General features: G+C 44.0%; 1 protein-coding gene across 1 annotated transcript; it reads left to right on the plus strand.

Annotated features, from left to right (window-relative positions):
• The first annotated feature begins 10,173 nt into the window (after positions 1-10,173).
• On the plus strand, positions 10,174-31,699 carry LOC117400928 (uncharacterized). Its single transcript, XM_034001289.3, has 4 exons — positions 10,174-10,791; positions 14,295-14,333; positions 24,512-24,640; positions 26,927-31,699. Exons 3-4 carry the CDS (start codon positions 24,514-24,516, stop codon positions 30,649-30,651), a joined length of 3,852 nt encoding a protein of 1,283 aa, XP_033857180.3. The 5' UTR covers positions 10,174-10,791; positions 14,295-14,333; positions 24,512-24,513; the 3' UTR covers positions 30,652-31,699.
• Positions 31,700-72,089: the final 40,390 nt, after the last annotated feature.

Genomic DNA, 72,089 nt, shown 5'->3' on the forward strand with positions numbered 1-72,089 from the left:
AGGTTTTAAACACACAAAAACACTGGACACGGCACTGGTAGCCAAAATAGACAGGTAAACAAAACGGACTAGACAGTGCACAGACAGACAAACGAAACACGGTGAGAGACAGTTATTCACTTTATATTTACGTTCTTTCTTATTATTTAGTTTCTCCTTCTCCACACTCGTTCTCCACTCACCGAACACCTAACCCCGACTGAATGAAATGTGCGTCTATATATACTATTGTGCTGGGATTCAATTACTAATTAATTATTCACTTGAATCCCAGCACGTGAATTAATTCTGTGCAACCCCGTGCTCACATATTACATTTAACCAGCACGTGAAGTGATTTGTGCCCTCCTCGTGCCTAAATACAAATCTACCTTTTTAAATCACACGTGAAACACAGACCCGCTTATATCCCGTGTACCAATCTCTATACACCAACATTTAACACACGCACGCAACATACAACACATAATAAGCACACAGGGGCGGGGCACATTGCCACATATACCCCCCCCTGTGCAAAGCACACATGGCCTCAACGGCCACCTCCCCCCTTAAAAATCCAGCAGTCCAGGCCAAAGTCTCGGGCTGGGAAGGGAGGCTTCCAGGGGCCCACAGGTGGCAATGTTGCCAGTAGCCAGGCTGCTACTGGCCATGCTGTCAGCAGACATGCTGACAGCTCCCAGACTGACTCCTTCAGCCGGGGCAGTCCTGGCAGCGGAAAGGCTGCTTGGGGGATGGTCTCCTGACCTCCCCTCTTCTTCGTAGCCGGCAGCTCCCTCTTCCGGGGCTCCGGCCACAGTATCTTCTGCAGCACAAGTGCTGCAGTGGGAGCAGGTCTCCGGACCTCCCCCACGATCTCCGACAGCGAAACTGCTGCAGTGGGAGCAGGTCTCCGGACCTCCCCCACGATCTCCGGCAGCGAAACTGCTGCAGTGGGAGCAGGTCTCCGGACCTCCCCCATGATCTCCGTGGCCGACAGCTCCCCTTTCTGGGGCTCCGGCCACCGTACTCCCTGTGGTGGAGGTACGGCAAGCAGAGACAGCTCCTGCTGTTCTGCTTCTGGCAGTGGCGGAGACAGCTCCTGCTCCTCTGCTCCTGGAAGTGGCAGAGGCAGCTCCTGCTCCTCTGCTCCTGGAAGTGGCAGAGGCAGCTCCTGCTCCTCTGCTCCTGGAAGTGGCAGAGGCAGCTCCTGCTCCTCTGCTCCTGGAAGTGGCAGAGGCAGCTCCTGCTCCTCTGCTCCTGGCGGTGGTGGTGGCGAAGGCAGAGGCAGCTCCTGCTGCTCTGCTCCTTTCGGTGGAGGTGGCGGAGTCAGAGGCAGCTCCGGCTGCTCTGCTCCTGCCGGTGTAGGTGGCGGAGGCAGAGGCAGCTCCGGCTGCTCTGCTCCTGCCGGTGAAGGTGGGAGCAGCGTGTAGTCTCCTGCAGATGGAGGTGGGAGCAGCGTGTAGTCTCCCCCTTTTCCAGGGGACTGGTGCTGCTCTGCCTGTCTTGCAGGGAACTGGTGCGGCTCCGCTTTTGACGGGGAAACCAGCAGGCATTCTCCCTCTGCTGGTGGAGGTGGAACCAGCAGGCATTCTCCCTCTGCTGGCAGCTTGGGTCCTAGGGCTGTGGAAGCCCCGACTTCCCTCTCTTCAGGCTGTGGACGCACCAACTCCTCCCTTTTGGGCTGTGGACGCACCGACTCCTCCCTTTTGGGCTGTGGACGCACCGACTCCTCCCTTTTGGGCTGTGGACGCACCGACTCCTCCCTTTTGGGCTGTGGACGTTCGGGCTCCCCCCACTCAGGCGTAGGACGTTCGGGCTCCTCCCACTCAGGCGTAGGACGTTCGGGCTCCTCCCACTCAGGCGTAGGACGTTCGGGCTCCTCCCGCTCAGGCGTAGGACGTTCGGGCTCCTCCCGCTCAGGCGTAGGACTTTCGGGCTCCTCCCGCTCGGGCTGTGGACGCTCAGGCTCCTCCCGCTCGGGCTGTGGATGCTCAGGCTCCTCCCGCTCGGGCTGTGGACGCTCAGGCTCCTCCCGCTCGGGCTGTGGATGCTCAGGCTCCTCCCGCTCGGGCTGTGGACGCTCAGGCTCCTCCCGCTCGGGTACTGGCGAGCTGGCATAGGGGCATCCCGACCAGTCGTGTCCCCCTTCCTCACATCACCCGCACCAGCTCGGTGGCACCTCGGAGCAGTCCCTCCAGCGGTGATCCACCTCTCCGCACCAGGTGCACCAGGGGAACAGGTTCTCTGGCTCCTCTGGCCGCTGTTGCAGTTGTGGTTGGGGCGGTGGGAGCAGCAGTCTACCCCCCCCTGCTGGTGGTGGAGACTGAGGCGACCCCTGCTCCTCCCTCTCCTGATGGACAGGGCAGTGGGCCACGAAGTGCTCACCTCTGCAGATGGGGCATAGTTGGGGTAGCTGTCCGAGGGGGTACCAGGGGCAGTTGGTGCTGGAATGCCCAGGCTCAGCGCAGCAGTAACACCCGGGCTGCTGTTCCTCCGGCTGGTGTTGTGGTTGCTGTTGCTGCTGCAGCTTTCCTTTCCCCCTTCTCTTCTTACTCCTCCTCCCCACCTTCCTCTCCTGGGCCGGTTCCTCCTCCTCCTCACCTTGGAAGGGGCAGATCGCCACCGTGTGTCCGTAGACTCCACAGGCCATGCACCAGCCTTGGTCCTCGAGGCCCCCGAGGAGGTCCTCCAGGTCCCGGCAGCCGTCTCTCCAGCCTTCCATTTTCACTTTTTTTTTTTTTGAAAACAGTCCTGTGGGTTTTTTTTTTTTTTTTAAACACAAAACCCCCTCTCCTGGTCTGACGCTTGGAGGCGCTGTTTATCCCACGATGACACCACGTGTCACAAAGACGGCCGGAGTGGGTGGCGTCAGACCAGATGCAGGAAATAAACAGACAGAGAGAAGTTGTTTGGTGAGGCTGAGCGAATGCTTTCGCTCAGCATTTAATAACAGAACAGAAAATAAAAGGTTTTAAACACACAAAAACACTGGACACGGCACTGGTAGCCAAAATAAACAGGTAAACAAAACGGACTAGACAGTAAACAGACAGTGCACAGACAGACAAACGAAACACGGTGAGTGAGACAGTTATTCACTTTATATTTACGTTCTTTCTTATTATTTAGTTTCTCCTTCTCCACACTCGTTCTCCACTCACCGAACACCTAACCCCGACTGAATGAAATGTGCGTCTATATATACTATTGTGCTGGGATTCAATTACTAATTAATTATTCACTTGAATCCCAGCACGTGAATTAATTCTGTGCAACCCCGTGCTCACATATTACATTTAACCAGCACGTGAAGTGATTTGTGCCCTCCTCGTGCCTAAATACAAATCTACCTTTTTAAATCACACGTGAAACACAGACCCGCTTATATCCCGTGTACCAATCTCTATACACCAACATTTAACACACGCACGCAACATACAACACATAATAAGCACACAGGGGCGGGGCACATTGCCACAGAGACCCATCAGGAATGCCACCATTTTGAAGTCTCAAAATGTGTCTGCCGGATGCTTGCAGCCTCTTGATGCCATCTCAGAAAAATGCAGATATGTATCCACTTAGGCAGCTGGAACTAAACTGAACTGGTGGGCTTAAGGCCCCTGTATTTATACTACTATTTATATTACTGGAAAGTTCTAGAAATTACTTCAAGTTTACTCAGCACTGAATCTATCTGGAATGTTCTGGAAAATAGGTAAATTTTAAAATATCACTGTCCTGGTCACAAAAGCAAAGTTTGTGGGGAATAATAGCCATTTTCTATACTTTTGAGGCATAAGCAATTAGGAAATAACACTTACTACCCAGGAACAAAAAAAAAAATAAATAAATTGTTACACGGTGTAATACAATTAAGAGCAAGATAAATACAATGACTTTGGTTCAAGCAAGTACAAGTGTGACAAAATACAATTCAATGATACAGCAGATAAGTGTCAGTGATGGTTACATCAGGATATAATTAAATACAAAATACTACAGATTAAACACCTGGCAGATTACAGTACTCTGAAGTACAGGATTAAATGCAGTAAAATAGGGGGCAGATAAGAGCAAGTAAAGCGCGTTTTTTGGACAATGAGACTGTGTAAAAAAGATAGCTCATGAAACAATTTAAAGGAATAATAACATTACCACATCCTGAAGCTATTTTGCTTACTTTGCATTATTAGATTGGTTTGAGATGAAGACTTGATTCAGTCTTTACTCCCCTCTGCTTGTATGCATTCAATGATAATGGTAAGGGAGATCATGTTCTCACGTAACTAAACGGACATATTTATTTAATAATTATAATGGTTCCAGTGTCTTATTTGGCCTTGCACACACACAAAAAATAAATCACATACCACTTGTCTGTGAGGACATTCCACTGAAAGCTGGAGGTATTGGCAGGGGTACAACTGAGGAGCATTGAACAGATTAAACATTTGGCTCCTTCTCTTCATCTACATTACATGTGGAAATACAGAATGCTTATTATTTGATTTAATTTTACAAAAAAATAATTTTATTCCAAAAAAAGGTAACACTTGTGATGCGGTGCAGCATTATTACCAGCAGGAATGAAAGTGCTGATCTTCTGACCATCACCGTTCTCGCTCTCTGATGAGATCTGGTACCGGCGTGGCTTCTCGCTGGGTCTCTGCAGGTAACCTCCTCATTTACACAAATACCACTGATCCATACACCTAAAACTGACTTATCACAATGCCCATAAAATGAACATACATATATATATTTTTTAATTAAAATTAGTTTGATATATTTATTGCAATTAAAAAAAGAATCTTAAAATCTCCAGTGATGTTTAAGATTTAGCACATTGTTGTAACTGTAATCCTACCTGTAAATGAATGGGAAAACATCCTGACTTTATATGTCATTGTGGCAGGATGACAGAGGTTTGAGGCTCAGAGACAGTGAAAGGGGCAAAATAATGATCTTTATTAAACAAAAAATAATCAAATAAATAGGCACAAGGGCCAACAAAAAGGTTAAAATACAAATAATACACGTGAAAACTTACAAAATAAATGGTCAGGTTCCAAGGCTTTTCAAACACAAAACTCCCCAAAACCCAACACTCCCAAACAGAAAAAAACACCTCCACACAAAGGGTTTCACCTGCCCTTTATACTCTGTGGCTGGAGCCCAATTAACTAATAATTAACAATTAAGCACTTAAGGCTCCAGCCACATTCTCACATGTATTTTCACAGGGAGGAACTTAACCCCCTCCCTGCTGATCCAAACCAAAACAAGAATCACAAAAAACATAATGAAAACAGTAAAAATAACAACAATAACAAACACAAATTTATAGGGGCGAGCTAGCACCCCATCACAGTCATCCACATTTCTTTGTCAGGCAACTCCCCTTTTTTCACCTGTTTAGAGACACCTCCCTTAGGCGGCCAGTAGCAGTACAAACCCTGAAAGTTAAGATTACATTGAAAGGTTTCTATAATTCACATAGTAAAAGGTAATATACGTGTCATGCATAAGTAGGATGTTGTCACACATCACACATAAGAACATGTCAATTCAGTAATTAATGTAAAAGTCACATCATCTTTTTCTTCCAGCCACGATTTAAGAACAACTTCTACAGCCCCTTCCTTAATGAATTCTACAACAGCATAGACATCCATCTGAAATGCCACAACATAATGTAAACATTTTATGTTAATTATCTACAAATACATAAACTTAATACATACTTATGAAGAAAAAAGAACTGTTATAATGCAGGCGCTGTTATGCATTACTTAATTTTGCAGAGTACTTAACAGGTTAACATTTAGAAAACATGTAATAAGGCTGCCAAATCGGCCCATCTTACTTGTTTGGTTGTTAGTAGCTTATTGATCCCAGAATCTCATCAAGCAGCTTCTTGAAGGATCCCAGGGTGTCAGCTTCAACAACATTACTGGGGAGTTGGTTCCAGACCCTCACAATTCTCTGTGAGGGTCTGGAACCAACCCCTTTATCTAATCTCCATTTGTTTACCCTGGTCCTTGTTTCTTTTTTCAGGTCGAAAAAGTCCCCTGGGTCGACATTGTCTATACCTTTTAGAATTTTGAATGTTTGAATCAGATCACCGCGTAGTCTTCTTTGTTCAAGGCTGAATAGATTCAATTCTTTTAGCCTATCTGCATACGACATGCCTTTTAAACCTGGGATAATTCTGTTCGCTCTTCTTTGCACTCTTTCTAGAGCAGCAATATCCTTTTTGTAACGAAGTGACCAGAACTGAACACAATATTCTAGGTGAGGTCTTACTAATGCATTGTAAAGTTTTAACATTACTTCCCTTGATTTAAATTCAACACTTCTCACAATATATCCGAACATCTTGTTGGCCTTTTTTATAGCTTCCCCATATTGTCTAAATGAAGACATTTCTCCTAGGTCTTTTTCATAGATTCTTTCTTCAATTTCAGTATCTGCCATATGATATTTATAATGCACATTTTTATTGCCTGCGTGCAATACTTTACACTTTTCTCTATTAAATGTAATTTGCCATGTGTCTGCCCAGTTCTGAATGCTGTCTAGATCATTTTGAATGACATTTGCTGCTGCAACAGTGTTTGCCACTCCTCCTATTTTTGTGTCGTCTGCAAATTTAACAAGTTTGCTTACTATACCAGAATCTAAATCATTAATGTAGATTAGGAACAGCAGATGACCTAATACTGATCCCTGTGCTACACCACTGGTTACCTCGCTCCATTTTGAGGTTTCTCCTCTAATCAGTACTTTCTGTTTTCTACATGTTAACCACTCCCTAATCCATGTGTATGCATTTCTTTGAATCCTTACTGCGTTCAGTTTAAGGATTAATCTTTTATGCGGGACTTTGTCAAAAGCTTTATGGAAATCTAAATAAACCATGTCATATGCTTTGCAATTATCCATTGTCGATGTTGCATCCTCAAAAAAATCAAGCAGGTTAGTTAGACACGATCTCCTTTTCCTAAAACCATACTCCCAGGATACTGTTACCATATAGGTAATTTTCCATTTTGGTTCTTATTATAGTTTCCATAAGTTTACATACAATTGAAGTCAGCCTTATTGGTCTGTAGTTACCTGGTTCTGTTTTGTTTCCCTTTTTGTGGATCGGTATTACGTTTGCAATTCTCCAGTCTGTCGGTACAACCCCTGTGTCAAGAGACTGTTGCATGATCTTGTTAGCGGTTTGTAAATAACTTCTTTCATTTCTTTGAGTACTATTGGGAGGATCTCATCCGGCCCAGGGGATTTGTTTATTTTAAGAGCTCCTAGTCCCTTTGACACTTCTGCTTCTGTTATGCTAAAGTTATTTAAAACTGGATAGGAACAGGTCAACATGTGGGGCATGTTGTCTGTGTCCTCCTTTGTAAAAACCTGTGAAAAGTAATCATTTAATATATTTGCTATTTTTTTTTTCTTCATCTGTGATTTTGCCATTTGTGTTTCTTAGACATTTAACCTCCTCTTTGAATGTTCTCTTGCTGTTATAATACTGGAAAAACATTTTGGAATTGGTTTTAGCCCCCTTGTCAATGTTCATTTCTATCTCTCTCTTGGCCATTCTAACTTCCTTTATGACTTGCGTTTGCAGTTCCAAGTACTCTTTATATGTAATTTGTTTCTGGTCCCTTTTAAACGCTCTGTAAAGTGCCTTTTTCGCTGAATATTTTTTCATTGATCTAGTAAACCATTTTGGCCATTTTGTTTTAGATTTAGATTTGTCTACTTTTGGGATGTAATTGTTTTGCGCCTCTAGTACTACATTTTTAAAATACAGCCATCCTTTTTCTGTGGATGTTTTCTCTATTTTACTCCAATCTATTTCTGTTAGTCCCTGTTTCATACCTTCATAGTTTGCTTTTCTAAAATTGTAAACCTTAGCTTTAGTCATTACTTTTTGGGTTTTAAAAATCACTTCAAATGAGACCATGTTGTGGTCTGAGTTTGCCAATGGCTCTCTGACCTCTGTTTTAGTTATTCTGTCTTCATTATTTGAAAAGACTAAAGCCTCCCCTCTATTCGGTGCCTTGACAAATTGCGTTAGGAAGCAGTCATTTGTCATTTCCACCATTTCAATTTCGTCCGTTGTGCTCTCCACCGGGTTTTCCCATTTTATATGGGGGAAGTTGAAATCCCCCATTAGTATGGCTTCTCCTTTTCTACATGCATTTCTAATGTCATTGTATAACAGATTATTTTGCTCAGTGTCTGAATTTGGCGGTCTATAGCATGATCCTATTATTATGCCCTTTGAATTTTTGTCCATTATTATGACCCATATTGATTCGGCGTTGTTTTCTTCGTCCAGATTTAACACCTGGGCTTCAAGACTATTTCTTATGTATAGCGCTACCCCTCCGCCTCTTCTGTCCTGCCTGTCTTTCCTATACAGTGTGTACCCACTAATATTATATTCGTCTCCATCACTCTCAGACAACAAAATTTCTGTAACACCTATCACATTGTAGTTATTTGTTAGTGCAGTAGCTTCAAGTTCTAATATTTTGTTTCTGAGACTTCTAGCATTTAGATAAATACATTTAATGGCTGTCTTACCTGAGTTGTTGCCCTTTGATTCGAGACAAAATTACAGCCTTGTATGTACAGTTTTGGCGTTTATTATTTATTATAATGCTGTGTGGCAGGGCCCTGCCTCTAAATAATAATATTGTTGTGAGGATCCCTCATGTCCTTTGTGTTCATCACCTGCAACATTAAGGCACATTTTGACAGGATGTAAGGTGGCTCTTAGCCAAGGACGGTTTACTTGGCGCCATGACCAGGTGCTGCGATGTTTGGCCTTAGCATTGGAAGACAAGCGTAACATGACCAATAAGTTGCCACCTGTTCCATCAAAACATTACACACAAAAGACAACATTCCTCCGCCCAGGAGAGCAACCACCAAGAAAAGGTGTTAAAACCAATCCTCGCCCAGGACAACTGGAAGCTGCTAGAGACTGGAAAATGCTGGCAGATGTTGGTCAACGGCTTATTTTTCCACCTGAGATTGCCACCACTAACCTTCGACCAGATATTGTCTTGTGGTCTGGATCAGCACGCCTTGTTCACCTGGTAGAGTTAACAGTGCCATGGGAGGATGCTGTAGATGAGGCGTATGAGAGGAAGAAACTGCGGTATGCTCAACTAGCCACTGAAGCGGAACAGCGAGGATGGAGAGTCCGGGTTTACCCAGTGGAAGTGGGATGTCGAGGATTTGTGGCACACTCTACAACCCAGTTTCTCAGAGACGTCGGATTCAGTGGCCAAGAGTTGCGTCACACAGTGAAGAACTTATCTGAAGCAGCAGAGAGGAGCAGCAACTGGCTGTGGTTGAGACGGAAAGATTCTGGCTGGGGATCTCAAGCACAATAGAAAGAAAGAAACGCTGATGTACAGGTAAGTAAGCTGGGCTGAGTTGAGTGGGGGACGGAGGGGGGTGATGCTGGGACGCCAGAATCACCGTCGAGCCCTCTTGAGGTGTCGTGGGCTAGTCGACGAAACACTGAGGTTGGAAGGTGCCCACTTGAAGACCCCAGAGATGTACCCTACTTAGCTCAATCCAGACGGTTGTCATGCTGATGCGCTGGGGAGGCCGCACTGTGGTTGATCCCCGGAGCCAGCATCGCAGCCGTTGTGTGTGCTGATGCGCCAGGGAGGCAAAATAAGCTGATCCCTGGAGCCAGCATTACACTTCAGCCATTAACACCAGACAGAAGGATATCTACATCATCATATGGAAGGAAACGTAAATGGAAGGAGACACATATGGATCACATTAGTTTACTGTAAAGCTACGTCTTAGTTGGTGCTTATCTTGGCGAGAGCCGAGTTCAAATCTGCATGAAGTTTTAACATCTACTCTCGTGTAATGGAAATCATGTGGTGGTTTGGTGGTGGTTGGCAGGGATGGGGTTAATTTCCTATCCCTGCCAAAATGCATGTGAGAATGTGGCTGGAGCTAATTGAGTAATTGATAATTAGGCTTCAGCCGCATGGTATAAAAAGAGTAAGAATGCTTTGTTTGGTGGAGGAGTTTTGGGTGAGTGTTTGTTTTTGTAAAATAATTAATTAATTAATTAATTAATTAATTAAATAATAAAAAAAATGAAGGCGAATGCCCAGCCTGTGTTTTGGGGATTTTTGTTTAAACCTTTTGTTTTGGCCCTTGTGCCGGTTATTTTGTAATTGTTTATTGTGAAAGTTTTGTTTTGTTCAACTTTTTTATTTACTTTTGTTTATTAAACCGTGCAGCAGCTCTTCAACTGCAGTTTCCTGGTCTCTGAGTCTCTTTACCTGCCGATTAACATCTGGGCCTGCAATGCTACCCTTCCACATGCTGCAATTCAAATTTTACTTAGACTTCTGATAATAAGAATTACTGACAGGATACATTTCCTATTACAAGAGCCCATTCTGAAACCTTTTTATTGAACTGTGAGCTCAGAGGTGCAGCTTTTCATTGCTTTTGTTGCTTGTTTTATTTATTTATTTATTTATTTATTTATTTTCCAACGTTACCATAACCAAAACGCAACTTGTTCACAACGTTGCTACAACGTAGAATTGTTAGCTGGGTTTACACCATGGCAAGATAACTGGGAGGAGTTTCTCATAGCAGCAGTGACTCAGAATATTAGAAACGAAACTTACAGCTCCAGGAGAATGAAACAGAAAAATTCTCTCTGACTTTTACACTTACCAGAGACACGCCGAGGCGATTTTAGCACAGCGATAAACAGACTCAGAATCCACGTTTCCACAGGTATGTAATGCTAATTTTCATTTTCAATCTCTCACTCCACAATAATTGACGTTTTTTTCTAAACTCTTTTTAATAACGGTAGCAAGTTTCTTGAGTTTAGTCACTTCATAAGTACCAAGACTCCATACAAGTATTGACTCCTAATTAGGCTTGCTACTTTTCTATATTAATCGGTAAAGCTCGTTTAAACGTCGAATTCCCAAAAAAATGAGTTCGACTGAAATAAATGTGTGTGTGTGTGTGTGTGTGTGTGTGTGTGTGTGTGTATGTGTATATATATATATATATATATATATATATATATATATATATATATATATATATATGTGTGTATATATATATATGTGTGTGTGTATATATATATATATATATATATATATATATATATATATATATATATATATATAAAATAAACGTCGGAAAAACCACTCGCTAGTTTTTATTCTTACTAAAAATAATAATTTAAAATCCTCTCTAGCTTGTGTAGTTTTTATACTTGCTGTCTGTCCCGTCTCCATTCCGCTCTGAATGCTGTCAGTCATCTCAGTGGTCCGTTAGTACTGTAGTTTCACGCTGTTCTGAGAGATCTCGTTGACTGAAGCAGCACTAGAATGCTCTCATTGTCCAGCTACAGCGCCTGACATTCAATGCGTCTACTCTGAAATTAGCGGGTAAAGGTGTATGTAAGCTTTTGCTTTAGGTATACGGTGACAGTTACTAGTTTGATTTGAAAATGGGGAGCAAGAGAAAAACACTTAAAGAATATTGTGCACAATACCCTGCCCGACTGCTGAAGTCTCCGCGGCAGTCTGCCTTGCCTATGTGTCCGGCTGTGCTAAAGTTCTGTTCAGCTACCTAATGTTTTGTTCTGTGCATATTATTTTTAAATTATGCTATAAAATTCTGTGTAATACACTTGTATATGCTGCGTTTTTTTTGTTTAGTTTTTTTTTTTAATTTTTATTAAAAGCATAAAGGTCGATTTCACCCATTCTCTGCTTGAATTGAAAAACAAAGATCGGAAAAAACGGTAAATTCTTTTCTAAAATAAAGGTCGATATTAATCCCCTCACCATCTCTGTATGATGAACGTTCTTCTTCCATTCCATCCCCTCACCGCTCTGTGTGTCTCCTTCCATTAATCCCTTAATGTCTTACTGTCCTCGAGCCCTGCTTTCTGTGCTGTGCTTTAAGTATGCTTTTATTATGGACACTTCCTGTGTTTTAATCTTTTGCCTATGTTTGAAGAGGAAAGGTTAAAGCCCCGGTCACACCTGGAATGATAACGATACCGATGAATCGTTTATGAAGCGGTCACACCAGTGAAAAAGGGCTCAGATATATTACACAGCAAATGCCAATCAGATCTCTGGTACACGCCCACTTATTTCCAGCAAGATGAGGGACAGTGATGAGGAACATTGAGAAATACTGCTGTTGTATTAGCTCAACAGAAGGCGTAGGACACTGAGAAGGCGAGTGTGGGTACACAGAATGCTACAGAGCAGTGAGGAGTTAGGGGAATGCCACACGCTCGCTGGAATAGTCAAGTGCTGAAAATTACATCGTGGGTATTGCCTCAAGGAAGTATGCACGGTCGCCTTGGAAACAACCACTTCCTATTGAAGTAAAACAAAATAAAAACATGGTATGTGTCACTAATTCCACCTTAATGACGAGAGACGATACTCCATAAATGATGTATATATTTATACTAATGAGTATTATTATTATTTAAAGCAACTACAATATGCAGACTGACATGTCTTTATGGAGCATACAGGATCATACGTCGTGCTTGTGCTATAGTTACACGTTAATGGCTGTGTATCAAGTAATTTATAACACATAATTAATAACACATTCATTCCTTGATGTACTGTATAATAGAACCTGTTTTCCGACGTGATGTTCTGCGGTGGAACAGTGGAGGGCAGTCTGCTCTGTATGTAGGAAATCACTGCAATACCTGTATTTACTGTTTATCGTGTTTAAAATAATATATTTAATACAGCCCTGATTGGCCAGGAACATTTATCATTATCGTTTTACCAGAAAAAATCTCTCTGAAAGCGATCGAAACGATAGCTATCGTTATCTTTTATTGCTGTGATGTGACCATCTCCATTCATTTGAACTGGAACGATTTTTAAAAATAGTTATCGTTCCAGGTGTGACTGGGGCTTAACTTTTCAGGCATATCAAGATTATTACTAAGAAATGTTCTCAAGCACTTAAATATCATAAAGGTTTAAAGCTTCTGATCCTGAAAAATTAGCTTGCTCTTAAAAATAGGTTAATAATTGAACTACATCAAACTCTTAAATATGAGAGCTCCCACAGCACACTAAATACCCCCCCAACACTATAAAGTTAATACAATCAATACAAATAAAGCAGTTCCACACACACAGGCTGCCACAGCCTAAGTATTAACAGGAAGGATACTGTTATTAACAGCAGAGAGAAGTATCTCAACAGGAATACATCATATTAATGACCTTACAAATATTTCTTAAATAAATAAAAGTCTCCTTTAATATAGTTCAGTGCATTTCAAAAGCATGTTAAAAGAAAATAAAACTAATAACTAATCTACCCCAATAGGGCGACACACAAGCACTTTTAGCTGGGACAACCCTAGGCAGCCAACTACACAATTACCTGTTTCAGTTGCCTAGAGGGCTCTGTTTACCACAATATGCTTTTTGCAAAAAAGACCATGTGGGAGTCTCGTCAGTGGTCTAGATGTTTTGAGCAGGGAATCAGGCGCAGGCAGGAGAATTTGGTTTTGCAACCACTTGTGCCCTTGATCCTATTTCTACTAAACTGTTAAAATATGTATTTAGTGTTGCTAATATAAGCATGTGGCAAAATGGCTGATTGGGTACAGGTGCAGGAGTGATGCAGCGCGTGAATGAAACAGACAATTACTAACAGACAGAACAAACAAACAAAACACTCACGAAACTGCTATGGTCTCTGGGGTCCCTCACAGTCCTTCTAGGTTAAAATACAAAACCAACACGAAGGAACAGATTGCGATTCTCCGCCCCCTTTTATGCCGTCACACATGATCCCTTGGTAAACGAGTGCAACCGCCTCTCCAATCTGTAGCTGTCGCGTTGTTTCCCTTCCGGGTCAATGCATTCTTGCAATAGAGTCTTGCCTTCATCCAGACTGGCCGATTTCCCGACCCTGGGAAAGAACTGTCAGACTAGCCCTCCCAGAGAACTCTGTTCTCGCTGATTAGCACCCTCATAGGTTGGGAGGGAGATTTACAACCAAGAATCATTGTATTTGTCACAAAGCATTTTAACAATTATAAATGCATCCCTTTCATCTGCTATAGTTCCCTCTGCACTTAAGGTTGCAGTGGTTAAACCCATGCATAAAAAAAGTCAAGGCAGCCGTTGCCCAGAAAGGTGCACTTCCTGTTGAGAGCACGTGTGAACTCACACCCTATAAAGCAAATTTAATTCTTTCTTTCCTTTTCTTTAAAGGTTTTACCCAACAAGGCAGATCTCTTTCACAGACAACAGGTAAGTTACACAGTCAGTCCAAAAGTCCATACGTGAACTAAGCCCCTTTCACACTGACACTCCTACACGGGTCACAGTCCTGCGTCGTGTGAAACCACGTACCTGGGTCGTACCCGGGTTAACCCGGGTTGCAGCGACCCACCTCAGGATGTGGGTTGAAGTGCTTTGATCCGGGTTGAGCGAGACCAAATGCTTGACGGCCGTTCATGAGCCGATGAAATAACAAACAGCCATGCCTGCGTGAAGGTTTCACTTCCACAAGGAACATTTCTGTTTTTTCTGTTTAGCCATATTTCTGTTGATTGAGATGCACCATGAGCCAGATTGCAGCAGGGATGAAGAAACATTTGCTCAAATCAACATTTGGGCCGACGGTTCAATCCAGAGAACCTGGGATGGAAGCGTCCATAACAAGCTGCTACTGGGGCATTAATATGCGCATTGTGTGTCACCCAGGTCAACCCTGCTTTATCAAAAGCAGTGTGAAATCATGTAGCCAACCCACATGACACCAGATCCTGACATGGGTAGATTCTGCCAGTGTGGAAGGGGCTTTATTAACATGCTCTGTCACAGACCAAGCCACCAAACCCTGTACTGTGCTGAACAGAGGATGGTACCAGGGTTGCCAGATTTCTGAGAAAAAAAGTGACCTTGTTCTCCAAATCAAGCTGAAAATGAGCAAAACCCTAGCCATGGCCCATTTATGGTCACAATTGACAGTCCTTGAGAAACAAAAAGCGGGGGGGGGGGGGGGATATTACTTTCTGTCGGCTGGGGGGGTACTACCTTCCGTTCTGCTATTCTGAGTCTGATTAGAGTGCAGACGTGGAAGATTATTATAGTTTTATGCTGCGCACTGAGACTGGGAATATGCAGTTTTTATGCATGTATTGACCACGCACACACATGTGGTGTTTTTTACTTTTGACATAAGCGGCTAGGAACAAGAAAAACCCCAAATATGTGCTAAAAGTGATGAAGGAAAATTGTAAGCGACTGCCTGCACGGGCAAGCCCAATTTCGCTTGTTTTAAGCAGAGCTGGCTACCCTGGATGGTACATTAAAAAGCTCCTGCTCCTCCTACAGGTAGCAGCACTCGGTACACACCCCAGGGGCTGGTAATCTGGATAACAGTGATCTGGATTTTGTAATCCTATATTTTTGTGATCGAGATTACTTTTATCTGGATCATTTTGATTGCTTATTTTAAGAAAATATCACTGCTGGATTACATTAATTCAGATTACAAATAATTACGATTATGAAACCCTTTTTTTTTTCTTTTTTTTTTTTTTTAAAAGTAATTTTGATCATGAAATATAGGATTACTAAATCCAGATCACTGTTATTAATAGCTGAAATTTGATGTGTCTATATAATAGCCTAATATTATCATTATTATCCACGCAATGGTATCAATATCAATTATCACCACCACGTGTATTACAAACTAAATAGAAAACGTTGTTGTTGTTGTTAGTCCTTTCTGTCATGCATTGTGGATTGCAAAATAATATCATAAGCAGAAACAGACACGCAGCCTATTAACACATATTCACTATAAATTCTCATAATCGTAAAGTACTTGAAAATGGCTGATCTCGCCCTTTTGGAAGACCTCGTTAATGCTGCTTTTCTGTCAAGGGAAAGTGTTTAGGGGTCGTTCTGACTTCTTTGCACAAAGCACAGAAACACTTTTTTTGCAAGATATCGCTTTCGCAAGGATTTCCTATTGGAATTGTGCAATATGTTGGGACCTAGGCTACACAGACCAACCAAGCGTACTCATCCCATTCCTGCACATATACAAGTCCTGTCTGCTCTTGGCTTTTTGGCCACTGGTACCTTTCAAAGACAGATCAGAGACATAACTGGCATTCCACAAGCCTCTTTAGTGCACTGATGCCAGTGGTTTTGGACTCCATCGTTGCCCTTTGTCCTCAGTACATTCAGTTTCCTTATACTGATGGACAGCAGATTGAAATAAAAAGGGATTTTCATTTAATTGCTGGGTTCCCCAATACCGTTGGTGTTATAGTATGGAGCGCCATTTGTGCCAAAACTATCCAGTCATTAATTTGTCCATTTGTTTGTCAATTCATGAATTGGTCAATTTGTCCAGCAATTCGTCCATAAATTTGTCAATCCATACAGTAATTCATAAACATATTTGTTCATTCATATAATAATTAATTAATTAATTAATTAATTTGTCAATTAATTAATACAAAAGGCTGTACCGACCTGCAAATTACCAATCAACCAGACAAACTTCCCAACAAACAGACAAACTTCCAACTGTCACACTGTGCCGAAAACACTGCAACCTTTCTAGCCAATGGGAGCACACACTAATATTTTAACCATTGAAAATCCAGCCTTACTCAAAACTGCTTCAGTCAATAATATTGCAGTTTATTAGAAAGGGCATTTCAAAAGATATTCTATTAGGATACTCGACTCTGCTGATTTTCAATGGAGACTTCCGTCTCACTGCGCACAAAGCATTGTGGTATACAGAGAGCTCGGCAAAAAAAATTCTATGGAGAGTCAATGGAGGCGTAAGAAATGTTGCTGGTAGGACATCTCTGTTAAACTAGTGGGGAAAATAACAAAAGCACAACGTTAAATTAGGCTGCTGCAAAACTGAAATGCGAGTTAAAAGTAGGATCAGGGATGAAGAATACACGTCATTTGTCAGCTCTGTTTGAAATAAAATTAAGGGGGCCAGAATTAAGCTCAGGCAAGATATGAATGTAAAAACAAAGATTGTTTTGTAATTAACAGCTTTTTCTGAGTTTAATTATGAAACAGAATCAGCTCAATTTGTTTAAAGGTTCACCTGATTAAAAATAAAACCTGAAAACTTCAAGCCCTACTTGTGTGTGTGTTTGCATTTAATTTTTCCAAAATACTTGTTTTATTTGTTTTTAGCAATATGGACCTTTAGTAATATGAGGCATAGCACTTTTTTTTTCAATAAAATGGTGCATGGTGGGATACTATCGTATTAATTTTCACTGTTCATTGCGCTGCTAGTAACTGTAACCAGACTATTTTAATAGTGTGCGGACGTATTAAGCCCGACTTAACATGAAACGGTACTTCAGTGTGGACGCTTTGAGTTGGATTAATTAGAACGGTTTTGAGTATGGATCTCAATATCGGTTATGTAGTGTGGACAGGGCCTTAGAAATGTGCGTACAAGTGCCTTACGCAAGATTGATAAATCATTATTGAATTGTGCGTGCGAACATTCTAAACTCTGCATGCAAACTTTGTAAACTCTGTGCGTGCGAACTCTCTAAACTCTGTGCATGCGAACGATAGCCCCAGGAATACACCAGGACTCTCCAAAACCTCATTGAGGGTCCAGGACTCTCCAAAACCCCATTGAGGGTCCAGGACTTTCAACTAAAAACACTGAAGGTCCCAGGGGACATTTTGGGGGTGCTAGTGAAAATGTTGGGGGTCCCAATAAAGTACAAAGTCTTAATGTAATGGTACACAATCTTCTTTTTTTTTAATTTGTAAAAGTTTTGACAGTTTTTAAACCATAAGAAACATCAAAAGCCACACACAGAATGTTTGTTTCTGTCTAAAAGAACGAAGAACAAAACGGCATAGCAAAATAATCCACAAAAGCAGAATTCCATAAAGATCAAAGAACAACCAATCATTCTACTGCTCTCAATATTAAACACAAGCATTCTACTGACCCAGGCATCCCCACTGCTCTCAATATTAAACACAACCAGCCATTCTACTGACCCAGGGATCCCCACTGCTCTCAATATTAAACACAAGCATTCTACTGAACCAGACATCCCCACTGCTCTCAATATTAAACACAAGCATTCTACTGAACCAGGCATCCCCACTGCTCTCAATATTAAACACAAGCATTCTACTGACCCAGGCATCCCCACTGCTCTCAATATTAAACACAAGCATTCTACTGACCCAGGCATCCCCACTGCTCTCAATATTAAACACAAGCATTCTACTGACCCAGGCATCCCCACTGCTCTCAATATTAAACACAAGCATTCTACTGACCCAGGGATCCCCACTGCTCTCAATATTAAACACAAGCATTCTACTGACCCAGGCATCCCCACTGCTCTCAATATTAAACACAAGCATTCTACTGAACCAGACATCCCCACTGCTCTCAATATTAAACACAAGCATTCTACTGACCCAGGCATCCCCACTGCTCTCAATATTAAACACAAGCATTCTACTGACCCAGACATCCCCACTGCTCTCAATATTAAACACAAGCATTCTACTGAACCAGACATCCCCACTGCTCTCAATATTAAACACAAGCATTCTACTGACCCAGGCATCCCCACTGCTCTCAATATTAAACACAAGCATTCTACTGACCCAGGGATCCCCACTGCTCTCAATATTAAACACAACCATTCTACTGACCCAGGGATCCCCACTGCTCTCAATATTAAACACAAGCATTCTACTGACCCAGACATCCCCACTGCTCTCAATATTAAACACAAGCATTCTACTGAACCAGACATCCCCACTGCTCTCAATATTAAACACAACCATTCTACTGACCCAGGGATCCCCACTGCTCTCAATATTAAACACAAGCATTCTACTGACCCAGGCATCCCCACTGCTCTCAATATTAAACACAACCAGCCATTCTACTGACCCAGGCATCCCCACTGCTCTCAATATTAAACACAAGCATTCTACTGACCCAGGTATCCCCACTGCTCTCAATATTAAACACAACCAGCCATTCTACTGACCCAGGGATCCCCACTGCTCTCAATATTAAACACAAGCATTCTACTGAACCAGGCATCCCCACTGCTCTCAATATTAAACACAAGCATTCTACTGACCCAGGTATCCCCACTGCTCTCAATATTAAACACAAGCATTCTACTGACCCAGACATCCCCACTGCTCTCAATATTAAACACAAGCATTCTACTGACCCAGGCATCCCCACTGCTCTCAATATTAAACACAAGCATTCTACTGAACCAGACATCCCCACTGCTCTCAATATTAAACACAAGCATTCTACTGACCCAGACATCCCCACTGCTCTCAATATTAAACACAAGCATTCTACTGAACCAGACATCCCCACTGCTCTCAATATTAAACACAAGCATTCTACTGACCCAGACATCCCCACTGCTCTCAATATTAAACACAAGCATTCTACTGACCCAGGCATCCCCACTGCTCTCAATATTAAACACAAGCATTCTACTGACCCAGGCATCCCCACTGCTCTCAATATTAAACACAAGCATTCTACTGACCCAGGCATCCCCACTGCTCTCAATATTAAACACAAGCATTCTACTGAACCAGACATCCCCACTGCTCTCAATATTAAACACAAGCATTCTACTGAACCAGACATCCCCACTGCTCTCAATATTAAACACAAGCATTCTACTGACCCAGGCATCCCCACTGCTCTCAATATTAAACACAACCAGCCATTCTACTGACCCAGGCATCCCCACTGCTCTCAATATTAAACACAAGCATTCTACTGACCCAGGCATCCCCACTGCTCTCAATATTAAACACAAGCATTCTACTGAACCAGGGATCCCCACTGCTCTCAATATTAAACACAAGCATTCTACTGACCCAGACATCCCCACTGCTCTCAATATTAAACACAAGCATTCTACTGACCCAGGCATCCCCACTGCTCTCAATATTAAACACAAGCATTCTACTGACCCAGGCATCCCCACTGCTCTCAATATTAAACACAAGCATTCTACTGAACCAGACATCCCCACTGCTCTCAATATTAAACACAAGCATTCTACTGACCCAGGCATCCCCACTGCTCTCAATATTAAACACAAGCATTCTACTGACCCAGGGATCCCCACTGCTCTCAATATTAAACACAAGCATTCTACTGACCCAGGCATCCCCACTGCTCTCAATATTAAACACAAGCATTCTACTGAACCAGACATCCCCACTGCTCTCAATATTAAACACAAGCATTCTACTGAACCAGACATCCCCACTGCTCTCAATATTAAACACAAGCATTCTACTGACCCAGGTATCCCCACTGCTCTCAATATTAAACACAACCAGCCATTCTACTGACCCAGGGATCCCCACTGCTCTCAATATTAAACACAAGCATTCTACTGAACCAGGCATCCCCACTGCTCTCAATATTAAACACAAGCATTCTACTGACCCAGGTATCCCCACTGCTCTCAATATTAAACACAAGCATTCTACTGACCCAGACATCCCCACTGCTCTCAATATTAAACACAAGCATTCTACTGACCCAGGCATCCCCACTGCTCTCAATATTAAACACAAGCATTCTACTGAACCAGACATCCCCACTGCTCTCAATATTAAACATAAGCATTCTTCTGACCCAGACATCCCCACTGCTCTCAATATTAAACACAAGCATTCTACTGAACCAGACATCCCCACTGCTCTCAATATTAAACACAAGCATTCTACTGACCCAGACATCCCCACTGCTCTCAATATTAAACACAAGCATTCTACTGACCCAGGCATCCCCACTGCTCTCAATATTAAACACAAGCATTCTACTGACCCAGGCATCCCCACTGCTCTCAATATTAAACACAAGCATTCTACTGACCCAGGCATCCCCACTGCTCTCAATATTAAACACAAGCATTCTACTGAACCAGACATCCCCACTGCTCTCAATATTAAACACAAGCATTCTACTGAACCAGACATCCCCACTGCTCTCAATATTAAACACAAGCATTCTACTGACCCAGGCATCCCCACTGCTCTCAATATTAAACACAACCAGCCATTCTACTGACCCAGGCATCCCCACTGCTCTCAATATTAAACACAAGCATTCTACTGACCCAGGCATCCCCACTGCTCTCAATATTAAACACAAGCATTCTACTGAACCAGGGATCCCCACTGCTCTCAATATTAAACACAAGCATTCTACTGACCCAGACATCCCCACTGCTCTCAATATTAAACACAAGCATTCTACTGACCCAGGCATCCCCACTGCTCTCAATATTAAACACAAGCATTCTACTGACCCAGGCATCCCCACTGCTCTCAATATTAAACACAAGCATTCTACTGAACCAGACATCCCCACTGCTCTCAATATTAAACACAAGCATTCTACTGACCCAGGCATCCCCACTGCTCTCAATATTAAACACAAGCATTCTACTGACCCAGGGATCCCCACTGCTCTCAATATTAAACACAAGCATTCTACTGACCCAGGCATCCCCACTGCTCTCAATATTAAACACAAGCATTCTACTGAACCAGACATCCCCACTGCTCTCAATATTAAACACAAGCATTCTACTGAACCAGACATCCCCACTGCTCTCAATATTAAACACAAGCATTCTACTGAACCAGGGATCCCCACTGCTCTCAATATTAAACACAAGCATTCTACTGACCCAGGCATCCCCACTGCTTTCAATATTAAACACAAGCATTCTACTGACCCAGGCATCCCCACTGCTCTCAATATTAAACACAACCAGCCATTCTACTGACCCAGACATCCCCACTGCTCTCAATATTAAACACAAGCATTCTACTGAACTAGGCATCCCCACTGCTCTCAATATTAAACACAAGCATTCTACTGACCCAGGCATCCCCACTGCTCTCAATATTAAACACAAGCATTCTACTGACCCAGGGATCCCCACTGCTCTCAATATTAAACACAAGCATTCTACTGACCCAGGCATCCCCACTGCTCTCAATATTAAACACAACCATTCTACTGACCCAGGGATCCCCACTGCTCTCAATATTAAACACAAGCATTCTACTGACCCAGGCATCCCCACTGCTCTCAATATTAAACACAAGCATTCTACTGACCCAGGCATCCCCACTGCTCTCAATATTAAACACAAGCATTCTACTGAACCAGACATCCCCACTGCTCTCAATATTAAACACAAGCATTCTACTGAACCAGACATCCCCACTGCTCTCAATATTAAACACAAGCATTCTACTGACCCAGGCATCCCCACTGCTCTCAATATTAAACACAACCAGCCATTCTACTGACCCAGACATCCCCACTGCTCTCAATATTAAACACAAGCATTCTACTGAACCAGGGATCCCCACTGCTCTCAATATTAAACACAAGCATTCTACTGACCCAGACATCCCCACTGCTCTCAATATTAAACACAAGCATTCTACTGACCCAGGTATCCCCACTGCTCTCAATATTAAACACAACCAGCCATTCTACTGACCCAGGCATCCCCACTGCTCTCAATATTAAACACAAGCATTCTACTGACCCAGGCATCCCCACTGCTCTCAATATTAAACACAAGCATTCTACTGACCCAGGCATCCCCACTGCTCTCAATATTAAACACAAGCATTCTACTGAACCAGGGATCCCCACTGCTCTCAATATTAAACACAAGCATTCTACTGACCCAGACATCCCCACTGCTCTCAATATTAAACACAAGCATTCTACTGACCCAGGGATCCCCACTGCTCTCAATATTAAACACAAGCATTCTACTGAACCAGACATCCCCACTGCTCTCAATATTAAACACAAGCATTCTACTGACCCAGGCATCCCCACTGCTCTCAATATTAAACACAAGCATTCTACTGACCCAGACATCCCCACTGCTCTCAATATTAAACACAACCAGCCATTCTACTGACCCAGGCATCCCCACTGCTCTCAATATTAAACACAAGCATTCTACTGAACCAGACATCCCCACTGCTCTCAATATTAAACACAAGCATTCTACTGACCCAGGCATCCCCACTGCTCTCAATATTAAACACAAGCATTCTACTGACCCAGGGATCCCCACTGCTCTCAATATTAAACACAAGCATTCTACTGACCCAGGCATCCCCACTGCTCTCAATATTAAACACAACCAGCCATTCTACTGACCCAGGCATCCCCACTGCTCTCAATATTAAACACAAGCATTCTACTGACCCAGGCATCCCCACTGCTCTCAATATTAAACACAAGCATTCTACTGACCCAGGCATCCCCACTGCTCTCAATATTAAACACAACCAGCCATTCTACTGACCCAGGCATCCCCACTGCTCTCAATATTAAACACAAGCATTCTACTGACCCAGGGATCCCCACTGCTCTCAATATTAAACACAAGCATTCTACTGACCCAGGGATCCCCACTGCTCTCAATATTAAACACAAGCATTCTACTGACCCAGGCATCCCCACTGCTCTCAATATTAAACACAAGCATTCTACTGACCCAGGCATCCCCACTGCTCTCAATATTAAACACAAGCATTCTACTGAACCAGACATCCCCACTGCTCTCAATATTAAACACAAGCATTCTACTGACCCAGGGATCCCCACTGCTCTCAATATTAAACACAAGCATTCTACTGAACCAGGGATCCCCACTGCTCTCAATATTAAACACAAGCATTCTACTGACCCAGGGATCCCCACTGCTCTCAATATTAAACACAAGCATTCTACTGACCCAGGCATCCCCACTGCTTTCAATATTAAACACAACCATTCTACTGAACTAGGCATCCCCACTGCATAATTCATGTTTTGGTCAAAGTTAAATTTTTCTACTGAATTACCCAAACTAACTTGCTTATTCAATATTGCAAACTATGCATGCTCTGCTCTCCGTGCCAGATCACTAAGCCCTAGAAAAGTGGGAAATGAAGTCCTGCTTTTGTCACATTTCTTAGAACTGCATCAACATAATTAATATCAGTCTTTCAAACACAGTTGCATGCATGTGCTTGTGAAACCTGAAATGGATTTCAGCAAAACACACAACCGTACATAGGAGGTCACGTGAAATGGACGCAACTTGTAGTGTAGTGTTCAGTTCTTCAGTCCTCTTCGATCCAAGACGTTCCTGGGTCCATGTTTTCCAGCTCTCCACAGCGGGAACTACAACGCAGAGTATTAGCCTGCCAACATTGTGAAGCTTGCTCCTCACACAACGCAGCTGTATTACCTGCATGATTTAAAAAACAAATTCAAATCTGTGGTGGTGCTGCCATGTCAGATGGACAGATGCACGTTAAGCTTTCATGAAATATCACTCTGTGTTTTTCAGATATGTGGGGCATCCCTAAAAGCTGCAAAATGGCAGCCAAACAAAATACTTGTCTAGAGCTGCCAACTCTTGGAAGATCTTTCCAGCTAGGAGTGCTTTACGACTGCCGCTCCGATGCCATTATTCCAGGTAACCATTGCTGCCTGACAGGTGATGTGTGTGTGTGTGTGTGTGTGTTTGAATATTGCCGTTATATATGATATGAGGTGTGTGTGTGAGAATATTGCCATTGTATATGATATGTGATGTGTGTGTGAGAATATTGCCATTGTATATGATATGCTGACAGGAAAGACTGGAGTCACATTGAATGTCGTATCAGACCGTTGCAGAAGCACATTTTTAGGGTAAAGAAAATGCACAGCATTTGGTGTACTACTGTTAGTTGTTTTGCTTTGTAAAACAATTGCATATTTTTATATAAATGTAGGGAAAGCAACATATTTAGTTCAATTAGACTTCAATGGGCAATTAAAGCCCAACCCACCTGTCATGCCAAGAAAATTGATCCATTGTGTAGCTCCACGTGACAGGCTGAGGGTCCTTTGATTGACAAAGTAATGAATCCAATAAGGATGGCAAATCCACCAGGTGGATATAAGGAAGGCTGCAGAAAGCCAGCGGGAGAGAGAGGACTGGCAGCAGGTTGTGCATATTTAATGAGCCACTCATGATTCATACATTTTGGGACAAATTCAGAGGTTTTCATTCAGACATATTTCAAGTGGCAAAGCCTTTAAAACTGCTTTAAGCTGTCTTGGAACAGAATGGACATATTTGTGAATATTTCACATATCTACAAATCCATGTCACTTAAAGCAGGCATCATTCAAGTATGAACTGAAGATTCCTGTGTAACTCTATTTAAAGGTAATATTCATATGTCTGGGACATGCTTTTCCCTAGTAAGCATGCATCAAATGATGCTGCTGTAGTAAGTTACCATTCTAGATTATTACATTCTTTTTACATATTCGTCTGTGCAGCAGGTATGTAAAGACAGCAGAATGCAAGGTTCTTTAGCCTACTGGGCTGTAATCTAGAAGTGAAGCAGAGGTTTTTTTAAATTTCTTTTACTACATAAAAAAATGCCCCTGTCCCAGAATCATCCATACCCTATTCATATTGACACAGTATAATATATTACAGTACAGTACATACATACACACAGGTAAAGATTACAGTTAACTGCAGTTTGTTTATGGTAAGGAGACTGGGGTGTTTAAATGCTAGGGAGTTCTGTAATTAATTTTAGGGGTGTGCCGATACTCATATTTTCTAAGTAATTACTTTTAAGAAATTTGAAGTTAGGTATTAATTAAATTATATAAAAACAACAAAAAACAAAGGGTTCCCTAACATATGAATACAAGAAAATTTACAAACGAGGAGGGCATTCGACCCATTTAAACTTGTCTGGTTCCTAGTAGCTGATTGATCTCAGAACTTTGTCACATTGGGTCTTAAAGGATCCAGTGATTCAGCATGACTAGGTAGCCCATTTTATATCCCCACCACTCTGTGAAGAAGTGTCTCCTTCCCTCTGTCCTAAGTCTGTCTCCACTGAATTTCAACTGTGTCCTCTGGTCCTGGTTTCTGTACTGTGCTTACAGTATTGGTTTGGATGAACTCTGTGAACTCCATTAAAGATTTGAAAGACTTCAAATCGTGCTGCCCTAATTCTTCTGTGTTCCAGGCTAAACTAAAAGGATTTATCATATTCCTTCAAATTTAAGATGCCCTTGAATTTAAGACACAGCCCAAATTTGAGGAAAAAATAAAACATCAAATAAAGATGCATTTGCAAAGATACAACCTCAGTTACTCATATAAGTAATTTATATAAAGGAGTACTCTTTTTTACTTTTTGATATAAAATAATTTAATATTTCTCTGGGCATGATGTGATCTCTGAATAAACTCTTAAGAAACACACCTCCCAGTTTCCAGAGCGGATGCTCTTGAGTTATGTCTAAGGGAGGGTCACGTGTACGTGACGAATCAGCTGCTTTTGCTGGTTTCGCTACATATTTTCACTGTCCATTTACTGCATTGGTACGCCCTTGGTAAAAGGAAAATTAGCTTCCTATCGGTTGTAAAAACTCAATGCAGAAGTGAATTGCCATTGATTGGTACTCAATTGTAAAGGTGAAGGAAAGGCAGCTTTTCTTGTTTTGAAATCAACACATTTGTTTCTTTTTGTATTTGTTTATTACCTGCTGACAAATACTACTTAAAGGTAATTACTCTGAAAATACAGATTAAGGGATTATAGTGCTTACAGTTGTAGTTGGACTTGTTCATTAACAAAACCCTTTGCAACCAAACCGCAAGGTAGACTTGGCATTCTCTGAAAGGTTTGTGTACCCGCTGGAGTGTTTACATTTGTTAAACTTGCATGTACATATTTTGCAGGGACCACACTGTGGGATTCAGAAGCCCTGAAGAACAATGCTGACCTTCAACCTCAACCTGCTACTGATACCCAACTGATCACAGCAGACTCCACTGAGGACAAAGCTGCAGCTTTGAGCATTGCACCGCCATTGAAGGCAAGCATTTTAAGTGGGCTCGTTGATTTAAAAGGGTCAGCAGAATACTTGACTTATAAAAGCAAATCTAGAGAATGTGTCAGAGTTACTCTGTTATATAGAACATCAGTTCAATTTGAGGAACTGAACATGGCTAACATGGGGCAGCACAGTATCTCCTACCCAGAAGTATTTGACAAAGGCACAGCAACACATGTCGTTACTGCAGTGCTGCATGGAGCGCAGGTGTTTCTTGTGTTTGATTGCAAAGTCCTTCCTTCTGAGAACAAGGACGACATCCGCAGAAAACTGAAGTTACTGATCAAAAACAAACTAATAGATAAAGGGAACGGTGACCTAAAAGAGGAAGAAACATTAAATATTTCTGAAATCAACTGCACCTTTCATGGAGATTTTCCACTTCCAAAGAATCCTGTGACCTTTCAAGAAGCCATTGACATATATTCCACTCTACCAAACTTACTGGGTGAAAATGGAGAGAATGCTGTGCCAGTGAAAGTGTGGCTTCACCCCTTGAATGATGTAGACCCCAGGGCTGCCCAGCTTGTTCATGAAATACGTGGAGATCTAGTTGATTCTTTACAGGCTGTTCTGGAAGAGCTGGATGAATTTGAAATGCTGTGCACTGACATGATGAAAGATGAAGTTACACTGAAGTTCTCTGTGTTTAATAAAAAGTTGCAGCAATTCAAAGAGTTCTGCTTAGAGTACAAATTGTGTTTCCAGAAACATTTATCAAGAATGATTCCATTGATCCGTAGAGCTGAAGAGACAGAAGACGTGATTGTGGACATCCTGAAAACCAGAGAACAGTCACCATTCAGCAAGAATGCGCTGAAGGCATGGCTGGATGACAAAGATAAAGAGATAGCAATTTTAAGATCTTACTTTAAAAAGCTAAATGGTTTGGAAATTATGTCATCAGAAATCCAACTTGTGGAAAAAGTTTTAGATATAGATGTGGAACACGTTGTCTGCTTCATGTTTACCTCATTGCAAAATGAAGAAACCTATCTGTCAGACCTGTCAAACTACCTGCAGTCCCAAAACCATGAGAACCTACCAGGGCAGGTAGCCGCTCCCTATGATTATGAAAAGCAAGTAGGACAGCAGTGGTTCAAATTGCCAGCAGTTTCCAAAAGGATGCGGAGCTACGCCAGGCTTTTCTTGGAATTCTCAAAAGCCAACACGGCTTCAGAGCACATTAAATTCATTGTAGCTTCCAAAGAAGATACAAATTATGAAGGAGCATCAATTTACCTGTATGATGAAGGTTATTTGGAGAACACAAACTTTGAACCTCTATCAAAGCCTGACCCTCCACAGATTCTTAACAATACACACAACAGTGTTACACTGAAGTTAATGCCACCATGTCACGGTGCTGCTGAAGTAGAAAAGTACAAGGTAGAGTATAGAGATGCGGAAAAAGAAATCTGGGCATTGGTAGAAACCCCAGACAAAGCTGAACCATTTACTGTGAACGGGTTACTTCCCAACACACAGTACCAATTCAGATATTCAGCAGTATGTAAAGCAGGAGTCAGTGCATCTAGTGAGATAAGTGCCAATGTGACCACACTTCCCACAAGCCAGTCTGATAGTGTAACAGGCTCCACAGAACCAGATCCACCAAGCAAGAAAGAGTGTGCTGTGGTTAGAGATAGGACTGGACAAGGTCCATGCTCTACGGAAAATATAGACACATCGCAAAACACCAACAGGAATAAACTGAACAAAGGCATGGGAGCGAGATCAGAAACTAACCAGTACCAAGGTAGTGTTCATACCCCACAGTATGAAAGAGATCCCAAACACAGGAAAGAGAGATATGACACGTCTCAAAGGGGAGGCTTAACTGACAGGAAGCCAGGAAGACTTGCTGAACATGTTCGTAATAAAATGAGCAGAAAAAGTAAGGTGAATACAAACACAAAACTTTCCTTGTTTAATTTTTACTTGAAGGAAGAGAAGCTAGACAAGGATGGATACTGCAGAAGACATACATTTGGAAAACCAAGCCAAAAACATAACAAGACGATTATGCTAATTGGAGCCACTGGGGCAGGTAAAACTACACTCATCAACGGGATGATCAACTACATCCTGGGAGTAGAATGGGAGGATGACTTTCGATTTGTGTTAATTGACGAAGGGAAGCAGAAATCCCAGGCTGAAAGTCAGACAGCAGCAATCACTGCATACAAAATTAATCATATGAATGGATTTCAGGTTCCATATTCCCTTACTATTGTAGATACTCCAGGATTCGGAGACACAAGAGGAATAAAACACGACCAAAGAATCACTGAGTTGATCCGTGACTTTTTTTCTCAACCTGGAGGTATTGACCAGATTGATGCCGTCTGCTTCGTAACTCAGGCCTCGCTTGCTCGCCTGACCCACACACAGAAATATGTGTTTGACTCTGTTCTTTCCATATTTGGGAAAGATATTGCAGACAACATTGTCATGCTGGTCACCTTTGCCGATGGACAGAAGCCACCGGTTCTTGAGGCAATCAAAGTATCCTGTATACCTTGTTCAAGAGATACAGTAGGAGACCTGATTTACTTCAAATTTAACAACTCAGCTCTATTCGTTGACAATACAGGACCCAGTGAATCAGCTAGTGAAGATTTTCAGAGCAATGACTTTGACAAAATGTTCTGGAAGATGGGCTCAGCTAGCTTTTCTAAATTCTTCAATTCCCTGGTGAAGATGGAAACTAAGAGCTTAGTTCTAACACAAGAAGTTCTTCAAGAGCGAAAGCAGCTGGAAGTGGTTGTGGAGGGTTTGCAACCCCAAATCAACGCTGGTCTGACAACACTCGATGAAATAAAAAAGACTAAGCTTGCTTTGGATCAACATCAAGCGGAAATGGAGGCCAATAAGGACTTTGAGTATGAAATTGAAATAACAAAACCAGTCCAGGTGGAAAATACAAGTGGCTATATAACCAACTGCCAAAACTGTCACTTCACGTGTCATGATCATTGTATCTATGCAAATGACAATGACAAAGATAAGTGCCGCGCTATGGATAAGACAGGCTACTGCAAAATTTGTCCTGGCAAATGTATCTGGAATGTTCACTTTAACCAAAAGTACAAATGGAGCTATGTCATCACAAAGGAAAAGAAAACATACAGTGAGCTGAAAGACCGATTTGAGGCTGCGCATGGAGAAGTAATGACTACAGAAAATATATTTCAAAATCTTGAAAATGAGTTTGCTGTAGTTCAGGAGATAGTGTACGGTCTTATTGAGGAATCACACCGATGCCTTGGAAGACTGAAAGAAATCGCTCTGAGGCCAAATCCACTCTCCACCCCAGATTACATTGACCTAATGATCGAGTCAGAGAAACAGGAAGCCAAGCCTGGCTTTCAGGATCGCATCCAGGTATTGATGGAAGTCAGAAAGCGGGCAGAGATAATGGCAAAGGTTTTCACAGGAGAGGTCCTACCAGATGAGTGGCAGCAGCATCCAATGACACAGAAACAAAAAGGAAAAGGAGTATTTTGTGCTATTAAAAACTGGTTTTGTTCGGTTGTTCAGTCGGGACATTGGGAAATGCATAATTAAGAAATAAACCAAGTGGGACATACCTGCCCGAAACCTCACATGCCCTTCACTGACAGAACATAAATTACGTAAACTGAATAAGCTGACAAGGAGATAAACTGTAGCACTATACAAACACTGGGTAGAAACCTAGTTAACCCTGACAAAAAAAATCCTGATAATGCATTTGCACCACAGTTTATAAGAAATACAAATAATAAAAAGTTTCCTTAATTCTCTCTTGCCCTGATGACCTGTATAGTAACGCAGTTTAACACTGTTAATTCCAAATGGAGAGATCGCTAGACAATTTTTAAAACCGAGCTAAAATAAAAGTTGCTCATGCTGAAAAGGGAGATGGAGACAAAACTGTGGGTTCTACAGCCCCTCAAAAATGTAATCCCTATTGGAAGCTGAAGGACAGATTGTTTTATTGTTTTGTATGTGTGAAGTGATATTCACCAGTGCCACCTGCTTGGTTCTTTCCACTAAGACCACCAAAACAGGGATATAATACCCAACTTGACAGTTATAATTTATATAATTTTTGGTTACTAGTTGACATATATATTATTGTGTTAATCACGTATTTAATTTAATTTCTATTACATTGTTTTAAGGTTAGGTTTAGTGGTGTGTGGATGCTTGTATTTTCCTGAGTAATTCCTTTAAGAAGATGGTTAGGCTAACCGCACCAGACGGCAACTCATTTTATAATTACATACATATGGGTAAATTACTAGTGTGGGGCATTAACATTAATCAGCATGTTGCTGTCACTGTACTATGGGGATTGTTTCTTTTGAGGTGTGCATTTGTGCTCGCAATCTATTTTAAGAAGTGTGTTTGTGTACAGTATGAGTAACTGATTATTTGCATTACCTTTTGATGAAAACAACATTTCTATAGCTTTTATTTGAGTGTGCTGATCTACAGCTTCTCTGTCACAGTGCCACAGGGGCGAGCTGTAAAGGAGTGTTTTCACTAAGCTAGTAACACCTTTCATATCACGTTTTCACATATTCATGTACTTGTGTTTTCCCTCTTTGAATAAATAAAAAAAATCTCAAAAGAAAAAAACCTCCTGTTTTATCTATTGATGCCTATTCCTATTATGAACGTCAAAACGTGCTGCATAGATTAATTGAAACATGCTGACAAAAAATATAGCACTTAAACAATCACATTTTATTAGTTAGAAAAAGTTCAAAGAACTTGCACAAATGAGTTACTGTGAGCCATGAAATTACAGATTGCACAAAATTAACTTTGTATTACAGATTGCACACAATTAACTTTGTGTTACAGATTGCACACAATTAACTTTGTGTTACAGATCGCACACAATTAACTTTGTGTTACAGATCGCACACAATTAACTTTGTGTTACAGATCGCACACAATTAACTTTGTTGTACAGATCCCACACAATTAACTTTGTGTTACAGATCGCACACAATTAACTTTGTGTTACAGATCGCACACAATTAACTTTGTGTTACAGATCGCACACAATTAACTTTGTGTTACAGATCCCACACAATTAACTTTGTGTTACAGATCCCACACAATTAACTTTGTGTTACAGATCGCACACAATAATGTGTAAAAAATAATGTAATTGAATGTAAAAAATAATGTGATATCTTGTAACAATTGTAAGTCGCCCTGGATAAGGGCGTCTGCTAAGAAATAAATAATAATAATAATAATAATAATAATTAACTTTGTATTACAGATCGCACACAATTAACTTTGTATTACAGATCGCACACAATTAACTTTGAATTACAGATCCCACACAATTAACTTTGTATTACAGATCCCACACAATTAACTTTGTATTACAGATCGCACACAATTAACTTTGTATTACAGATCGCACACAATTAACTTTGTATTACAGATCGCACACAATTAACTTTGTAGGAGGCAGTGTGGTCCAGTGGTTAAAGTCCAGGGCTTGTAATCAGAAGTTCACTGCTTCAAATCCCACCTCTGCCACTGACTGACTCACTGTGTGTGACCCTGAGCGAGTCAATTCACCTCCTTGTGCTCCGTCCTGCGGATGAGATGTTAAATCAATGTCCTATTATAAGTGACTCTGCATATAATGCACAGTTCACAGCCTACCTCTGTAAAGCGCTTTGTGATGGTGGTCTACTATGAAAGGCGCTATGTAAAGATATTATTATTATTATAATATATTATATTATTATTGTATTACAGATCGCACACAATTAACGTTATATTACAGATTACACACAATTTGTCTAGAACCCTGTTGCAAAGTGGTTGCAGTGCACAGGTGTAGGGGTGCTCAAGATAATGACAGACAACAAAGTACTGGTGAAATGGATTGTACAGAATACACATGACCCTACGCCCCATAATGACCTTACAGTAACATATACTAGAGTAGTAGTTGTTTGCTGCTGTGGGGCATTTTCCTACATTATTTATTGTCTGTGTATTTTCTACATAAAATGAAAAGGCTTAAATGATCTGTTAAAAACAAAGATTAAAATGAAGTTAAACTTACTTAGGTATGCTGGTATTGATAAAGTTATGATAACTTGAAAATACTTTATTTTTTTAAGATGAATTCATTAAAAGCATGCGCCAGTGTCACTGTCTTCAGCTGTTTCTGGGTCTCTGAGGTAACAAACCCAGGCTCGAGGAGGGTTGAAGCCACCAGGCCCTGAGCTCTCGCGCATGAAAACACAACAGCAGTCTTTCTGTGTGCTTATTATTATTAAACTTTATAAATCATTCAGCCTGCCTCAATCAGTCACACAATGCTGGATTCACGAAGATTCCTGAAGTCTACACAAAGTGCTCACTGGGGGGTTGAGAACTGGGGTGCGTTCTACTGTTTGTACTTAACTTTGTTCACTAGTTGAATGCTTCTGTGCTCCATGAAACATTTGTTTTAATATGGTGTAACAAAAAAAATACTTTGTGTTAACTGCGATACTAGAACACTTTCTATAATAATAATAATAATAATAATAATAATAAAATATATTATTATTATTATTATTATTTTGGACATTTTATCAATAAATCACAGTAAAATATAAAACAAGCTTAAATCTCATTGAGCTTCCTCTGGGTCCATATAAATTGAAGAAATGTCTCCATCGCCCAGAGTGAAACTAATCTCCTCGTAGCCGGGAGCCATTTTTGTTCCACTGCACACAACCTCTCCAGACCTCTCGCTTCTACACGCAAACATTAGCCACGAACAGACCACCAACGCAAACAAGATCAACAATGTTTGTGAAAGTTTGTTTAGTTGAATGCACTCCTGGTGTGCGATCGTAACACTACTAATACCTGAGGAGCCACCAGTGTCATTTGATATTGATTTGTCAGGTATCCTTCCGCTGAGAAACGTTTAAGGAAAATAGTCCTGAAAATGTTTATAAAGGATCACATGCAGTACATAATGAGAGGGAAAAACAAATAGCTGTATTGAACAAATACTTTCTTACTTGTCATAGCTGCTTCTAGTTTATCTGGAAAGTGCCAGATATCTGAATGGAGGAATATTACTAACTGTCCGTGTCTCAGTTTGTTGTTGTTGAAAGGTGCTACGCTCCAGTCGAGCTGACAGGCTGTGATTGGCTGACTCGGCAGTGGTGGGTACAGGCAGAGTTGTAATGCCTCGAGTCGCAATTTTCAGTGACTTGACACGAGTCACTGTCATCAAATGACTCGACTCGACTCGAGTCCCTGCAAGAAAAGACTTGACTCGAGTCTCTGCTCAAAAGACGCGACTCACTCATTTGATAAGATAAATTATACAATCAGTTTTCAATGACCGCAGCCTGATGCGTACAAGCCCTGCCTCTTTGTGAGTGAGAGGAACACATGAGAACATAAAGACTGAGAAGAGCGTCAGCAGCATGGAAGGTAAATAAAGAGTACCTGCGCTTCACAAGAACTATGGAGTAGACAGGGAGAGAAGTAAGCAGTCTGCATCCTGTCAGCTGTGAGAAAAGCCAAACCAAAATAAACTGCGTCTAAAATAACTGAAATCGTTTTTGGCCTTATATATGTTTTACACACAAAATTTAACTTAATAATGCACTGTACACAAAATTAACACACAAAACAGCCCTTCTACATTCCCGTAGCCTTCTACAACCACTGGCGTGGCAGCACACGGCACAGATGATCATGAAGCTGTTGCAACGGTCATCTTTGTTTTCCAGAATTCCTGAATTGAGTAACTCAGCTCTAGACATGTTTGATTAATTTAATACATCAGGATTTGCATGCTGGATATATGTTTCAGAGCTAGTTTGGTGAAAAAGTTTTGCTTTTTTTAAAGAATAAATTCACAAAAACAAAAATGGGCAGACCAGACCACAGGAGCATGATTTGGGCAATTGGCACAATCAACTTTGCCAGATGAAAGGAGGTTGAGGATGGAACTGCATTGTTTTCAATGTATTTTTAAGAAATGGTCTGTGGATTTTGTCATAGTGGGTGAACAGATCAATTATTACACCGGTAAAAAAGAAGATGTGTGTCACGAGTGTCTAACCAGCGGGGTTGTGCACATTATGTCTTGCTTTTGTATTTATTATATTATTTTGGTTTCATTTGCACTTATTATTCACACTTATTTGTTGCTTTATTTGATTTTTGTGTTATGTATTTATTTGTTAAGTGTGTGCTATTATTTGTACAATGAGAAATTAGTCCCATTCCCCAATTCCAAATGCAGCCAGGTGTTTTCAATTTGCACCAATTAACTATAGACATTGTCTGTACCTTTTAGGATTTTGAATGTTTGAATCAGATCGCCGCGTAGTCTTCTTTGTTCAAGACTGAATAGATTTAGTTCTTTTAGCCTGTCTGCATACGACATGCCTTTTAAACCCGGGATAATTCTGGTTGCTCTTCTTTGCACTCTTTCTAGAGCAGCAATATCCTTTTTGTAACGAGGTGACCAGAACTGAACACAATATTCTAGATGAGGTCTTACTAATGCATTGTAAAGTTTTAACATTACTTCCCTTGATTTAAATTCAACACTTTTCACTATATATCCGAGCATCTTGTTGGCCTTTTTTATTATTATTATTTATTTCTTAGCAGACGCCCTTATCCAGGGCGACTTACAATTGTTACAAGATATCACATTATACATTATTTCACATTATACAGATATCACATTATTTTACATACAATTACCCATTTATACAGTTGGGTTTTTACTGGAGCAATCTAGGTAAAGTACCTTGCTCAAGGGTACAACAGCAGTGTCCCCCACTGGGGATTGAACCCACAACCCTCCGGTCAAGAGTCCAGAACCCTAACCACTACTCCACACTGCTGCCCTAATTTCTTAGCAGACACCCTTATCCAGGGCGACTTACAATCGAAAGCAAATACATTTCAAGTATCACAGTACAAGTAATAATACAATTAAGAGCAAGATAAATACAATGACTTTGGTTCAAGCAAGTACAAGTGTGACAAAATACAATTCAATGATACAGCAGATAAGTGTCAGTGATGGTTACATCAGGATATGATTAAATACAAAATACTACAGATTAAACACTTGGCAGATTACAGTACTATGATGTACAGGATTAAATGCAGTAAAATAGGGGGCAGATAAGAGAGGAGTTCTACAGGTGCTGTCTGAAGAGGTGAGTCTTAAGGAGGCGCCGGAATGTGGTCAGGGACTGGGCAGTCCTGACATCTGTAGGAAGGTCATTCCACCACTGCGGGGCGAGGGTGGAGAAGGAGCGGGCTCTGGAGGCAGGGGAGCGTAGAGGCGGTAGAGCCAGTCCTCTAGTGCAGGCGGAGTGGAGAGGTCGAGTGGGGGTGTAGGGAGAGATGAGGGTCTAGAGGTAGCTGGGTGCAGTCTGGTCAAGGCATCTGTAGGCTAGTACAAGAGTCTTGAACTGGATGTGAGCGGTGATCAGGAGCCAGTGGAGTGAGCGGAGTAGTGGAGTTGCGTGGGAAAAGCGAGTCAGAGAGAACACCAGGCGGGCAGCAGAGTTCTGGATGAGCTGGAGCGGACGGGTGGCGGACGCAGGGAGGCCAGCCAGGAGGGAGTTGCAGTAGTCTAGGCGGGAGAGTACCAAGGCCTGGACCAGGAACTGGGTGGCATAGTTGGTGAGGAAGGGTCGGATTCTTCGGATGTTGCTCAGGAAGAATCGGCAAGTGCGTGCCAGAGTGGAGATGTGCTGGGAATAAGAGAGGCAGGGGTCCAAGGTGACTCAGAGGTTCTTAGCGGAGGAAGAGGGAGTGTGGTAGATTCCAGAGGAACAGAGATAGAGAGATCAGAGGAGGGGGAGGAAGAGGAGGGAAACAAAAGGAGGTCAGATTTAGAGAGGTTGAGTTTGAGATGATGCGAGTGCATCCAGGAGGAGATAGCAGACAGACAGGTAGAGATACGGGAGGGGATGGTGGAGTCAGAGGTGGGGAAGGAGAGGAAAATCTGAGCATCATCAGCATAGAAGTGGTATGAGAAACCATAGGATGCAATGAGGGGGCCCAGGGAGCGGGTGTAGAGAGAGAACAGGAGAGGACCCAAGACTGACCCTTGGGGGACTCCTGTTGAGAAAGGGCGAGGTGTAGGTTGCTCCACGCCAGGTTACCTGGTAAGTGCGGTTGGAGAGGTAGGAGGAGAATCAGGCCAGAGCAGTTCCAGAGATTCCCAGGTCAGCAAGAGAGGATAGTAGGATAGAGTGATCGACAGTGTCAAAGGCAGCAGAGAGGTCGAGGAGAATTAGGACAGAGGAGAGAGAGGCAGCTCGGGCAGACTTTAGTGAGTTGGTGACAGACAGGTGGGCGGTTTCAGTGGAGTGAGCAGAGCGGAAGCCAGATTGGAGAGGGTCGAGCAGAGAGTGGTTGGACAGGAAAGCAGAGCGCTGGCGGTGTACAGTCCGCTCGAGGGTTTTGGAGAGGAAGGGTAGGAGGGAGACAGGATGGTAGCTCTGGAGGGAGGTGGGGTCGAGGGTAGGTTTTTTGAGGAGGGGAGTGATAGAGGCTTTTTTGAAGGCAGAGGGAAAGAGACCAGAAAGGAGAGAGGTGTTGAGAAGGGAGGAGATGAAGGGAAGTAGAGCAGGAGCAGCAGCTTGTAAGAGGTGAGTGGGGAGGGGGTCAAAGGCACACTTGGTGGGTTTGTGACCCTGGAGCAGGGAGGAGAGGTCAGAGTCTGAGAGGGGTGAGAAGGTGGAGAAGGAGGGTGAGTTAGTAGGGGACGCAGTGGGTGTAGGGGTTGGAGCAGGAGGGGGTGCGGGGGAGGGAGAGGTGTTAAAGAGTTTGCGGATATCTGAGATTTTAGAAGAGTGGGGGTAGGAGGAGCAGGGAGAGAGGGGAGAGACAGAGTAAAAGAGATGAAATAGTGATCAGAGAGGTCCAGGGGAGTGACAGATAGGGTGGAGGGGCAGCAGGCCCTGGAGAAGGTGAGGTCCAGTTGACGGCCAGCTTTGTGGGTAGGAGGGGATGGAGAGAGACAGAAGTCGAAGGAGTGAAGGAGAGGGAGGAATCCAGCAGAGTGGCTGGGGTTGGAGAGATGGATATTGAAGTCATCTAACGGGACAGTTGGGGTAGACAGAGAGGGGAGGGAGGAGAGTAGATAGTCGAGTTCATCTAGAAAGTGAGCGAGAGGCCCAGGGGGACGGTGATTGTTGGGGACGCCATATTGAGAAACAGCAAGTTCAGTTCGCAGTTTGGACCCTCTCACTACAACAGTGTGCTGCCTTCCAGGAGCCTCTGTCAAGCACATCACTGAGAACATGGACAGGCTCCTAGAACGAACAGGAGACGACCCGGTAGTAGTCGTCCACATCGGTACAAACAATATTGGAAGAGACAGGCCAAGATCCCTGCAAAAAAAAATCAGAGAGCTAGGAAGGAAATTAAAAGACAACACCAAAACTGTGGTATTTTCTGGGATACTGCCGGCACCTTGCAAAGGACCATATGGACAGCTGGAAATACAAAATCAAAATGCATGGCTGAAATCGTGGTGCACACAGGAAGGTTTCACCTTTCTTGAACATTGGAGCACATTCTACAACAAGCACTATCTATATAGGCAGGACGGACTGCACTTAAACAAAAAAGGAACCAATCTACTCGGAGAAAAAATCCTTGAGGAGGTCCAGAAGCATTTAAACTAGAAGGGAAGGGGGGAGAAAACAAAAAAACAGAAGGGAGACCACATCAAAACAAGGGCAACAACTCAGGTAAGACAGCTATTAAATGTATTTATCTTAATGCTAGAAGTCTCAGAAACAAAATGTTAGAACTTGAAGCTACTGCACTAACAAGTAACTACGATGTGATAGGTGTTACAGAAACTTGGTTGTCTGAGAGTGATGGAGACGAATATAGTATTAGTGGGTACACACTGTATAGGAAAGACAGGCAGGACAGAAGAGGCGGAGGGGTAGCGCTATACATAAGAAATAGTCTTGAAGCCAGGTGTTAAATCAGGACAAAGAAAACAATGCAGAATCAATATGGGTCCAAATAATGGACAAAAATTCAAAGGGCATAATAATAGGAGCATGCTATAGACCGCCAAATTCAGACGCTGAGCAAAATAATCTGTTATACAATGACATTAGAAATGCATGTAGAAAAGGAGAAGCCATACTAATGGGGGATTTCAACTTCCCCCGTATAATATGGGATAACCCGGTGGGGAGCACAACGGACGAAATTGAAATGGTGGAAATGACAAATGACTGCTTCCTAACGCAATTTGTCAAGGCACCGACTAGAGGGGAGGCATGCCTTGATTTAGTCTTTTCAAATAATGAAGACAGAATAACTAAAACAGAGGTCAGAGAGCCATTGGCAAACTCAGACCACAACATGGTCTCATTTGAAGTATTTTTTAAAACCCTGTGGCAGGATGGCTTGCAGTGGTGAGGTGTGGTGACGTCACGGACCAGGAAGTAACAGAACCAAAACAGTGGATGGGCGGGTGAAAGCTGAAACGCTACGGCGTTCAGCTGCTTTTATTAAATCATAATACAAAACAAAAGATTTAAACAAATAACAAAACACAAAACAAAAAAGGCGTTGGCCAAACAAATAGAAACAAATAAGCGTGCTGGTTTTAACCCAGTTTTTTTACTTTATTTTCCTCGCTCTCTCCGCTCCCCGTACTCTCCTCTGTACACTCTCTCCTCACAGAACGGACAGCTGCAGGTTCTTACACTCTGGCTGGGGGGTTAACTAGATGTTAATTATCTTATTACCCCTCGGCCACAGTCTGCACGCATTTAGTAAGGATGCGTGACTGTCAGATAGTTAAATAATCAGTAGCTGATCAGCCACGCATCCTCATGAGGTTTTAAAATATAAATGACAAATAACAAAATCGGCTTTCGCCGTAATAAACAAATCATAATAAATAAATAAACAAAGGGGCAGGACACTCTGCCACAAACCCCAAAAGTAATGACTAAAGCTAAGGTTTACAATTTTAGAAAAGCAAACTATGAAGGTATGAAACAGAGACTAACAGAAGTAGACTGGAGTAAAATAGAGAAAACATCCACAGAAAAAAGGATGGCTGTTTTTTAAAAATGTAGTACTAGAGGCGCAAAACAATTACATCCCAAAAGTAGACAAATCTAAATCTAAAACAAAATGGCCAAAACGACATGCACCACATGTCGACCTGTTCCTATCCAATTTTAAATAACTTTAGCATAACAGAGGCAGAAGTGTTAAAGGGACTAGGAGCTCTTAAAATAAACAAATCCCCTGGGCCGGATGAGATCCTCCCAATAGTACTCAAAGAAATGAAAGAAGTTATTTACAAACCGCTAACCAAGATCATGCAACAGTCTCTTGACACAGGGGTTGTACCGACAGACTGGAAAATAGCAAACGTAATACCGATCCACAAAAAGGGAGACAAAACCGAACCAGGTAACTTCAGACCAATAAGCCTGACTTCTATTATATGTAAACTTATGGAAACTATAATAAGATCCAAAATGGAAAATTACCTATATGGTAACAATATCCTGGGAGACAGTCAGCATGGTTTTAGGAAAGGGAGATCGTGTCTAACTAACCTGCTTGACTTTTTTGAGGATGCAACATTGAAAATGGATAATTGCAAAGCATACAACATGGTTTATTTAGATTTCCAGAAAGCTTTTGACAAAGTCCCGCATAAAAGATTAATTCTCAAACTGAATGCAGTAGGGATTCAAGGAAATACATGCACATGGATTAGGGAGTGGTTAACATGTTGAAAACAGAAAGTACTGATAAGAGGAGAAACCTCAAAATGGAGCGAGGTAACCAGTGGTGTACCACAGGGATCAGTATTAGGTCCTCTGCTATTCCTAATCTACATTAATGATTTAGATTCTGGTATAGTAAGCAAACTTGTTAAATTTGCAGATGACACAAAAATAGGAGGAGTGGCAAACACTGTTGCAGCAGCAAAGGTCATTCAAAATGATCTAGACAGCATTCAGAACTGGGCAGACACATGGCAAATGACATTTAATAGAGAAAAGTGTAAAGTATTGCATGCAGGCAATAAAAATGTGCATTATAAATATCACATGGGAGATACTGAAATTGAAGAAGGGAACTATGAAAAAGACCTAGGAGTTTATTCTTTGACCTGAAAAAAGAAACAAGGACCAGGGGTCACAAATGGAGATTAGATAAAGGGGCATTCAGAACAGAAAATAGGAGGCACTTTTTTACACAGAGAATTGTGAGGGTCTGGAACCAACTCCCCAGTAATGTTGTTGAAGCTGACACCCTGGGATCCTTCAAAGCTGCTTGATGAGATTCTGGGATCAATAAGCTATTAACAACCAAACATGCAAGATGGGGTGAATGGCCTCCTCTCGTTTGTAAACTTTCTTATGTTCTTATGTTCTTATGTTCTTATGTACACTTGTTTTCCTGTAGAGGTCAGTGTTGTACTGTAAATCAGTGTTCTAACCACTTAACATTCCCAAGGTGCAGTACAGTGTCTGGAACTAGATGGAGCTATTACCTAACTGAAAACATCTGAAGAGATTGACAGCACAGTGCCATCCTTTATTATTGAGAAAGGAATATCTCGAAGACTGATTCACTCGCTGGCAGAGCTGTAACCCAGTGAATGAATGGTGTTTGTCATCATGATGGGAAAAATCAAGCTCCAGCAATGTATTTTAACATCTCAGCATTTTCTACTTACAGTGTGTTCCCCACTGCAGCTTCAGTTTGGGACTGCCTCAAACATTCTTCTGCTTTTACATTTTCAAAGCAAGGTAACATTCATTTCTGCTGGCAATCTACATTTGTTGGAAATTAATAATAATAATAATAATAATCTTTCACTGGGCCACACTGCTTCCCTCCCTCCCAGTCCCTCAGCTCTGACCACTAGAGCCACACTGCTTCCCTCCCTCCCAGTCCCTCAGCTCTAACCACTAGAGCCACACTGCTTCCCTCCTTCCCAGTCCCTCAGCTCTAACCACTAGAGCCACACTGCTTCCCTCCCTCACAGTCCCTCAGCTCTAACCACTAGAGCCACACTGCTTCCCTCCTTCCCAGTCCCTCAGCTCTAACCACTAGAGCCACACTGCTTCCATCCTTCCCAGTCCCTCAGCTCTAACCACTAGAGCCACACTGCTTCCCTCCCTCACAGTCCCTCAGCTCTAACCACTAGAGCCACACTGCTTCCCTCCCTCCCAGTCCCTCAGCTCTAACCACTAGAGCCACACTGCTTCCCTCCTTCCCAGTCCCTCAGCTCTAACCACTAGAGCCACACTGCTTCCTTCCCTCTCAGTCCCTCAGCTCTAACCACTAGAGCCACACTGCTTCCCTCTCTCCCAGTCCCTCAGCTCTAACCACTAGAGCCACACTGCTTCCCTCCCTCCCAGTCCCTCAGCTCTAACCACTAGAGCCACACTGCTTCCCTCCTTCCCAGTCCCTCAGCTCTAACCACTAGAGCCACACTGCTTCCCTCCCTCACAGTCCCTCAGCTCTAACCACTAGAGCCACACTGCTTCCCTCCCTCCCAGTCCCTCAGCTCTAACCACTAGAGCCACACTGCTTCCCTCCTTCCCAGTCCCTCAGCTCTAACCACTAGAGCCACACTGCTTCCTTCCCTCTCAGTCCCTCAGCTCTAACCACTAGAGCCACACTGCTTCCCTCTCTCCCAGTCCCTCAGCTCTAACCACTAGAGCCACACTGCTTCCCTCCCTCCCAGTCCCTCAGCTCTAACCACTAGAGCCACACTGCTTCCCTCCCTCACAGTCCCTCAGCTCTAACCACTAGAGCCACACTGCTTCCCTCCCTCCCAGTCCCTCAGCTCTAACCACTAGAGCCACACTGCTTCCCTCCTTCCCAGTCCCTCAGCTCTAACCACTAGAGCCACACTGCTTCCCTCCCTCCCAGTCCCTCAGCTCTAACCACTAGATCCGCACTGCTTCCCTCTCTCCCAGTCCTTCAGCTATAACCACTAGAACCACACTGCTTCCCTCCCTCTCAGTCCCTCAGCTCTAACCACTAGAGCGGCACTGCTTCCCTCCCTCCCAGTCCCTCAGCTCTAACCACTAGAGCCACACTGCTTCCCTCCCTCCCAGTCCCTCAGCTCTAACCACTAGAGCCACACTGCTTCCTTCCCTCTCAGTCCCTCAGCTCTAACCACTAGAGCCACACTGCTTCCCTCCTTCCCAGTCCCTCAGCTCTAACCACTAGAACCACACTGCTTCCCTCCCTCTCAGTCCCTCAGCTCTAACCACTAGAGCCACACTGCTTCCCTCCCTCCCAGTCCCTCAGCTCTAACCACTAGAACCACACTGCTTCCCTCCTTCCCAGTCCCTCAGCTCTAACCACTAGTGCCACACTGCTTCCCTCCCTCCCAGTCCCTCAGCTCTAACCACTAGAGCCACACTGCTTCTCTCCCTCCCAGTCCCTCAGCTCTAACCACTAGCGCCACACTGCTTCCCTCCTTCCCAGTCCCTCAGCTCTAACCACTAGAGCCACACTGCTTCCCTCTCCCAGTCTCAGCTCTAACCACTAGAGCCACACTGCTTCCCTCCCTCCCAGTCCCTCAGCTCTAACCACTAGAGCCACACTGCTTCCCTCTCCCAGTCTCAGCTCTAACCACTAGATCCACACTGCTTCCCTCCCTCCCAGTCCCTCAGCTCTAACCACTAGATCCGCACTGCTTCCCTCTCTCCCAGTCCTTCAGCTATAACCACTAGAACCACACTGCTTCCCTCCCTCTCAGTCCCTCAGCTCTAACCACTAGAGCGGCACTGCTTCCCTCCCTCCCAGTCCCTCAGCTCTAACCACTAGAGCCACACTGCTTCCCTCTCCCAGTCTCAGCTCCAAACACTAGATCCACACTGCTTCCCTCCCTCCCAGTCCCTCAGCTCTAACCACTAGATCCACACTGCTTCCCTCCCTCCCAGTCCCTCAGCTCTAACCACTAGAGCCACACTGCTTCCCTCTCCCAGTCTCAGCTCCAAACACTAGATCCACAGTGCTTCCCTCCCTCCCAGTCCCTCAGCTCTAACCACTAGATCCACACTGCTTCCCTCCCTCCCAGTCCTTCAGCTATAACCACTAGCTTAGTCAGTCTAAATTGGAGAGAAAAACTGGTAAAATAATTGGAAATGTGTCATTCTTGATTCTCAATGAAATATTAACATTTTCCAACAGTCTTATTGTGTTAATGGTGAGTGAGTGTTCTGTGTTGGCTCAGGGATTAGGAGGGGGGTGAGGCAGGGATTAACAGCACGGCTCTCTCATCTCCTCCAATTCATTATTAAACAGTGGCTCTGACTCCTCTCGTCAGAGCAGGCCTGGGCTGTTTCCTCGTTAGTCTAAACAAATTGGAGGAAATATATACCGGTAATTGTTTTTTTTTTTTTTTGCTGCTGCTGACAGTATGCAGATCATGTTTTGACTTTGCTGAGGATAACCTTTCTCAAGAAGGAACACATTCGTGATGGCCACCCCACCACTGAGACCATGTGACCTTCCAGCCTGTGAGACCATGTGCTTCAGAGCACTGCTTTCAGCCTGTGAGACCATGTGCTTTAGATTAGTGCTTTCAGCCTGTGAGACCATGTGCTTTAGAGCACTGCTTTCAGCTTGTGAGACCATGTGCTTCAGAGCACTGCTTTCAGCCTGTGAGACCATGTGCTTTAGCGCACTGCTTTCAGCCTGTGAGACCATGTGCTTCAGAGCACTGCTTTCAGCCTGTGAGAACATGTGCTTTAGAGCACTGCTTTCAGCCTGTGAGACCATGTGCTTTAGAGCACTGCTTTCAACCTGTGAGACCATGTGCTTCAGAGCACTGCTTTCAGCCTGTGAGACCATGTGCTTCAGAGCACTGCTTTCAGCCTGTGAGACCATGTGCTTCAGAGCACTGCTTTCAGCCTGTGAGATCATGTGCTTCAGAGCACTGCTTTCAGCCTGTGAGACCATGTGCTTCAGAGCACTGCTTTCAGCCTGTGAGACCATGTGCTTTAGAGCACTGCTTTCAGGCTGTGAGACCATGTGCTTCAGAGCACTGCTTTTAGCCTGTGAGACCATGTGCTTTAGAGCACTGCTTTCAGCCTGTGAGACCATGTGCTTCAGAGCACTGCTTTCAGCCTGTGAGACCATGTGCTTCAGAGCACTGCTTTCAGCCTGTGAGACCATGTGCTTTAGAGCACTGCTTTCAGCCTGTGAGACCATGTGCTTTAGAGCACTGCTTTCAGTCTGTGAGACCATGTGCTTTAGAGCACTGCTTTCAGCCTGTGAGACCATGTGCTTTAGAGCACTGCTTTCAGGCTGTGAGACCATGTGCTTCAGAGCACTGCTTTTAGCCTGTGAGACCATGTGCTTTAGAGCACTGCTTTCAGCCTGTGAGACCATGTGCTTCAGAGCACTGCTTTCAGCCTGTGAGACCATGTGCTTCAGAGCACTGCTTTCAGCCTGTGAGACCATGTGCTTTAGAGCACTGCTTTCAGCCTGTGAGACCATGTGCTTTAGAGCACTGCTTTCAGCCTGTGAGACCATGTGCTTTAGAGCACTGCTTTCAGCCTGTGAGACCATGTGCTTCAGAGCACTGCTTTCAGCCTGTGAGACCATGTGCTTTAGAGCACTGCTTTCAGCCTGTGAGACCATGTGCTTCAGAGCACTGCTTTCAGCCTGTGAGACCATGTGCTTCAGAGCACTGCTTTCAGCCTGTGAGACCATGTGCTTCAGAGCACTGCTTTCAGACTGTGAGACCATGTGCTTTAGAGCACTGCTTTCAGGCTGTGAGACCATGTGCTTTAGATCACTGCTTTCAGCCTGTGAGACCATGTGCTTTAGAGCACTGCTTTCAGGCTGTGAGACCATGTGCTTCAGAGCACTGCTTCCAGCCTGTGAGACCATGTGCTTCAGAGCACTGCTTTCAGCCTGTGAGACCATGTGCTTTAGAGCACTGCTTTCAGCCTGTGAGACCATGTGCTTTAGAGCACTGCTTTCAGCCTGTGAGACCATGTGCTTTAGAGCACTGCTTTCAGTCTGTGAGACCATGTGCTTTAGAGCACTGCTTTCAGCCTGTGAGACCATGTGCTTTAGAGCACTGCTTTCAGCCTGTGAGACCATGTGCTTTAGAGCACTGCTTTCAGCCTGTGAGACCATGTGCTTCAGAGCACTGCTTTCAGCCTGTGAGACCATGTGCTTCAGAGCACTGCTTTCAGCCTGTGAGACCATGTGCTTTAGAGCACTGCTTTCAGCCTGTGAGACCATGTGCTTCAGAGCACTGCTTTCAGCCTGTGAGACCATGTGCTTCAGAGCACTGCTTTCAGCCTGTGAGACCATGTGCTTCAGAGCACTGCTTTCAGACTGTGAGACCATGTGCTTTAGAGCACTGCTTTCAGGCTGTGAGACCATGTGCTTTAGATCACTGCTTTCAGCCTGTGAGACCATGTGCTTTAGAGCACTGCTTTCAGGCTGTGAGACCATGTGCTTCAGAGCACTGCTTCCAGCCTGTGAGACCATGTGCTTCAGAGCACTGCTTTCAGCCTGTGAGACCATGTGCTTTAGAGCACTGCTTTCAGCCTGTGAGACCATGTGCTTTAGAGCACTGCTTTCAGCCTGTGAGACCATGTGCTTTAGAGCACTGCTTTCAGTCTGTGAGACCATGTGCTTTAGAGCACTGCTTTCAGCCTGTGAGACCATGTGCTTTAGAGCACTGCTTTCAGCCTGTGAGACCATGTGCTTTAGAGCACTGCTTTCAGCCTGTGAGACCATGTGCTTCAGAGCACTGCTTTCAGCCTGTGAGACCATGTGCTTTAGAGCACTGCTTTCAGCCTGTGAGACCATGTGCTTTAGAGCACTGCTTTCAGCCTGTGAGACCATGTGCTTCAGAGCACTGCTTTCAGCCTGTGAGACCATGTGCTTCAGAGCACTGCTTTCAGCCTGTGAGACCATGTGCTTCAGAGCACTGCTTTCAACCTGTGAGAACATGTGCTTTAGAGCACTGCTTTACGGCCTGTGAGACCATGTGCTTTAGATCACTGCTTTCAGGCTGTGAGACCATGTGCTTTAGAACACTGCTTTCAGGCTGTGAGACCATGTGCTTCAGAGCACTGCTTTCAGCCTGTGAGACCATGTGGTTTCAAAGTTACTGATGGGGAACCAAAGCAGCCACTCTGTTGTTGATTGTGGTGAGCTCCTGTTATCAAATGATTAGATGATGCCGTCACATTTTCAGTGAACAACCGGATGTAACGGGGAAGGTCTCTGTTTTATAACAGCCGTTTAAGATTGCATGTGGTTACTAGTACACCTGGGGGTCCTGCTGAAAACACTGGCACTGGAGGGGAAAAGCTGAACATACTCTATTATGAAGTTTGTCTTTGTGTTTTTTCTTCTAAACCATGTGGCAAATGATTTTGTTAGCTCCAATTACTTTAAACTAACAGTGTTAAAGTAACCATTTATAATCAGGTAAAGCATTCCAAAGATCATAATTTTAAATATTAAGAAAATGGTAATATTGGAAATATCTCAAAAAAATAAAGTTAAGGGGAATTGGCATTGGTGTATTTTTAGCCATAGTATTCCATTGTGGAGCTCATCCAGCACAGTCCAACAGGTACAAATGAACCCAGGAGAATCACTGCCACGCTGCGCAAACACATGATTCCCCTGTGGCAACATTTCTGAGGAAAGAAAATAAGAAAAAATGTAAAATGGCAAAGGAAAGAGAAAGCATGTTAAGATGCTGTAGCTGTGGTGTGTGTCATAAAGCAAAGGAAAGAGAAAGCATGTTAAGATGCTGTAGCTGTGGTGTGTGTAATAAAGCAAAGAGAAAGCATGTTAAGATGCTGTAGCTGTGGTGTGTGTAATAAAGCAAAGGAAAGAGAAAGCATGTTAAGATGCTGTAGCTGTGGTGTGTGTAATAAAGCAAAGGAAAGAGAAAGCATGTTAAGATGCTGTAGCTGTGGTGTGTGTAATAAAGGAAAGAGAAAGCATGTTAAGATGCTGTAGCTGTGGTGTGTGTGATAAAGGAAAGGAAAGAGAAAGCATGTTAAGATGCTGTAGCTGTGGTGTGTGTAATAAAGCAAAGGAAAGAGAAAGCATGTTAAGATGCTGTAGCTGTGGTGTGTGTAATAAAGGAAAGAGAAAGCATGTTAAGATGCTGTAGCTGTGGTGTGTGTAATAAAGCAAAGAGAAAGCATGTTAAGATGCTGTAGCTGTGGTGTGTGTAATAAAGCAAAGGAAAGAGAAAGCATGTTAAGATGCTGTAGCTGTGGTGTGTGTAATAAAGGAAAGAGAAAGCATGTTAAGATGCTGTAGCTGTGGTGTGTGTAATAAAGCAAAGAGAAAGCATGTTAAGATGCTGTAGCTGTGGTGTGTGTAATAAAGCAAAGGAAAGAGAAAGCATGTTAAGATGCTGTAGCTGTGGTGTGTGTAATAAAGGAAAGAGAAAGCATGTTAAGATGCTGTAGCTGTGGTGTGTGTAATAAAGCAAAGGAAAGAGAAAGCATGTTAAGATGCTGTAGCTGTGGTGTGTGTCATAAAGCAAAGGAAAGAGAAAGCATGTTAAGATGCTGTAGCTGTGGTGTGTGTAATAAAGCAAAGGAAAGAGAAAGCATGTTAAGATGCTGTAGCTGTGGTGTGTGTCATAAAGCAAAGAGAAAGCATGTTAAGATGCTGTAGCTGTGGTGTGTGTAATAAAGCAAAGGAAAGAGAAAGCATGTTAAGATGCTGTAGCTGTGGTGTGTGTAATAAAGGAAAGAGAAAGCATGTTAAGATGCTGTAGCTGTGGTGTGTGTGATAAAGGAAAGGAAAGAGAAAGCATGTTAAGATGCTGTAGCTGTGGTGTGTGTAATAAAGCAAAGGAAAGAGAAAGCATGTTAAGATGCTGTAGCTGTGGTGTGTGTAATAAAGCAAAGGAAAGAGAAAGCATGTTAAGATGCTGTAGCTGTGGTGTGTGTAATAAAGCAAAGGAAAGAGAAAGCATGTTAAGATGCTGTAGCTGTGGTGTGTGTAATAAAGCAAAGAGAAAGCATGTTAAGATGCTGTAGCTGTGGTGTGTGTAATAAAGGAAAGAGAAAGCATGTTAAGATGCTGTAGCTGTGGTGTGTGTAATAAAGCAAAGGAAAGAGAAAGCATGTTAAGATGCTGTAGCTGTGGTGTGTGTAATAAAGGAAAGGAAAGAGAAAGCATGTTAAGATGCTGTAGCTGTGGTGTGTGTAATAAAGGAAAGAGAAAGCATGTTAAGATGCTGTAGCTGTGGTGTGTGTAATAAAGCAAAGGAAAGAGAAAGCATGTTTAAGATGCTGTAGCTGTGGTGTGTGTAATAAAGGAAAGAGAAAGCATGTTAAGATGCTGTAGCTGTGGTGTGTGTAATAAAGCAAAGAGAAAGCATGTTAAGATGCTGTAGCTGTGGTGTGTGTAATAAGGTTAGGGCAGCCTGGTCTAGAATGACTCCCGCACACCAGTGGAATCCATCCTGCTTTGAGTGGCTGTGGATTTGTGCCACAGATATATTCCTTCCAAAGTAGTGTTTGATCACCAAGTATTGGTGGAGCCATGTGGCATCTGGTTGTATGCAAATTAGCCATGTGTTTTTCTGACTGCTCTGTGCTTCACCACTGAAGCATGGGTGTATTACAGCATGTGATACAAGTCAATAAGAAGGACTGTTTGAAATCCCAGATTGTCAGCTCATGACACTAGGTGTTTTGCTGCAGGTAGTTTACGCGTTTTCAAGAGAATGAAAATGTATCTACTCTAGTTTAGGCTTCTCTTAAATTTCAAAGCTATTACAGAAAAATGCAAATACTGACTCTGCTGCTTATCTTTCTGAGATCTGAGCAGATCCCACTCAAGAAGTCCTGAGCAGGCCTGACCTGCTGCTGCTGCTGCTGCTGCCGCCTTCGACCCTGAGATCGGACCTGATCATGTTTCAAGTTTATATTCCAGCAGGCATTTACCATCATACAGGTGGAAGGGTAGAGCTGATGTGTGCATGTATTACAGAATGTAATGTGTTATAGTCTTGGTATTAAGGGTTGTCAGAGTGTGATGGATACAGTTTGCTGTACAATTTTGTACTTCATTTATTTTGTGCTTCCTCGGCCTGTCCTATTAATCTTTGATTAGTGTGTCTGATTGTGAGTGGCAGCCAGCGGATTGGTCTGGCTATGGTGCTAATTGGCTCGATTAATAAACCAGAGATCTGAGCCCTCCCCTTGAGCGCTCGGGAGAAGGCAGATGGAATTTATTAATCACAATTTGTCAAACACATTTTTTTATATGAGGTTGTGCTACAGGGAGAGTTTAATTTCGTCAATGTCTGTGATGTAACAGTCTCGACTGCAGCAGGACTATGTGACGTGCATGCTACAGTAACTTCATTCAGATCGACCTTCAGAAACGCTCTTTAATGGCAATGCAGCAGTGGCACTAAACTGGCAATGTAGGGGCAAAAGCAAAACAAGTGTGCTATTAGTAGAATGGTGCCAATGTCAATGGTAACTTTTGACATACCAGATTAGTAGCACAATGGCATTCCAACACATGCACTGACCATCCATTCATGTGAATATTTAGGAACGAGAGGAGGCCCATCTATGCTTATTCATTTCCTGGTAGATGATCTCAAAACTTTGCCAAGTCAGGTCTTAAAGGATCCATGTGATTCAGCATCAGTGTGGGCTCCACACTACCACGTGGCTATACCAGCAATGGAACCGTGCGGGGGTGAGATACACAGACCGTGTAAATGAGGAACAAATACAGAAAGGCAAACAAAAACACTGTGGGGAAAAAACTAAAGTGGCCTAACTCCACCCAGCGCTGCTCCCACTACAAAGAGGAACCTACCCACTGCAGGAACTTACACTGACACACCCTCATGAACCTACACTGACACACCCTCATGAACCTACACTGACACACCCTCATGAATCTACACTGACACACCCTGATGAACCTACACTGACACACCCTCATGAACCTACACTGACACACCCTCATGAACCTACAATGACACACCCTCATGAACCTACACTGACACACCCTCATGAACCTACACTGACACACCCTCATGAACCTACACTGACACACCCTCATGAACCTACACTGACACACCCTCATGAACCTACACTGACACACCCTGATGAACCTACACTGACACACCCTCATGAGCCTACACTGACACACCCTGATGAGCCTACACTGACACACCCTGATGAACCTACACTGACACACCCTGATGAACCTACACTGACACACCCTGATGAACCTACACTGACACACCCTCATGAACCTACACTGACACACCCTCATGAGCCTACAATGACACACCCTCATGAGCCTACACTGACACACCCTCATGAGCCTACACTGACACACCCTCATGAGCCTACAATGACACACCCTGATGAACCTACACTGACACACCCTGATGAACCTACACTGACACACCCTCATGAACCTACATTGACACACCGTGATGAACCTACACTGACACACCCTCATGAACCTACACTGACACACCCTGATGAACCTACACTGACACACCCTCATGAGCCTACACTGACACACCCTGATGAACCTACACTGACACACCCTGATGAACCTACACTGACACACCCTCATGAACCTACACTGACACACCCTCATGAGCCTACACTGACACACCCTCATGAACCTACACTGACACACCCTCATGAACCTACTCTGACACACCCTCATGAACCTACACTGACACACCCTCATGAGCCTACACTGACACACCCTCATGAACCTACACTGACACACCCTCATGAACCTACACTGACACACCCTGATGAACCTACACTGACACACCCTCATGAGCCTACACTGACACACCCTCATGAACCTACTCTGACACACCCTCATGAACCTACACTGACACACCCTCATGAGCCTACACTGACACACCCTCATGAACCTACAATGACACACCCTCATGAACCTACACTGACACACCCTCATGAGCCTACACTGACACACCCTCATGAACCTACACTGACACACCCTGATGAACCTACACTGACACACCCTCATGAACCTACACTGACACACCCTCATGAACCTACACTGACACACCCTCATGAGCCTACACTGACACACCCTCATGAGCCTACACTGACACACCCTGTATGAACCTACACTGACACACCCTCATGAACCTACACTGACACACCCTCATGAACCTACACTGACACACCCTCATGAACCTACACTGACACACCCTCATGAACCTACACTGACACACCCTCATGAACCTACACTGACACACCCTCATGAACCTACACTGACACACCCTCATGAGCCTACACTGACACACCCTCATGAGCCTACACTGACACACCCTCATGAACCTACACTGACACACCCTGTATGAACCTACACTGACACACCCTGATGAACCTACACTGACACACCCTCATGAACCTACACTGACACACCCTCATGAACCAACACTGACACACCCTCATGAACCTACACTGACGCACCCTCATGAACCTACACTGACACACCCTCATGAACCTACACTGACACACCCTCATGAGCCTACACTGTATGTAATAAATTACAATCACTGGAATTTAAAGTGATTGTACCTAACAAAATAATTCCAGTGAATTCCATTTTCACCCTCCAAGTGACCAATGAAGTGCCACACTAACTGAAAGCATGGCTTGTAAACAATATATCATGTTTAAAAAATAAAACAAAGTTGTATTTGTTTCTTTCAAAACTGCACATTTGAGGTAAGAAGAGAAACTTCATAATAATTTTTTTATTTAAGTGATATATTCGATTTTAAATAGTTAAAATAATAATAATAATTTAAAAAACCCATAAAATTTAAATACCCCTGATTGACTAGAGCAGGGGTGTCCAATCACAGTCCTGGAGGGCCATTATTCCACTCTGTGTTTAACATGTAAATGGAGATAGTTAACTACTTCAGAGTCTGAATGGAGGTTTAATTGGTTCAATTAAACAGTTTAGAACCAGGTTGGAACAGAGACCAGGAGTGGCATGGTCCTCCAGATCCGTGATTGGCCACCCCTGTTCTAGGGGGCAGGGTTTCCCAACCCTGGTCCTGAGGACCCCCTGTGTCTGCTGGTTTTCATTCCAACTGAGTTTTCAATAACTTAATTAAACCCTTAACTGAACTGATAATTTGCTTAATTTTACATTTTTCTTGTTTTCAGCTCTTAAACAGTTGCAGAGTTCAAGTTACTTATACAATGTTATAGCTAACCTGAAATCTGCAACTGTTTAAGAGCTCAAAACAATTAAAAAGGTCTAATTAAGCAAATGATCAGTTCAATTAATGGTTTAATTTAGTAACTGAGAACCAGCAGACACAGGGGGTCCTCAGGACCAGGATTGGGAAACCCTGACGTGGGTCCAAAGCACATGGTCCCAAAGCACATGGTCTCAAAGCACATGGTCCCAGGCATCATTTTTTTTTATTAAAATACATGTGTGGCGGAGTGTCCCGCCCCTATTTATTATTATTTGTATTTTTGTTTGCGGCGCGGGTAAAAGCGCCGCGTCTTTTATTATTATTTAAAAACCCCGTGAGGATGCATGGCTGATCAGCTACTGATTACTTAAATAGCTGACAGTCATGCATCCTTACCAAACGCGTGCAGACTCTGGCCGGGGGATAATAAGATAATTACCAACTAGTTAATCCCTCGGCCAGAGTATATAAACCTGCAGCTCTCTGCACTTGATGTTGGGGTGTTGGAGTAGAGAGTACGGGGAGCGGAGAGAAGGAATAATATTTAAAAAACAATTGCTAATACGTGCTGGATAATCCAGCACGGCACTTACTTGTTTGTTTATTTATTCGTTTGGCCCTCGTGCCCTTTTGTTTGTATTTTGTTTAAATATTTTGTTTGTTTGTTATTAAATACGCTGAGTGCTTTTGCACTCAGTTTCACCCGCCCATCCACTGTTTGGAGTCAGTTACTTCCTGGTCCGTGACGTCATCCACCACACCACTGCGAGCCAGACTGTCACATATGGTGTCCTGCGTGGGACAAAACAAACGCCTCCAATAGCCGGACCAGGAAAGAAAAGCTCGTTTTTTTGTTCGTTTTTTTTTCAAAGTGTTTTTGTGTGTTTTTGGGGAAGAAAAAAAAAAAAAAAAAAAAAAAATATGGGAAGAAGCGGACGGAGGAAGCAGCAGCTACAGCAGCGTGGGGCCGGTCGCAGGTCCCACTGTAGCTCAACCATGCTGGACGTCTGCCCCACCTGCTTGAAAGGTGAGGAGTGGTGCTTCGCTGTTGGGGAGGTGGGTCACATAGCACCCGACCAACCCCCTCCATGGCAGGAGAAAGAGGAGCCAGAGCGTCCAGTGAGGGAGGACCTGCATCCTCCAAAGAGGACGAATGCACTCTCCTCTGAGGGAGTCTGGGACTGGCTGGTGGAGCCGGGGAGGGATTATGAGGAAGCCTTCCCTGCAGTGATCAACCTCCTGTGGGCAAGAGATGGGGAGCGCTGGGAGGCCTGGGAACAACAACACCACCCAGCTTCCCTCCCAGACATCGCAGCCATGGTGTTCAACTACCTGGCTGCGGATATGGGAGAGACCCTGCTGCTGCCATCTCCAGCACAAAAGGGAGAGGAGCCATCGCTGCCGTCTCCAGCGCCAGAGGGAGAGGAGCCATCGCTGCCGTCTCCAGCGCCAGAGGGAGAGGAGCCATCGCTGCCGTCTCCAGCGCCAGAGGGAGAGGAGCCATCGCTGCCGTCTCCAGCGCCAGAGGGAGAGGAGCCATCGCTGCCGTCTCCAGCATCAGAGGGAGAGGAGCCATCGCTGCCGTCTCCAGCGCCAGAGGGAGAGGAGCCATCGCTGCCGTCTCCAGCGCCAGAGGGAGAGGAGCCATCGCTGCCGTCTCCAGCGCCAGAGGGAGAGGAGCCATCGCTGCCGTCTCCAGCATCAGAGGGAGAGGAGCCATCGCTGCCGTCTCCAGCATCAGAGGGAGAGGAGCCATCGCTACCGTCTCCAGCATCAGAGGGAGAGGAGCCATCGCTGCCATCTCCAGCATCAGAGGGAGAGGAGCCATCGCTACCATCTCCAGCATCAGAGGGAGAGGAGCCATCGCTACCGTCTCCACCAGCAGAGGGAGAATGCCTGCTGGTTTCGCCTCCACAGCCTGGGGAGGAGCCCGAACATCCTACGCCCGAGTGGGAGGAGCCCGAACGTCCTACGCCCGAGTGGGAGGAGCCCGAACGTCCTACGCCCGAGTGGGAGGAGCCCGAACGTCCTACGCCCGAGTGGGAGGAGCCCGAACGTCCTACGCCCGAGTGGGAGGAGCCCGAACGTCCTACGCCCGAGTGGGAGGAGCCCGAACGTCCTACGCCCAAGAGGGGGGAGTCGGTGCGTCCACAGCCCAAGAGGGAGGAGTCGGTGCGTCCACAGCCCAAGAGGGAGGAGTCGGTGCGTCCACAGCCCAAAGAGGGGGGAGTCGGTGCGTCCATAGCCCAAGAGGTGGAAGTCTGCGCTTCCACAGCCTTAGGACCCAAGCTGCAGTCCCAAGAGCCAGAAGGGGAGGAGTTACAGGCTCAACCCCCTGAATTTTTCTGGGGGGGAGAAGGGCAGGATGCTGGTGTTCCCCAGCAGCCTCTATTTATGCTGCTGAAGGGAGCACGGCACACACCAGCCCAGCCGCCACAGCAGAGGGAGCCAGCACCGCCACAGCCTCCCTCTGAGTGGCCAGCATCCGCCCCATCGCCTCTGCCTCCACCACCACCAGGAGCAGAGCAGCAGGAGCTGCCTCTGTCTCCACCACCACCAGGAGCAGAGCAGCAGGAGCTGCTTCTGTCTCCACCATCACCAGGAGCAGAGCAGCAAGAGCTGCCTCTGCCTCCGCCACCTCCACCAGCAGAGGGTGAATGCCTGCTGGTTCCACATCCACCGTCGTGGGAGGACTGCTTGCCCCTCCCACCTCCACCAGCAGAGGGTGAATGCCTGCTGGTTCCGCCTCCACCGTCGTGGAAGGACTGCTTGCCCCTCCCACCTCCACCAGCAGAGGGTGAATGCCTGCTGGTTCCACATCCACCGTCGTGGGAGGACTGCTTGCCCCTCCCACCTCCACCAGCAGAGGGTGAATGCCTGCTGGTTCCGCCTCCACCGTCGTGGGAGGACTGCTTGCCCCTCCCACCTCCACCAGCAGAGGGTGAATGCCTGCTGGTTCTGCCTCAACCGTCGTGGGAGGACTGCTTGCCCCTCCCACCTCCACCAGCAGAGGGTGAATACCTGCTGGTTCCGCCTCAGCCGCCGTGGGAGGACTGCTTGCCACTCCCAGCTCCACCAGCAGAGGGTAAATACCTGCTGGTTCCGTCTCAGCCGCTGTGGGAGGACTGCTTTCCCCTCCCACCATCGCCATTGCCTGGGGATGGCTGTTCTGCATCGCCTGGGGCTGCCTTTTGTTCTCCACAGGACACAGGGTACGAGGGAGAAGTGGAGCTCCCGCTGCCGCCTCCATGGCCAGGGGCTCCCCTCCCGAGTTCGCCTTCCGAGGGTCCGCTGCTGCTGCCGTCGCCTTCCGAGGGTCCGCTGCTGCTGCCGTCGCCTGGGGTCGCCAGGGATCCGGATTCGCCTGGGGTCGTCGAGGGTCCGGCTTTGCCTGGGGTCGCCAGGGATCCTGCTTCACCTGGGGTCGTCGAGGGTCCGGCTTCACCTGGGGTCGCCAGGGATCCTGCTTCGCCTGGGGTCGCTACACGATGGCCGGAGCTCCATGAAAGGGAGCTGCCAGAAATGAAGAAAGGGGGGGAGGTCAGGAGACCAGCTCCCCCAGCCGCACTTTCGCGGCTGGAGATCATGTGGTCGGAGCCCCACGGAGGGGAACTGCCGGCCATGAAGAAGGGGGGAGAGGTCAGGAGACCAGCTCCCCCAGCCGCACTTTCGCGGCAGGATAGAGTGTGGCTGGAGCCCCGGAAGAGGGAGCTGCCGGCCACGAAGAATGGGGGGGTGCCAGAGATTCCACCATGGCCACCCCCCAGAAGTAACTTGCTTCCCCCTCTTCCGGGACTTTAAGACTGAGGGGGGAGGTGGCCGTTGGGGCCATGTGTGCTGCGCACAAGGGGGGGCATGTGTGGCGGAGTGTCCCGCCCCTATTTATTATTATTTGTATTTTTGTTTGCGGCGCGGGTAAAAGCGCCGCGTCTTTTATTATTATTTAAAAACCCCGTGAGGATGCATGGCTGATCAGCTACTGATTACTTAAATAGCTGACAGTCATGCATCCTTACCAAACGCGTGCAGACTCTGGCCGGGGGATAATAAGATAATTACCAACTAGTTAATCCCTCGGCCAGAGTATATAAACCTGCAGCTCTCTGCACTTGATGTTGGGGTGTTGGAGTAGAGAGTACGGGGAGCGGAGAGAAGGAATAATATTTAAAAAACAATTGCTAATACGTGCTGGATAATCCAGCACGGCACTTACTTGTTTGTTTATTTATTCGTTTGGCCCTCGTGCCCTTTTGTTTGTATTTTGTTTAAATATTTTGTTTGTTTGTTATTAAATACGCTGAGTGCTTTTGCACTCAGTTTCACCCGCCCATCCACTGTTTGGAGTCAGTTACTTCCTGGTCCGTGACGTCATCCACCACACCACTGCGAGCCAGACTGTCACAACATGTTTATGGAAACATGTGTCTATTTTAAAACTGCACTTGAGACCTCTGTAATGAATACAACTATTAGCTAAAATTACTTTAAAACACATTTTTACGGGGTTTCAAAACAATGATTCAGGTAGCTGTAAATGTTTAATTTCCATGTTTTCTTTTACTAATCAATGTTTTGTAGAGCACAGCTTTTAAATAACACAATTTTCCTTATACACACACGCACACACACACACACACGCACACAGACACACATGCACGCACACACAGATAGAGACACACACACACACACAGACACACACGCACGCACACACAGAGAGAGACACACACACACACTGAGAGAGAGAGAGAGAGAGAGAGAGAGAGAGAGAGACACACACACGCACACAGACACACACACAGACATTGATTTATGGAAAACATGACCACTTTAGGGAGTTTAATGCAAATAGATCCTGGGATTCACAAATAAACAAATAGATACAGCGATGAACAGAGTGTGCAAGCTACACATACCCAGCGGATCAAACCAGTGCTGCACATTCTCCTCTGGAAAACTCCATCACAGGTCTGTTTGAGAACTATCCCATCGAAAAAACAAATCTCCAACAATCAATTACCCTCAGAGAGGCTGGCTGGAATCTTAAAGACAGGATACACTAATGCAGAATGAAACACTGTAAACGGAGTCTACTGCTGGCAATTTCAACCTGTTAAAAGCTGGTAAAGTAATACAATACGAATATAGCTTTTAGTATTGACTTTTTTGTATTGGGATCTGAATTCAATGTACATTCTAGGAAGTGGACTGATTACAGTAGCTAGCTGTCATGATGATGAATACACTATGCATAGGGACAGAATTAAGGCATAACATTGGTTAACTTACTTGCATTTTCAATTTTATTCTGCACCACAAAGCAATTTGCTTCAGTTTGTGCTTTATTAAAATGATACAATCTTTACAAAACAAGTAATAAACAACGTGTACGATTAATTTAAGTTGTGGCAATGTTTGTTAAGGAATTAAAGTGCATGGTTCTAATGCAAGAACTCCAGTAAATCCTACCTAATATATATCTTTCCATCATTTCCTAGCTCTCAGATGTTACAAGGGTATGTGTTGAAAGCTCATTATAGATGCTTCAATGCCTCACTTCCAGTCACCCTCCCAAAGTGGCATGAAGGAATTAACATTGAAAACACATCAGTCACAGGAAAAGCACTGATTGGTACTTAATTGCAAGCCAATGCATCTAGTAGCTTCTGGAAGTTTGAGTTCTTTAACGAAAATAAGAACATAAGAAAGTTTCCAAACGAGAGGAGGCCATTCAGCCCATCTTGCTCGTTTGGTTGTTAGTAGCTTATTGATCCCAGAATCTCATCAAGCAGCTTCTTGAAAGATCCCAGGGTGTCAGCTTCAACAACATTACTGGGGAGTTGGTTCCAGACCCTCACAATTCTCTGTGTAAAAAAGTGCCTCCTATTTTTTGTTCTGATATGGGTACACAAAAATGTGAATAAATGATTATATATATATATATATATATATATATATATATATATATATATATATATATATATATTCTGAATGCCCCTTTATCTAATCTCCATTTGTGACCCCTGGTCCTTGTTTCTTTTTTCAGGTCAAAAAAGTCCCCTGGGTCGACATTGTCTATACCTTTTAGGATTTTGAATGTTTGAATCAGATAGCTGCATAGTCTTCTTTGTTCAAGACTGAACAGATTCAATTCTTTTAGCCTGTCTGCATACGACATGCCTTTTAAACCCGGGATAATTCTGGTTGCTCTTCTTTGCACTCTTTCTAGAGCAGCAATATCATTTTTGTAACGAGGTGACCAGAACTGAACACAATATTGTAGGTGAGGTCTTACTAATGCATTGTAAAGTTTTAACATTACTTCCCTTGTTTTAAATCCAACACTTCTCATAATATATCCGAGCATCTTGTTGGCCTTTTTTATAGCTTCCCCACATTGTCTAGATGAAGACATTTCTGAGTCAACATAAACTCCTAGGTCTTTTTCATAGTTCCCTTCTTCAATTTCACTATCTCCCATATGATATTTATAATGCACATTTTTATTGCGTGCATGCAATACTTTACACTTTTCTCTATTAAATGTCATTTGCATGTGTCTGCCCAGTTCTGAATGCTGTCTAGATCATTTTGAATGACCTTTGCTGCTGCAACAGTGTTTGCCACTCCTCCTATTTTTGTGTCATCTGCAAATTTAACAAGTTTGCTTACTGTACCAGAATCTAAATCATTAATGTAGATTAGGAATAGCAGAGGACCTAATAGTGATCCCTGTGGTACACCACTGGTTACCTCGCTCCATTTTGAGGTTTCTCCTCTAATCAGTACTTTCTGTTTTCTACATGTTAACCACTCCCTAATCCATGTGCATGCATTTCCTTGAATCCCTACTGCATTCAGTTGGAGAATTAATCTTTTATGCGGGACTTTATCAAAAGCTTGACAACTGACAACCATGTAGAATGTTTAGTTTTTTTGAGAAATTAATATTTTTTAAAAATGGGCTCAGGAAGAGCATTCTGAAGTGTTTTTTCTAGAAGGACTCAAACTCCCAGAAGCAGCTCACATGTGTCAGCTGCGTTCCTTCAACAGGAAGAGCAGCCTAGAAAAGAGAGCGCGAGGCATTCGCCAGATTTACTGTTTATAAATGAATACAAGATCCACTTGTGCATCAGCAATCGCCAAGGAGTTAGTGCAGATAGTATGTAGAGTAGGGATCCCCAAAGAGATTCTGACCAATCAAGGAACTAACTTTATGTCAAATCGTCTGATTCAATTGTTAAAAATCTGTTCTATTAGGACCTCTGTTTATCATCCGCAAAGAATGGATTAGTGGTTTAGTTCAATCAAACTGATTCTGAGGCGGTTTGTCAATCAAAAGCAGAAGAATTGGGCTAAACTGCTTCCCTACCTCCTTTTTGCTGTGAGAGAAGTGCTGCAGAGCTCAACAGGGTTCCTCCCTTTGAGTTGCTGTATGGGAGACAACCCTGATGTGTTTTGTGAAGCAGGTTACACCGAGTGTGTGCTGTGTGTTTGGTGAAGAATGGGCCGCTCAGCAGCAGAGTTCCTGTAGGACTGTAAGAATGGGTCACTCAACAGCAGGGTTCCTGTAGGACTGTAAGAATGGGTCACTCAGCAGCAGAGTTCCTGTAGGACTGTAAGAATGGGTCACTCAACAGCAGGGTTCCTGTAGGACTGTAAGAATGGGCCGCTCAGCAGCAGGGTTCCTGTAGGACTGTAAGAATGGGTCACTCAACAGCAGGGTTCCTGTAGGACTGTAAGAATGGGTCGCTCAACAGCAGGGTTCCTGTAGGACTGTAAGAATGGGTCACTCAACAGCAGGGTTCCTGTAGGACTGTAAGAATGGGTCGCTCAACAGCAGGGTTCCTGTAGGACTGTAAGAATGGGTCGCTCAGCAGCAGAGTTCCTGTAGGACTGTAAGAATGGGTCGCTCATCAGCAGGTTTCCTGTAGGACTGTAAGAATGGGTCGCTCAGCAGCAGAGTTCCTGTAGGACTGTAAGAATGGGTCACTCAACAGCAGGGTTCCTGTAGGATTGTAAGAATGGGTCACTCAACAGCAGGGTTCCTGTAGGACTGTAAGAAAAGGTCACTCAACAGCAGGGTTCCTGTGGGACTATAAGAATTCCCTGTAAACAAAAAAAAGCTACAGAAACTGCCAGTTTTGATTTTGTTTTAATCAGAAGCTTAGCGAAGAGAAAGAATTTACATCTATATATCTTTCAAAGAGTAAATTAAACCCAATACACAATAATAAACATAAACTTCTTCCCTGCCTCCTTTTTGCTATGAGAGGTGTAATAGGACTAATATTATCGAACATGCTGTTGTCACCACCAGGTGTCGAGGTCAGGGAGAGACCGTACTGGATCCCGTAATGCCACCGGGACACAGTCCACAAGGAGGTGGGGGCAATGCTCGATCTGTGAGTCATTCAGCCTTCCTGGAGCGAGTGGTGCAGTCCAAAAGTGATGGTCCCTAAGGAGGACGGTACTCGCTTCTTCATGGATATTCGTAAGGTGAATGAGCTCTCCAAGTTCAACCCATGCCCTATGCCCCAAGTCGACGAACTGCTCGACAAAATGGGGAAAGCTAGATTTATCAGACTGAGGAAAGCTAGGTTTATCTCGACTTTGGGTCTGACGAAGGGATATTGGCAGATTGCATTAACTCCCAGCTTGTAAGAGAAAACTGCATTCTGTACCCCAGATGGGCTGTTCCATTTTTAGACCATGCCATTCGGACTGCATGGAGCCCCAGCGACATTCCAGAGACTGATGGACCAGGTCCTATACCCCCATCGGAAATATCCAGACAATTATATTGATGATGTGGTGGTTTTTAGCTCTACAGGTAAAGAGCTTGACCTACACAGCTAACAGCTAATCACACTCAGTGTAACCTGCTTCACAAAATACTCACCACACACTCCAGAAGAGAGGCCCAGGACTGAAGAGCAGAAACAGTGTTATAGCAAGGCAAGATGATCTGTGAGGAAGCTCTCATGGTGCCAGACTGTACCAGTACCACTGTCTGTCTCCTTTCAGTAGTGCTAAATTCACTACAATTTAAGTTTGACATGGAAAGTCCAGCGCTGTGAATTATTTTTTGTTTGTTTACAGTTTGGAAAGAGACTGTCACTCCAACAATAAGAGAACAGATGTGTGACTGCTTTCCCTTTCAAAACAAGACAGGGTCATCCCACGAGAATGGACTGTGCTAAAACATCCTCAGATGAGAAAACAAAGACATACAGTAACTGTTCAATTAACTAATACACTTCTACTGTGTGCATAAAACAAAGCATTCTATGGTACAATCATCCCAGCAGAAGACTCAGTGTTAAATGGCTGCTAAATAAATGCACTCATTTTGTAACTAATTACTTTATGAATTAATTATTTAGAAGAATGGGTCACTCAACAGCAGGGTTCCTCCGAGAGTATAAGAATGGGTCGCTCAAAAGCAGGGTTCCTGTAGGACTGTAAGAATGGGTCTCTCAACAGCAGGGTTCCTGTAGGACTGTAAGAATGGGTCACTCAGCAGCTGGGTTCCTGTAGGACTGTAAGAATGGGTCACTCAACAGCAGGGTTCCTGTAGGATTGTAAGAATGGGTCACTCAACAGCAGGGTTCCTGTAGGACTGTAAGAATGGGTCACTCAGCAGCAGGGTTCCTGTAGGACTGTAAGAATGGGTCACTCAGCAGCAGGGTTCCTGTAGGACTGTAAGAATGGGTCACTCAGCAGCAGGGTTCCTGTAGGAGTATGAGAATTCCCTGTAAAAAAAAAGCTACAGAAACTGCCAGTTTTGATTTTATTTTAATCAGAAACTTAGCTGGAGAAAGGATTTACATCTATGTATCTTTCAGGGAGTTAATTAAACCCAATGCACAACACTGCATTGAGTTAGACTGTGTATGGAAATAAATACCCTTATACAAGTTGACCATATTAAAAGCACAGCACAGTGTAATATTGCATAGTGAAAGCACATTAAAACACTGAATGTAAGCACTGAAAAGCCCTGAGAGGTATGGTAAAGCATATAAAAAACTTTGCAAAACGATAAATTATGGTAAATGCATAGTATAATCATGGAGAAAGTATGGGAAAACTGCAAAATTGCCATGCACAATATAATGGTTAAGCTTTTTTCATACTCAAATGTATCTAAAAGCAGTGGCAAGATAATTTCTATCATAAGAACATAAGAACATAAGAAAGTTTACAAATGAGAGGAAGCCATTCGGCCCATCTTGCTCGTTTGGTTGTTGGTAGTTTATTGATCCCAGAATCTCATCAAGCAGCTTCTTGAAGGATCCCAGCGTGTCAGTTTCAACAATTTTACTGGGGAGTTGGTTCCAGACCCTCACAATTCTCTGTGTAAAAAAGTGCCTCCTATTTTCTGTTCTGAATGCCCCTTTATCTAATCTCCATTTGTGACCCCTGGTCCTTGTTTCTTTTTTCAGGTCAAAGAAGTCCCCTGGGTCGTCATTGTCTATACCTTTTAGGATTTTGAATGTTTGAATCAAATCGCCGCGTAGTCTTCTTTGTTCAAGACTGAATAGATTCAATTCTTTTAGCCTGTCTGCATACAACATGCCTTTTAAACCCGGTAATTCTGGTTGCTCTTCTTTGCACTCTTTCTAGAGCAGCAATATCATTTTTGTAACGAGGTGACCAGAACTGAACACAATATTGTAGGTGAGGTCTTACTAATGCATTGTAAAGTTTTAACATTACTTCCCTTGTTTTAAATCCAACACTTCTCATAATATATCCGAGCATCTTGTTGGCCTTTTTTATAGCTTCCCCACATTGTCTAGATGAAGACATTTCTGAGTCAACATAAACTCCTAGGTCTTTTTCATAGTTCCCTTCTTCAATTTCACTATCTCCCATATGATATTTATAATGCACATTTTTATGTGTCTGCCCAGTTCTGAATGCTGTCTAGATCATTTTGAATGACCTTTGCTGCTGCAACAGTGTTTGCCACTCCTCCTATTTTTGTGTCGTCTGCAAATTTAACGAGTTTGCTTACTATACCAGAATCTAAATCATTAATGTAGATTAGGAATAGCAGAGGACCTAATACTGATCCCTGTGGTACACCACTGGTTTCCTCGCTCCATTTTGAGGTTTCACCTCTAATCAGTACTTTCTGTCCGTTCTCATTCTTGTAAGAGTTCAGACAAATTCTTGAGCTCAGTGAGCACATCTAACATTATAGACACAAAACTGACCGAACACAGTTGTGTCCTGCCGAAGCTTGCTGGAAGCTTGCTTGTGGCCTACCGGTACGGTACTATACCCCCCAGCCCTCCTTAAAAAAAAAGTACCTTTGCAATCATCAAACACGAAAACCTCAGCATCTCAACATATTAGCTAATTGACAGCAAATCAAATAGCTAATTCAATTATTCAATTTCAAAAGGTAGAGTATTTTTTAATGAAAGCAACTTACCAAAGACAATTCCACAGCAGTACGTAGTGATCCTGTGGCTTTGTTTGCTGTCATCGTGCCATGCCCTCAGTTGAATGGGCAGCCCGTCGTCCCTTGCCCAGCCATGATTTGACATATGGTACAGGATTCCACTCAGTGTAGGGAGGCCCAGCGCTTGAAAGGAAAAGCAGATCCGCTACATGACGAGTGGTCAATGCAGTCCGTTTATCCGTGATTATATTGTTCATAACGCTGAAACCTCTTTCGCAGTCAGCATTGCTCGCTGCAAGAGTGTCTACAGTGAGGATTAGTTTCTTTAATTTATCAGGAACGGTTCTTCCTGCACAAGACTTAAATTCCACAAATCCCAGGTGTGTTTCATGGTGCCTGACCTTCAGAGTTTCACACAGTGCGCGAATTTCACTTTCTCCAAACCGTGGATTCTCTGTGTGTTGTTGCCATGTTTCATGTTTTCTCAATAAGGTTGTGGTAAGCACTTTCCCTGCTTTCTACTGTGCTTTGATTAGCCTTCTTATCGATGTTGTCAATAACTGCCTGAATGAATTGTGAAGAATTCATTCTGTGACTTTTCCCAGTGCCTGTTAATTTTGTGTACTGGAACATCATAGCCTCTTCGGCTCGCTGTGCCTGTTCAGTGTGCAATCCAGGGATTCTATGTAGGCTCTCGATTTTCTGCATATACATTTTCATCAGGTTGTCTGCTTTTGGGATTGTCAATTCTCGCTCTTGTAAGAGTTCAGACAAATTCTTGAGCTCAGTGAGCACATCTAACATTATAGACAGGTTATTCACAAAACTGACCAAACACAGTTTTGAAAGCAGACCTTGAAATTTCACTCGATCCTGTCCGTCCGGGATCGAGGCTTCCTCAAAATGTTTAGCTAATGCTGGGTAAGTCTGCCAGACTGCATAGACAGCTCTTCACGTTGAAGCTACCCATCATATATTGAAAACTCACTTGCACTGACTGTACAACGAGTACAATCTGTCTAAAAATGCCCTGAAATCATTTGTATCTCCAGTAACATCCAGAGCTTGATCAATGGCCACTCCAAGCCTATGGTTAAGGCAATGCCATAAAATGAGATTGGGGAAGTCTTTTTGTAGGAGTTCTCCTACCCCAGCTTTGACTCCTAACGTGACATTTGCACCATCACTGCAAAAACTGGCAAAGACTTCAGTCAGTAATTCCATAGTGAATCCATAGCGCTGCAAACATTTTATCATGTCTCCCTTTATGGTCTCAGCAGACGTGTTTTCTAACTCAATCAAACCCAAAGGAAATGCTACAGGATTCATAACACCGTTGACACTGGCAAGAGCGGTAGATTCGTCAACTAGTATGGTGATTTTGGAGCAAGGTGGGCCAAATGGCCTCCTCTCGTTTGTAAACTTATCTGCAATACAATTTTTTTACAATTTGACGATTCATTTTCACAATGTAGAAAGCCGTCCTGAACACACGAGCAGTGATTTCAAATGCCGCTTCTTCACTTTTTGCATTGAGGTTTGCTAGAATTTTGTAGCTTCAATGTGAGCAGCTGACTTTTTGTGTTCGTTGATTATTTTTCGAAGGCATGTGAGCTCTGTTTCTTTGTTTTTCCCTAAAGAGGATATTTGACATTCAGCCCAATTAGAAGCGATATTCATGCCTCTAGCAGAGAGAAGCTTCAAATTAGAAGCATCTCTACATGTTGTGCAACCTAGCTTTCCACCCAAGACAAACAGCCAATCGTTTTCCTTTGGAATTCTTCGAATTGAACCTTGGACCACACAGGTAGGTATTGCTTTTCATTGGCAGGCTTACCCTGTGACTCAGCAGACCCCTCAGCCCCAGGCTGTAGATTTGGTCTTTCTGTGGCTTCAGACCGTGTTGTTGGCTCATTCGACGTTGTTGTTTTCTTAGAGGGCTCGCTTTCTCCACCATCCTCTACTTTACATTTGAACATATTTGCTAATGTTTGTTGCACTGACATCATGATCGATCCACTAATTAACCATTAAAGAAAAATTAACTAGTAGTTAAATTTGGTTTCTCAATTTGATCGTCTTCCTGTCCTGGTTTTTTATTTAAGCGCCATGCATGAGCGGACGCGTTACCATGACAATGAGGATTCTAAATCAAGTGTACATACACAGATGACAGAGAATGCAGGCTGAGTCGCTCGTTCCCTCTGCAGGACAGTAGACCTAAATAATGGATTGGATTTGATATACTGTACATCTGACTACGTCATTATCTATAATTAAATAAATGAAAATGGTTAATTAGCACAACAATATATTTATTATTTTTTGTTGATAAAATGTTTCTTCCCGGTATGCCGTACCGGCAGTACATTTCTTAATGGTACGGCGTACCGGATCATACTGGCTTTCTTTCACCACTGGCTGAGGAGTTACTGCAAAGAGGAAAAGTAATTGAACATTTTAAATTGGGGAGAAAATCAGGGATAAAATAATTGGTCATTATAAACTCGAAAAAAACAATACATTCCACACTACCAAGACTGGTACCTCATTACAAGTGGTAGATCATTGCATTGTAATTGTGTTGTAAAACAAATACTCCTAGCGGATCACAGAATCATTAAACACAATGGTATGGATTTTTAAAACTGTACCAAAGTACCTTAACTGCTATTGAAATGGGGTTCTGTGTGCATATGTGAGAGCATAGATCATTATCTATTGATTCCAGGTCTGAATTGACTCCAACTCAAACAATTTGTATTGGAGAAAAACTGTGCTCTTTCATTATAATTTACAGAACAGGACAACTCTGACCTCTCCATCTGTTGCCTTGTTAGTGAAAACAAATCCAATATTCAACCCCCCAAAGCTGTCTCATCTTCCTCCAGTCATTGTTTGAGTCTTTGGTAAGGAAACAGGGGCATTATAACGTCACTTGAATAAGTGTTGTGGAACTACATTCACCACGAGCAAAGAAATGTGTTCTAGAAACCCCTGCAGTGTTTACAAATAATGCATTGCTACCTTTGCTGTGCCCTTGTTGTCTATATTGCTGTGTTATATTTTTAAAGATACTGACATAAGAACAGAAGAAGAACATAAGAAAGTTTACAAACGAGAGGATGCCATTCAGCCCATCTTGCTTGTTTGGTTGTTAGTAGCTTATTGATCCCAGAATCTCATCAAGCAGCTTCTTGAAGGATCCCAGGGTGTCAGCTTCAACAACATTACTGGGGACCCTCACAATTCTCTGTGTAAAAAAATGCCTCCTATTTCTGTTCTGAATGCCCCTTTATCTAATCTCCATTTGTGACCCCTGGTCCTTGTTTCTTTTTTCAGGTCAAAAAAGTCCCCTTACAGCTGCTGCCATTACCCCTTGGCACAGACCCTTTCCAATGCCTTGTATTAACATTGTGCAGGGCAGTGAGAGACGGAGAGTCCAGCCCTTTCCAATGCCTTGTATTAACATTGTGCATGGGTAGTGAGAGACGGAGAGTCCAGCCCTTTCCAATGCCTTGTATTAACATTGTGCAGGGCAGTGAGAGACGGAGAGTCCAGCCCTTTCCAATGCCTTGTATTAACATTGTGCAGGGCAGTGAGAGACGGAGAGTCCAGCCCTTTCCAATGCCTTGTATTAACATTGTGCAGGGCAGTGAGAGACGGAGAGTCCAGCCCTTTCCAATGCCTTTTATTAACATTGTGCAGGGCAGTGAGAGACGGAGAGTCCAGCCCTTTCCAATGCCTTGTGTTAACATTGTGCAGGGCAGTGAGAGACGGAGAGTCCAGCCCTTTCCAATGCCTTGTATTAACATTGTGCATTGGCAGTGAGAGACGGAGAGTCCAGCCCTTTCCAATGCCTTGTGTTAACATTGTGCATTGGCAGTGAGAGACGGAGAGTCCAGCCCTTTCCAATGCCTTGTGTTAACATTGTGCATTGGCAGTGAGAGACGGAGAGTCCAGCCCTTTCCAATGCCTTGTGTTAACATTGTGCATTGGCAGTGAGAGACGGAGAGTCCAGCCCTTTCCAATGCCTTGTGTTAACATTGTGCATTGGCAGTGAGAGACGGAGAGTCCAGCCCTTTCCAATGCCTTGTGTTAACATTGTGCATTGGCAGTGAGAGACGGAGAGTCCAGCCCTTTCCAATGCCTTGTGTTAACATTGTGCATTGGCAGTGAGAGACGGAGAGTCCAGCCCTTTCCAATGCCTTGTGTTAACATTGTGCATTGGCAGTGAGAGACGGAGAGTCCAGCCCTTTCCAATGCCTTGTGTTAACATTGTGCAGGGCAGTGAGAGACGGAGAGTCCAGCCCTTTCCAATGCCTTGTGTTAACATTGTGCAGGGCAGTGAGAGACGGAGAGTCCAGCCCTTTCCAATGCCTTGTGTTAACATTGTGCATTGGCAGTGAGAGACGGAGAGTCCAGCCCTTTCCAATGCCTTGTGTTAACATTGTGCATTGGCAGTGAGAGACGGAGAGTCCAGCCCTTTCCAATGCCTTGTATTAACATTGTGCAGGGCAGTGAGAGACGGAGAGTCCAGTCCTTTCCAATGCCTTGTATTAACATTGTGCAGGGCAGTGTGAGCCGGGGAGTCCAGCCCTTTCCAATGCCTTGTATTAACATTGTGCAGGGCAGTGAGAGACGGAGAGTCCAGCCCTTTCCAATGCCTTGTGTTAACATTGTGCAGGGCAGTGAGAGACGGAGAGTCCAGCCCTTTCCAATGCCTTGTATTAACATTGCGCAGGGCAGTGAGAGACGGAGAGTCCAGCCCTTTCCAATGCCTTGTATTAACATTGTGCATGGGCAGTGAGAGACAGAGAGTCCAGCCCTTTCCAATGCCTTGTATTAACATTGTGCATGGGCAGTGAGAGACAGAGAGTCCAGTCCTTTCCAATGCCTTGTATTAACATTGCGCAGGGCAGTGAGAGACGGAGAGTCCAGCCCTTTCCAATGCCTTGTATTAACATTGTGCAGGGCAGTGAGAGACAGAGAGTCCAGCCCTTTCTTTCCATTATGTTCAGGTCGCTCTTATTCATGTGCTACAGGGTGGTCTTGCTGCCTCTCTCAGCATCCAGACCTGTATTGGGAAATTGCTTCTCAGACACATTAATAATGAAGAAGATCAACGCTGGCAAGAAGAGCAGCTGACAGTGAATAATCAGCCCTGACTGACACCCTATTGTGTATTGAGATGGTAGCAGGGTCAGTACTGAGCAGATCTCACACAGCTAACCAGCAGCAGCCTTGCCTTTCAGGATATCTGTTACTGCTTCACTTCCAAGGTCATGTAACCTCCGCACTGTCTTCAAGTCAAGACATTTAACTGGCAAACAGAGTTTTCTTTAATCTAGTGTAGTACCAGAGATCATACTTTAAAATGCATTTCTAAAACATGTGTTTCTTTCAAAAGCTACATGTGAGACCTATACATAACGAATGGCATGGAAAATGTATGGAATAAAATAAAAAAACCCTCTATGCAGTGATTGGAAGAGTAGAATACTAAAGAGCTAGGGACATGTTTATAAATGCTATCGCACACGTCAGTCAACAGTGTTGTAATTTAAACCCGTTTTTCCCCTCAGTCTAGTTTTTGGGTCCTAATAAGTTCCCCCTGGCTAGTTAAATAGGATTTGAATAAAATGACTGACTGTGATTCTCTCTGTGAATAATTATATTTTCCTTTCTCATCAAGGCAGTGAGTACAGAGTTTAAAATTGAGTTTTAAAAAAGCATAATTTTCATGTGCAAATGTCAGTCACTGCAGCTCTGTGATTCATAATCTTTATGGAGAGAGTGTGAATAATTTATTTGCTTGGCTCCAAGCAGTCCCTCCGAGGTGCCGACCTCCCAAAGAGCTGACAACTTTATGGTAGCTTCATTTGCAAGTCTGATACACTGCCCCCTCCATGCAGATCTCCACCCTCACTGCTCCGCACTGTAACTGATGCAAGTCTGATACACTGCCCCCTCCATGCAGATCTCCACCCTCACTGCTCCACACTGTATCTGATGCAAGTCTGATACACTGCCCCTCCATGCAGATCTCCACCCTCACTGCTCCACACTGTATCTGATGCAAGTCTGATACACTGCCCCCTCCATGCAGATCTCCACCCTCACTGCTCCACACTGTATCTGATGCAAGTCTGATACACTGCCCTCTCCATGCAGATCTCCACCCTCACTGCTCCACACTGTATCTGATGCAAGTCTGATACACTGCCCTCTCCATGCAGATCTCCACCCTCACTGCTCAACACTGTATCTGATGCAGGTCTGATACACTGCCCTCTCCATGCAGATCTCCACCCTCACTGCTCCACACTGTATCTGATGCAAGTCTGATACACTGCCCCCTCCATGCAGATCTCCACCCTCACTGCTCCACACTGTATCTGATGCAGGTCTGATACACTGCCCCCTCCATGCAGATCTCCACCCTCACTGCTCCACACTGTATCTGATGCAAGCCTGATACACTGCCCTCTCCATGCAGATCTCCACCCTCACTGCTCCACACTGTATCTGATGCAAGTCTGATACACTGCCCCTCCATGCTGATCTCCACCCTCACTGCTCCACACTGTATCTGATGCAGGTCTGATACACTGCCCCCTCCATGCAGATCTCCACCCTCACTGCTCCACACTGTATCTGATGCAAGCCTGATACACTGCCCTCTCCATGCAGATCTCCACCCTCACTGCTCCACACTGTATCTGATGCAAGTCTGATACACTGCCCCTCCATGCTGATCTCCACCCTCACTGCTCAACACTGTATCTGATGCAAGTCTGATACACTGCCCCTCCATGCAGATCTCCACCCTCACTGCTCCACACTGTATCTGATGCAAGTCTGATACACTGCCCCCTCCATGCAGATCTCCACCCTCACTGCTCCACACTGTATCTGATGCAGGTCTGATACACTGCCCTCTCCATGCAGATCTCCACCCTCACTGCTCCACACTGTATCTGATGCAAGTCTGATACACTGCCCTCTCCATGCAGATCTCCACCCTCACTGCTCAACACTGTATCTGATGCAGGTCTGATACACTGCCCTCTCCATGCAGATCTCCACCCTCACTGCTCCACACTGTATCTGATGCAAGTCTGATACACTGCCCCCTCCATGCAGATCTCCACCCTCACTGCTCCACACTGTATCTGATGCAGGTCTGATACACTGCCCCCTCCATGCAGATCTCCACCCTCACTGCTCCACACTGTATCTGATGCAAGCCTGATACACTGCCCTCTCCATGCAGATCTCCACCCTCACTGCTCC

The sequence above is a fragment of the Acipenser ruthenus genome, chromosome 45 (assembly GCF_902713425.1).
Source record: "Acipenser ruthenus chromosome 45, fAciRut3.2 maternal haplotype, whole genome shotgun sequence".
Taxonomy (NCBI): domain Eukaryota; kingdom Metazoa; phylum Chordata; class Actinopteri; order Acipenseriformes; family Acipenseridae; genus Acipenser; species Acipenser ruthenus.

Excerpts from the sequence above, each read along its gene's own strand:
- LOC117400928 (XM_034001289.3), top strand. The coding sequence starts at position 24,514 with ATGTGGGGCATCCCTAAAAGCTGCAAAATGGCAGCCAAACAAAATACT. Across the intron at positions 24,641-26,926 it reads CTCCGATGCCATTATTCCAG|GGACCACACTGTGGGATTCA; the intron begins GTAACCATTGCT and ends CATATTTTGCAG.